This window comes from Bradysia coprophila, chromosome III, assembly GCF_014529535.1.
Source record: "Bradysia coprophila strain Holo2 chromosome III, BU_Bcop_v1, whole genome shotgun sequence".
NCBI lineage: Eukaryota > Metazoa > Arthropoda > Insecta > Diptera > Sciaridae > Bradysia > Bradysia coprophila.
The window spans coordinates 4752771-4803696 of NC_050736.1; the positions used below are offsets into that span (position 1 = coordinate 4752771).

A 50926-nucleotide genomic window follows, 5' to 3' on the forward strand; every position below is an offset into this window, starting at 1 on the left:
AAATAAAAATAAAATTTTTATGATATGTGGCATGTGTTTCTGCACGATCGACTAAATTAATACCCAAACAGAACCAGTTGGATGGCTAATTGTATTATATTAGTGAAGTCCCCGGCTTTGCTCGGTGTTAAAAGTACTGGTCATTTTGATCTGAAGAAGCGAAGAAGTAAGGCCGAGCCTGACAAGGGATGGATACTGGATATTTGTAAATTGACAAAGGATTTTCAAGGAAGGAGCCCCAGAGGATTTTAAGGATTTTCAAGGTTTTCAAGGTTTTTTCGCCCTTTTTAACATTTTCAAGAATTTCAGTGAATTTGTGGAGGTTCTTCAAAGAATTTTCCACATTTTCTTAAACGATTTTCAGATGACAAAGAGTTTCTTATTCTGACTGAAATAAACCTTCACAATGGAAGTTTAAGAACATACTCCTTCTTTGCCGATGAAGAGAATAGTTAGTTTCCATAAATTTTAGAAGAGGTGAAAACTGACGAGCCCAGACACTCCACCATCCCATCAAAATGAATATTTACATACTGTGCTCTTTGAAAATGTTATTCCTATGTATTTTATGGATATGGATGACTTCCTAGGGGCAAACTACTACGGAAAGCCATAGTACAGGGTCCAAGAAAGTCACTAGATGAATACACATAAAGTTAAAGTCATTGGCTCAGCTTGACTATCAGCTCCTCACAAAGTGATGGTACAGTGTTTTTCGAAGGTGATTTTTTGGGTGATGAATGAATTCTCTGATATTATAATCAACAAGTCATGTTATGGCCAGTACACAAATGAGAAACAAAAGCTGTTTTACAATAACAAATTTTCTTGTATTATTGGTTTAACTTTCGATGTCTTCTTGTCTTGGCTCGGATATGTGATTAATAAATTTTTTAAATGAAGCATACACAACCACAAGTACTGATTCTGTTTCTTGGTGTTTCGTGTAAATTTGTGTGGTGTGGACTCTTCGTCTGAATTTGTTCGCATTAAGTATGACGTATCCAATTACTTGGACGACAATATTTATATAAAGGTGCAGTGGAATGGAACTTTACAGTCACTTCAGAAGTTATTTTGCCGAAGAGAAGCAAGCTAAGTTGATTTGTAGATCAGTGTGATAATAAAATTGTTGAGAGGAAATTTTTGGAAACTAAATCGAACAACGTAAAAAATGAAGGTACGACGTCCGGAAATTTATTTGAATATTTATTAATTTTTTTAAATTGAAAATTATTGGAGATCGACTGCCGTTCATTCAATTTTTAAAACAAATACTATTTGAGAGTGATTTGATTCTGTTAATTGATTTCGGGTTTAAGTTTTCTTTAACCAAACAATTCAAGTGAGTGTACGACGCATAAAAACCTCTCCGATTAAAAGTGCAACACTTATCTGCATTCCGATCGCTAACGCATAGATGGCCGATGAAAAGTGCATTATATCAACCGGAATATCTTCAAGATTATTAGATTCACATTTCGGTTTGTGGCCCATCCAAATTTTCCAGTTGCACGCCATCATTCCGGTTTCTTGAATTTTATGTAGGCTGATTTTGATCCATTCACGGATCAACTTTTCCAATATTTTGGAAATTTTATTTTAAAATTGGATTGAAAAAACGAAAAGTTTTTTACATTTCAAGAGCAGATAAGCGTTTGATGCGTCTGCGACCTTTGCTAACGGGCAAGAAAATTGGGTTCTGTGCCATCACTTTCTGGAATAATTGGATAGCTGATTTTTCTTTGACTCTTTTAAAATTGTCCAATATGTAGGGAGCCTCGTCCATGTATATTATATGTAGATGTTGCTTTCGAGAAGACTTTTGACCGTTGTATTGGTTTTCGGTGATTCAATACTGATAATACAATAACGAAAATATTAGAATCGCAGTGACGAAGAACAGAGACGATAGTAGCAAAGGATTTCCGGAGTAGCATGAACAAATACCGGAATTGAAAAGTGTGATTAAAAAATTTATCAGACTGGGAGACTGAAACAAATATCCGAATACAATAATGGCACAGTTACTGTACGAACAGTCAACGTTACCATTTGCGCCCAGTTCGTCCAGGGGCTTATTTCTACTCTCCACTGCAAAGGTGTAACGCAATCGAATACAATAATTAGGGCCAAAAATACAACAAGAAGCCACACTTTCGGTACAAAAGGTGAAACGAATATCTTGAAAGCGTCCACATTTTCCGGATGACGGAATATGAACACAACTCTGAAAAGGCCAATCAAACTCAATTCGATAGACATAACAGCAGAAAATTAGCATAAAATTAACTTAATAAAAGTACGTTTTTCGAGTCTGATCAAATGCTCCGTATCGTTCATTATCCCACCTCACACCTGTTATCATACTATCCACTTTAGATCGGTTAAGCATACCGATCGATCCGTGCCAAGTTCCGTTTGGCAATTTGGCTCCACAAATGTTCAAGCGTCGCAGAAATATTTTGAAATTAATCATTTCTCGAATCATTTTGAACAAATAATAGTTGAATCGATCAATGCTATCCGTTTCAACATTGTCCAGTGAATTGATGTACTCGAACAGCGCATTGTTTGTTGTACGCTTCGGTATCTTATGTATAAAGAATAAAGTATAGTTCCTAAAGCAGCGTAGGTCAATTGAATATAATTGCTGTTATAACTGCATGGAATCTTAAACCACCAAAGTTTCTCCGTTCTTCGAATTTGGATTTAGATGTGTACAAATCCAGGTGCTTATTGCTCCAATGTCCTACTTTGGTCCCATTTCATTTCCCATGTCTGTTAAAACTTGGGTTGTAAACGCCGTAAAGTCGATATCCGCTTATTACAAAAATTGAATTATTTACCAGTCAGGTGTCTGAACTCCAGACTCTGGAGCATTAAATCATAACGATACTCAATGCAAAAATTTACAAATTTTGTCAAGAAGTTTCGTACTGCAGCAATAGTTATTTGTTCACAAAGGAAAGAAAAATTGGAAATTTCATTCGCTACGCTCCGGCTACAAGTCACCCGAGAAAATGAAATTTCGTAGTTTTTCCCGAGGTCAGCGTTTTTCACAACAAAGGCTTCCGAAGTTGCAGCTGATGTGAGAAAATGACTATTTTCTCGCCTGCGTTGTGAAAAAATAATTTCCATCATTTAAAGTTACTTTTCTTTGCTGGGAATGGCCATAGTTATCTCAGCGTCTGAATTAATTTTTTGATCAGTCAGTACGCTAACCGAATCCTCTAAGCCGTCCGAAAAAAATAACCAACTTCGTCCTCCGTGGAACCTTTTCCATTTTGATTTTTCAGATAAAAATTTATTCGATTGATAGCACGTCAAACTACAAAGTACCATAAGGTTACAACTCAACCTTAAGAAAAACCGTTCCAAATTCACTTCGTAAATAGCCGTTCTGTTTGATATGTTTAGCACGTTCATCCAAGTGCCATCACTTTGTAGATTTGTTGTCTCTGCGAATGAATGTGGCGTAGTTTCACATGTTAAAAGTAACAATGTCTTAACGTTCTTAATAGTAATAGTAATAGTTCCATAACTCTTTATGGAAATGCACCGAATTTGTTGCAGCTATGAACAATAAAAATGTTAAACTTTTAAGGTGCATCGTTGAACGTTGCCAATCGAATGAGTTACAACTTTTCCGCAGAATTCTATTGTAAATGCTTGAATTATGCTTATTATGGCTCATTCAATGGGGCAATTTGTGTAATTTCTTCAATCGATATTTTTAAAAGCAAAGTTCACTTTTAACATGAATAATATGATTAGAGAGAAGTTCCGACCAATTCAGTTAGGGCAATTCGCATTAACTTCATTTCTGCATAATTCATCACCTGATTGAAAAATTATAAAAAAAAGTGGAAGTGTGTTATGAATGTTACACATGACAGTGTTAGTGTCGCTGTTAGTGTATAAGCAGGGGGAAATGATGGCATTCAACACTTGTGTCCTTCCTTCCTGTTTATATGACGCTGTTCTTTTTGCTCTTCTGCATGGATTTTAGTTGGAATCACTAATTCTTCCACAAGATAGTAGTGAATCAAAATTATCAAACGGACAAGTCCTTTGTTCATGAATTCAGAAGATGTGGCCTACAGACAATGTTGTAAAAAGATGAAGTTCTGTGAACTGTGAGCCGACGAGTCTCACAAAAAATACTTTTTAAAATAAACGTCAGTGCTGTGCAACTAGGTGGTCCAAATTAATTCTTCTTAATATAATAATAACCAATAATAAGCTATTCATTATTTGCTCTTCAGCAAAAAAATTAAATGAATCAAACCCCACAAAAAATCATTGTTAATCTTTCAATCACAAGCAAAAAAAGGTAACATGCGTCTTACTCTGTGACGCAGTAGTATTAAAAATTGGCTAGCGCTGTTTTAATCTTTTGCGATCTTTTATAAATCTGAGTCGTTGAACTGTTAAGAAACTGAGTCAAATATTAATGTTCAATTTATACAGATCTTTGACGTCGAAGAGTATAAACGATCCGAACGATAACTTGGGGAATAACCAACCATATATGAATTAATTACAATTTTTTTATGCATTTATGTGTGTGGAAAAATGTATATAGAATTGTATTTAGTTTATGAATAACGATTTAATAAATGAGAGATGTTTTGAGCATCACAATAAATGACTAGTCATGCTAGTCAGTTTATAGTGTGATTTTCAGAAATGTTAAATTGATGGAGCACGTGTAAAAAATAATAATAATTCTCTGTCAGCAGCGTCAGTAGCCTTGAAAAGTTTTTACTTGTTTTGCAGAAACATAAATTTTAAATTTCGTTTTCTTTACAGGAGCATTACTTCTTATATGCATTAGGGTACTAACACCCTTTTTAGATATAGGAAATACTTATTTTCATAACGCATGCTGAAAAGCCTTTTTTTGCTAATGAGAGGTTTCCAGCTCGAGTGCTGGAATCGAATTCACTAAAAAAGCATGGGAAATAAGCGACGAATTCGCGATATTTCAACACTAGTTAAGAAAAACTATTTACAATAATATTGAGTAAAATTCTACAAGATCTGAGTCGATGAATAAATCCATAACATTTCCCGAGCACGATTGACAATTATATCTCATCTCAAATAAATGTTTTTACGGTGACCACGTTTCTGTTTCAGGTCGTTCTTGCCGCTTTTACTTTGATTTTCTGCTATGTCTACTCGGTGCAAACGGCTAGTGTCGGACACATAGATAGAGCTCCCGAAGGTTTTTATAAATAGTTTTATAAAAATGAGAATTGAAATAACGAAGTGAATTTGTCACGATTTAGGAATTGCGAATAACGAATATGTAGAAAACAATGCAGGATTGGAGCAAGACTTAGAATTGGCTGAAACTGCGGGACGTGGTGGATATGGGGGATATGGTGGATACGGTGGACGTGGTGGTTATGGTGGCTACGGAGGATATGGTGGATATGGAGGTTACGGAGGATATGGAGGATATGGAGGATATGGCGGAGGTTATGGAGGATATGGTGGATATGGTGGACATCATCATCATCATGGATAAGGATTTTGTTACAATTGTAAGAAAGGCTAATTGTGCAAACGATATTGAAATTTGAACGAATAAACAAGTGGAAATTGGATTTTGATGTTTTAATTACAGCCTGTAAATATATTTCATATGCAGAATGAGCACCAGCTGAATATCACCAGCAGGATCTGCTAACACACACTTATTGTATGATAAACAATCAAAACAAATTCTTAACAATGTGTTTACTTCATTCATACGTGTTATGTGCGCGTAGTTGACGTTAACGTAGAAATGTGTTTTTGTTTGTACACCAGCTGGTGATATTCAGCTGGTGCTCATTCTGCACATAAGGAACTTTTAGCAATTGTATTTGAGAAATTTAATGGAATTGAAACGTAAAAAATTTGGGGAATGGGGAAACTCCGGATGTATACCAGAAGTCGAACACACATTGTTCTTACATTGATAAAAAGTTTTTATGAATGAAAGAACATTAGGCGTTTGGAACATGTACGGAAACTACAGCTGAGGTAATAAATGAGAAACATGAAACAATACTGTTTTTTGACTTCAAACGGCTTTTTTTCGAATCAACTGTAAGAACATATAGAGACAGCAATGACATGAAGTAGATGCCTAGAGATTTTGTCTGTAGCCAGATTACCGTCTCATTTAAATACATAAAAGATTTTTCTTTCTCAAAATGAAACAGCAATCAAGCTAAGTTTGATCTGTATTCACAAATCTGTTTGTTCAATTGTTTGTTTTATGAAATATTTAATGACTATACCTCCACACTTAGTGTATCAATTACCTGTGAAATTGAAAAAAAATGTAGAAATTCAAAAACATGTTTGTAATCGACACGATATTTGTAAAAAAAATGTTTAAAATGTATTACGAAGCTAATTGCAGGCCTTATCTTCTTAAACATCAATTTTTTTTAGCACAATCTTCACGCCTCACGATTTGCAGAATATACAGGTAGAAACAATCAAAGCAAGGATAAGGTCAAGAGAGAATTTTTTATAAATTTTATTCGTATAAAAAGCGGTGGCTGTAGTAAAAATAATACCAAAGATACATTATTCATTCGCGAGTGTTCACGAGATAGATCAAAAGTGTTTTTTCCTGTTGTTTATAAATATTACAAAAAGCATCATAATGGTAAGAATTTAACTGGATGATGTGATGACTCTTATATTGATGCTGAGCGTCAGTTAGATTAAAACCAACATTTAATTCATCTTTTCAGAGGAATTTTATTTTTGTGGCCTGCGCTGTGGCTTTGTCAAATGCGGCTGCAATAAATCCAGCAGTTGAGCACGTAGAAAAAGCCAATCAAAATGAAAAAGATCTGGATACAGCCGAAACGGCTCAATACGGTGGATTACTCGGTAACTTGGTTAACCAGTTTGCACAAGGGTTTGGTGGCTATAATGGTGGTGGCGGTCTTCCAAACGGCTACGGTGGATACGGAAACCAAGGGTATGGGCAACAAGAATATGGACAACAAGGATTAAACGGATATGGTGGATATGGACAACAAGGCTTTGGACAAGAGGGTGTCGGACAGCAAGGCTATGGACTACAAGGATATGGACAGCAAGGGTATGGACAGCAAGGTTTTGGTCAACAAGGGTATGGTGAACAAGGATATGGTCTTCAACAACAGAGTGAACAAAATGGGTACGGACAGCAACAAGTGCAAGATGGCGGTTATGGTCAAAGTTTTGGGCAAGAAGTCACTCAGGATAGTGGTATTAATGGCTACGGACGTCGCTAAATAATTAATTAAACTAGCACCAGGCGGAATGTGACGAATATACTTAATTTCAGTTTTTTATGGAACACAAAATGTTATTTTCGTTGTAAATATCGTCTATAATCAAATTAAATGGCGAAAATAAACCAAGAATCTTAAGGAAGCATTGCTGATCAGTAGTTTAAATATATGAAAACTTGCGAAAGTGAAATCAGCAGAAGTTATCCGAGCCAATAGTGTTGTCCATTGTAAGTTGCTATAAAAGTTCTCCCCAATTTTTGTATTACACCAAATCTAGTGAAAAAGTGAAAGTGTTCTGCAAAATTCTATCGCTGAAGTAAAAGATTTTGTGTCAGTCTTTGGAAAATACTCAAATCAAAAAATAAACCTTTCTTTGGCAAGATTACGGTGTGTGGTAATTTGGCACACGGTGTTAAATCAACGCTTTTTTCAACTACGTAAGAGGTGAATTCGCACACGATTTTTCGATACCAAAATTTTGTAAAAGAAGTCATTTATTCGATGATATGGCTAAAAAGCATTTGCAGCAATAAACTTGCGTGTGCGAGGTCACCTTTTACGTAGTTTAAAAGTGCGTTCTTTTTGCACCGTGTGCCAGATTCCCAGATACCAAGATCACTGTTATATGAAAGATAATGACACTGAATTCATAACGAGACGGAATACGATATTAAATATAATTTACATGATATAGCCGTCGAAAACCGTACTTTTCATGTTTCAAGCACTTTCAAGCACATGTTTCGACACCCTTAGCATATAAAATCCATTACAAAACTCCGGATAAAAATGAAACGTCACATTTTCTCACCAGATAGAGCGCCAAAACTAAAACAGTTTTTCCATCTTTTGTTTGTCACTTTTTTGTCCCAGTTCTGTCAAGTTTTGTTCGGAATGAAATTTCCAACTTTTTTCCCATCGGTGAGCAAATAACTATTACTCACTTCATGAGGCATGAATCATGTTTAGATCTCTGTTTAGACTGTCTGTTTAGACTTCATTTAACATGAAAAGTTTCCGCACCTTGGTTGATTCAAAAGTGCTTTATGTTGAAAAGATATCAAGACGCAATTAGAAAAATTAGAACCATTTTATTCAGTTGGCTTTGTTTTTTTTTTTTCTTCATTTTATGCATATAAACACTTTTATCACTGATTCAAGCTTCCATTCACCTTTACATAAGCATTCGTTAAGATTTTATTTCTTTCCATATCCACCATAACCTCCTCCACAGCTATTGCATCCACCACCATATCCTCCATATCCTCCATAACCTCCATAGCCTCCATCGCCACCATATCCGCCGTATCCTCCATAACCTCCATAGCCTCCATCTCCACCATAGCCGCCATATCCGCCATATCCACCATAACCACCATATCCACCTCCGCCAAATCCTCCGAGTCCAAAGATAGCTGTTTCAGCACCTTCCAGATCGTCGGATGGCGATTCAATGGCGTTCGGTTTATTTTCTGGTTTCACCACATTGTTGTATGTTATTCCGGCTGAGCATAAACCGAAAATGCACACAAACAAGACAATTTCCTGAAAGAAAAGAACAAAAATATCGTTAAATTTTCTCCAAATAGACATTCAATTGAACACTTTACTTTTAACATTTTTGCAATTAACTATACGGTCACTACTTTAAACAAAACGTTATTTTTCTTTGTCAATACTCAGACGTAGACTTGGTTGAATATGAAATTGTTATGATTTTTCAAGTGTGTTTACATTGCTTTTATATGATTCTTCGCTTACAGCTAGCACATACAAACTTTTTGTTTGAAATACCTTAAAATTTTCCAAATTTTTTGCTTCATGTCAGATCTATAGCCAATTTTAATGAAGATCGTTGTAAAGAATATCAAGTATGAGTTATTACAAAAAAAAGAACTCATAAGGAAACGGGTTTCTAGTCAAAAACAAAAACAAAAGTTACATTGCGCCATGTTTAACGAGTGACGACTTAAAAAAAATCATTTCGCTCATTAACTGTAAAAAGCGTTCTTATTGCTCATGCTCATTATTATAGCTTATTAATGGAACACTACCTGTGTCTGTGTAGCGATATAATCGACATCGGAGCATATTTTTTTGCATCCACCGCGTCAGGAATCATTGATATATCAGCTAACGATTTTTTATCCTTTTTTATCTTCAAAAGTACAAAGGCCATCAGTAATAGATATGGTAATTTATGGATGACGATGATGCTGTTGATTATTGGGGGCATCCAAAAATCACATCAGCACTTTTTTCGAATTTATGAGCCGTTCTTCCCTCTCTAGGAAGAACAAAGAATTAACTTTTTACATGGAGTCTGAACTCCCTCTCCAGTGTTGACTTGATTTATGGATGTCCCCTACTTTTGAAGATCTATAAACACTTTTCAACATTTTAGTCGTTGGAATCTGATTGTGAAATTTACCTAGAACAATATGTTGTGTTTTAGCTGAGAATACACACTTCTGCAGTTATTTTTTTTATCATTTCGTTTTTATTTGTCATTGGCTTAATTACGATTAAATGAGTTTATTTAGATGAACTCAAGTGTAACGTAATTAAATGTGTTTCGTAGTTTGATTTTCTGATTTTTTCTTTACAAAATTAAAAATAAGAAGAAACGTATGTCGCAAAAATTGTTAATTTCGGAGATCTTCCGCCTTTTAAATTTGTTTTACGCCAAAGAAAAATGTGGGTTCCACTCAAAACCACATTATAGACTTAGCTCAAGATAAATTTTCACTTTTTGTACTTTTTTTCATTCGTTCCATCACCGCATAAAAGCTCTCTTTCATTTTCTTCCACTCCACCCGTACGTGTGTGTGCAACGACTATCTTTACGTTTCTTTTGTAGAAAGGTGGAACGATGTCGACTTTTTTATAACTAGCTTCCATTGATTAATTCAGCTCTTCTGCCGTAGTTTGCATAAGAAACTTAACTATTTTGAGAACAATAGAAATTCTTTTGTTTAAAAAAAAGGTTAAGTTTTTAATGTAAATTGCGGCAGTCTTTACGATGGATACTAGGTACAGGAAATGACTTCACTCGATGATATCGATAAAATAAAAGAGAAAAACGCGAAGAAAAAGACATTGATGTCACACAATTTTGCGTAGTCCTAGTCAGTCATCCCTCAGCCTTTTATTAATAATTTTGTAGAGTCAATTAATCGTAAAGTCAGGGTCAGCTAGATAACAAGAATGTACAATACAAGTGTTATCAAATGTTGAACCAGTCTTTAAGCTTGAACTCGAAATGGTAATTCAATTCCTTTCAACTTTCAATTTCATAGTTGCATTAACATTTATTTTCCAATTTTTAATTGTTTAACATTTAATTATTCACTAATAAGTTATGAAGTCCATTTCTGTAACCTTTGTGTGAACTCAGTCCAAATTATAGGTATGTGTTGGTGGCTAGGTTTCCGTACAACATCCATATAAAGTTGTAACATCTTAGATGTTACTTAAGAATGCATAATAAGTGTATGCTCTCTGTAAGAACTAAAAACGAAATTTCAAAATGACTATGCTTCGAAAACACTTTAGGCAGTTCATGCATTGTACGTTTTTGTAGTTTAGCTTTAGTCTATGAACTCTTTCTGCTGCCATCGTAACCTACGAGCTTTGCAATAATAAACTCAATTGCATAATTATATCTTATCTATCTAATAGCTCATGAGATACGATAGATATAGAAGAGTTCAATTATTAATTAGATCAATGATTTCAAAACGTACCCCTGAAAATGTTTCCATCGATAGATCGTACATTCCGTAGGCGGAAAATTGAATACGTCGCTGAGAATGTTGTATCAAAAATGCAACCGTTTCCCGATCTTTGGCATCATTTAGATTATACCACATACTCGAATATATAACCGTCGACATTTTATCACTCTAAACACATGTGAAAATCATATTTTTGTTAAACATATTGTACCATGAAGTTCTTACTTCTCCCAGCAACATTTCACCAAAAAAGCACAAAAGAAAGAATTGTGTCGTTGTAATTGAGATCAGAGTAAAACAGTACAATGGGTCCTAATGTAATTAATGTTGACAAAAATGCCATTTTGAAATTATAAAATTACATACCACAGTTCTAATAAACATTGCAACCGGCAAACATACTAGCGACACCAATCCTGTTCCAAATACCAGAATTGCCGAATTTTTGGCAAAAATATTCGTAAATCTGAAATTGACATTTTTGGGGTCTTGATTCGGAATCAAAACGTTTTTGCGAATTATACGTGGTTATTTCCTGATGTAATACACACAGGTCATTGAGCAGTTTCTTTTGCTTAACATCTGTGTTGAACTTTGAACTAAAATCGCCAATTTTCGATCCCAGACTACAAAATAGCTTCGATTTCATCACAACTAAATGAAAAAAGTTACCTTAGTCGAAATATCCATTTCTACTAGATGAAAAAGGTATGCATGCGAACCGTATATGGAGAAAAAGAAAAAGTAGCTGTCGTAGAAGTGGAGAGCTGATAGGAAGTAGTAGTAGAAAAATAAGTAGTAAAACTGGGCAATCTCATAGCCAAAATGAGATCGAATGCTGAAACAAAATTTAGTTATGGTCTCACAATTGAAAAATACTTAGCTATACACATACTCTAGCCCTGGTATGGAGACTGGACACATCATGTACCATTTTATAAATAAGATTGGTATGCCAGCATTGGTAAAAACAACTACTCTAAAGATTACGTAGAGCGATAGTTGTATCAACCTAAAATTTTGGAAGAAGTGACTCTCTATTGTGTCGGAAAAATTGAAACAATTTGTATAAAAGGATAGCAACAATTAACTTTTCTCTGCGCCGTTTGAATACCTTGAAATTCGTGAATATTTCTTCGCCAATTCCTGTTCAAATTCGATGTCTAATTTAAAACTGTTGGTACTTTTAATAACGGTGTCAATTAATCCATTGAATGTATCTGCATCATAGAAGAGGTGAAGATAGCGAATTGTGGTCTTGGTTGTGGAACAAAAATTTTCTTTAAGAAAAATTCTCATTTCTTAAATATAAATCCTACCATAAAAACACCAAACAAATGGCATATATTTATGATAAGCTGTTTTACGTCAATATCAGTTAGAAATATTGCCCGGATATTACCATAAATTTCCACAACATACACTACCGATATGAAGTAAAATCTTAAATTACTTGACCATGTTTTAAAGCTGGGCTTGCGGAAATTTAGTCCTGAATAAAATCAAGTTTGAAAACATAATTCAGTATTTAATAGCAGTCAGATGAATACCCAATACTGTCATGCCCTCGGTAGTGTCTTCGAGCAATGTCTTAAAATCAGTATTCAATTTTGTATAGCGCGACAATCGTAGGAACGACATGTTGCACAAATCATATACCAATCTTTATCCACCGAACGTTGAACACGTACTGACTACAGTTACATTTATGAATGGTTATGGTTCTATTGACTGACACTGTTACTATATTCAAATTGAAATTGCTACTCTTAGAGCATCTCTTACTTTATTAAGCTATATACCCTTTACCCTCGAGACTTAAACTTGTATGTAGATAAAATTATGGTGATGGGGGTGAAGGCTTTCATAGTTAACGAAAGTACTTCGGTAATCTGTTCGTTCTGCATAGATATTCGTGATTTTCCATGGAAAAATTATAGTATCACTGAAATTATGTATTTGTATTATGTATTTGTACAGCACAGAACACGATTTTCGCAAAAAAGATGGTCTGTAAGATACTCAGTTATTTCGCAAATTCAATTTTTATTTAAACCTCTTAGCTACACTTCAAGTTGAAAATTTAACATTTAAAATGAGAGGAAGGCGTTTTTTGTTTGATTTTGAAAGACAACTTGAAGTAATTCAATTGCAGGTTATTTTGATGGTGGCCCTAACATTGCTTACAAGCTACTATTTTTTACCTAACCTAATTTACGTGGAATTTAACCGGAAGTTATTTTTAAAAAAATAGCAAACAAAAACCATGCTCTGCCTTCTATTCGTGTTGTTTATAATTCAGCACGATGATGACAAAGTGAATTCATAATTATTTGTCGATTTATTATTTACTGCAGTAGTGGAGTAGCCCTACAATTACCAATTTCTTAAAACAGACTTCTTTATTGAAGCTCAACTGAAAATGCTGAACAGCTCGAAATTAAAGGCTTTCATTGAGATATGCTATTTATTGATTGATTTGCATCGTTAATAAGCCCCGTAAATTTACCTAGCTCAACATTACTTGTAAGAATAAAACTTTTTTTGCTTTCGTCTTTTGCATACCATTTATATGGGTTAACGAAATAAGTTTAAATTCGGAATTCTGTTTTCTGTACAGAAATTAGTGGAGCTTTTTGTTTCAGCTGATCCACTCATACAAACAAAAGTGCTTGTATTCTAGGTTCTAAGGGTAGTAAGGGGTATAAAAACGTAAAAACAATTTAGTTTGGATGAATAGATAAACAGCTGGAACAAAGTGCGTCACTTATTTCAAAGTCGTCGATTATGCTATATAGATGGTTGATATACCAAGCTGATATATCAAGAAAGATGGTAAGGCTTTTTGCTTTAAATCAATGACTCCACCCTTAAATTCAATCGTCATTGATTGGAATTACGCACAAACAATACATTCAACAGGTTCGACATTTTCGTGATATAGCAACGCACGACAGTGCGTTGGATATAGTATACTATAAACTATAACTAATTTCATTCTAAACTTTTTTCTATTGAAATAATGAATGGATTATAATTGAGTAATTCAGTTTCTCAATGAAAAGTCATATAAAATTGATATAAAGTCTTAACAAACATATAATGACCTATCTAATCGTATAAAGAAATAGTTACACATCTTTTAGCTGCAGACCAAATTATTACGTGAAGTCTTAGAATAATTTTAAGTGACCTTTAAATTTCAAATATCTTTACATCAAATATTGATGAACGTAAATTATGTTACACTAGTGAAAAATTGGTCAATTAGAGTAAGTAATCTCAATTTTATATTTTCATAGTATGTAGATTTAGTGGTACGCATTTCTCTTTTTCCCTCATGGAAGAACACAGACTGAAGTGAACCACAACCGTTGGTTGTAGCCAATACAATGTATTGCTTAGAAACAAAGAGCCTAGTCGACAAGAGTATATCGAAATTTTGAAAGTTATGGTTTCGAATTAAACTGCGAGCACAAGAATTAATCGAAATTTTATCAAGTCTCAATAGAGTGGTAGTGCTATTACTAGCATATCAGCAACGCACTTCAAACAAAAGAGCTGTTAATGACAGCTGCCAAATAGAGTACTAATTTGTATGAAAAAAAATTCCAGATTTTTTTACAGTGCCAATATTTGTTCGACACACTGTCCAGTTTCAGTACCCTATTTAGAGTACCACTCATGCTTGAAGTGCGTTGATATCCATAATTAGTAGCCATAATTATCATAATCACTATCGAATTTATTACTTCATAAAGTGTTCATTTCAGGTTTAAGAAATTGATTTCAAATCTTCTACTTCATTTCTTTTGAACATTTTATTTACTGTATATGGTAGCAATGCTCAGAGCTTGTCGTTTATTCCTGAAGTTGTTATCGATAGCATATGATAGCCGCTTGCAACAGGTTCTGTTCAGGCTAACTAATAAACTTAGAATTTTAATCAAATGAATAATGAAAGGAAATTGTGTGAAGTTTAATCTCGATTTGTGGAACTATCCTCCATATTTTTTTAATAAAACGAAATTCATTGAAAATGATAAAAATATTAGACGAATGTATGCTGTTACCAACTAATCATTGCCCTCAAAGGTTCAAATGACAGAATCAAATTGTCTGGCATGGAAATTCTATTAAATCAAAGTTTCTGTGATCCAGACAAACATACTGGGGTTTGTAATGTTTGTGTTCCACACACGATTCGTAAAGGATAATAAAAAGTAATTTAAAAAAAACTGGCATCGTAGGTTATCTAGTTCCTTTTGATTCGTAAATGGTCGACTTAAACACCTTTCCAGTATTCCAGTCTTATATATCGCACGGTATAAATTTGAAGTGATAAGGCTGTAGTTGAAACTGTAAATATTTCAAATGCCCTCTATAACCACGAACGGTTTAAGTAAAAGCTTAAATAACCTAGGTAATCATACTTACCTTTTTCTGATGAGTATAATTGTACATTCAATCTTCGAAAGTGTTTGTAACGATTCATTTCACCAACTACTAAGATTTTCCTTATGTTGAGATAGGAACTCAGTTCATTTAGTCTGAGACTCCTGTCAGACGATTTTTAATCTTGTAGGTCAAATGAATCAGTTGTGCACAAAATAAGGATTCATTCAGTGGTAGAAGTTGGAATAATATGTGTTCATCTTCCTTCGTTTTTAGATACAATTATTATTTTTATTTCGAGCATTTCGATCTTGTTTATACACATATCTTTAAGTGAAGATATAGTCGGGCTAGGGTTTTGAATAAATACGAGAAGAAAATATAAAAAAACAGTTTTGAAAATATCATTCTTATTTTTTCTCTTTTGTTTGTATAGACAGTGTCTATATTAGACACTCACATCACAGTTAATTTTCTAGAAACCGCTTTCTAATATATTTTTTTGAATATTCTAAAATTATCTTCAAAAAATTTTCAAAATTTCTTGAACTTGTAGAAACTGCCAGAATTTTTCGAAACTTCTAGAAAGTCTTAGAAAACGATTCCTAGAAAATGCGCCCTGCTAACGGACGTTTTTCATCATAGCTGTGTACGTACAGATTTATTTTTTACCGAATCCACCGCAACATCCGCCACCGAAACCACCATAATCTCCATATCCACCGTATCCTCCATATCCACCATATCCACCATATCCTCCGTAGCCTCCATAACCTCCATAACCACCGTATCCACCGCCATAATCACCATATCCGCCACCATATCCTCCATAGCCACCTGGAAAACCGCCGAATCCTCCATATCCGAATTGAGCTGTTTCAGCGCCTTCAAGATCGTCGGAAGGCGATTCAATAGCGTTTTGTTTTTGTTCCGGTTTCACCACATTGTTATATGTTATTCCGGCTGAACATATACCGAAAATACACAGTAGAAGCACAGTTTTCTGGACAAATTGAACAGATTAATGTTAATATAACACTCCCAGTCAGTAATAAATCATTAAAGATTTTACCTGAATCATTTTTTTTTAATTTTAAATAATTTAATATTAAGAACACAATTTTGAACTATGAGAATTCTCAGTACTAAGATGTAGACCTACTCGAATGTCGATTTGTTATGATTTTTTCGATTGTGTTTACATTGCCTTTTATATGTGCCTATTTCGCGCATAAATAAGTCAACCTGTTCATTCAAAGCTTTCGTCTTGAGGATTATCCACCTCCAAATTTATTTTTTGCTTCTTTACAAAATCAACAGGCAATTTCCAATGTAAAGAATATCTTGCATTTTGCTTATATTATTCGTTCTTGCAAACAAAAAATATCTCATAAGGAAACGGGTTTAGAGACCGATCAAATATAATTTAAAAATACAACAATTATATAGTTATATTGAGCCATGATGATCATGTTGACAAAGACAAAATCTTAAATTTGAAACTATTATACAAGGCGAAGACGATTATTTTTATTTGATTTATTTAATCGTCAGAGCCATAGATCGTTTTGGAAATTTTTTGTATTTAATGATAAACAATTATGGTAGCTCTTTACCGCTGAGCTGACAAATATTTAAGTTTTATGATAATATACTATTGGAAAACCCCTGGTTTTGCTCAGGATTACTATAATTACCAAATATACAAACATCTTTCGTGAGTCACAAATATTCTACTGCATCAAAAATTTTCACGCGTTCCTAAAATGTTTCCTCTTGAATGAGTAAGCCATCATGGTTCGTAATCGTAAAGTTCGTAAGTATGATGATTTCGTGAACTTTTCACATTTCTCCCATATATTTTATGTCAAAAGTATACGAAATCGCCATACTCACGAACTTTACGATAATAACGGCTTACCCCTAATGCATACATCTACAAAGAAATAAGGCAAAAATTCACCCTTCAAATATCGTATGAAACTCTAACAATTTTTTTCATGTTCATAGTTGGTGTGTCATGTTTCGAGTGTACAGGACTCTTCGTTTGGGCAAACAAAACCAACAAACATTAAACTTTATATTGTCCTTTCATATCGTAAGAAAGTCAATTTCTTAAATTTTTTCCCATATACAATGTATATTATGCATGACACAAGTTTACGAAATTACGACTGACTTACAAACTTCACGAACACCAATGTTTACTCCTATTATAGACTTAAAAAAAGTGAGTATCGAAGTGTCAAGCTTTGTAAAAAAAACCTTTGGCCTACGTATTAAAAAACACGATTCACAATTTGACTATTCTGTAAGAATCTACGCATATTTAGAAATTGGTTGGTGAAAGTCGACCAAATTATTGTTTACCAGCTGGTCCCCGATACGAAATGTGTAGCTTCTCACTGAAGCTTTTTAATTAAAGAACTTTTTAGTTTTTTTTTGTAAATCGTGGGTGTGACGATCACCCTTGTCTATTATGATGGTTGAATTGGATTCAAAACAGGAAGATCAAATGCTTGGCATAATAAAACCAAAATAAATGTACTACCTGCTCAGACGCAAGTCCAAATACCTGACCTTATCTTTATACCCGTTTACTTAAATTATTGACACTTTCCATAATCATTTTGTTTTCTTTTCTTCGTTCGTGTTCAGAATGTAGAGATCGTCATTCAAATCCAGTTCAAATACACTTGTAAGGTATGAAAGCTTTGGACGCAGATTAAATTAGCTGTAGTTTAAATGAAATCATTTCATGTTTCGAATGATGAATAATTTGCTAAAACAATAGTACTGCATTTCGTCATCGAAAAGCTGGGTCATTGAGAGTCAATTTACGAAAACTTCGAACAAGTTGTATGAAACATAAAAACAAGCCATCGGCGATAGGCGTTAAATGATTCAGAGGTCTCTTCTGAGTAAGTTACAGGACAAATTTCGTATTGAAATAATTTCGGTTTCATGCTGGAACCGGTCAAAAATTGATCTACACTGGGGAAGTCAAAATCGTTTTTGATTGATATCTCTCACAACAGGAAAGGGGTTTTGCTGAAATTAAAGTCGTTGGTCTGGTCGCACATTAAAAATTTCGAAAATCTTCGTGTGAGCGGTGTTGTGAGGCATCCTAAGAATTAAAAAATAACAAACTTCTAGAAGTGTTTACAAAATACTGTACACTACCTCGACGATATTGACGTCGTTGGCTAGGTAATGACCTTTAATATTCGTGACAACATAGACCTTGCGCGGAAAATGACGTATGAATTTTTATATGACAAAATTGATTTTTTTTTTCAAATTTTATAGGCTCTAAGCAGAATTTCCAAAAGAGTCTTTTGGCAGTCCCTGAAAATTGGAATTAAAGAGATGCAAAATTGTGGATTCACGGAGTAGTTGCCGAACTAGGTCTATGGTGTCACGAATGGTAGAGGTCCTTACCTGTCCAACGACATCAATATCGTCCAGGTAGTGTACTGTAGTTTTTTGTAAACACTTCTGGGAATTTGTTATTTTTTCTTCTTAAAATGCATCTACACCGCTCACATGAAGATTTCCGAAATTTTTAAATGTCCAACGTGTGCGTCTCTAAAATGCCTACCAACGCCTGTAATTTCAGTTAAACCCGTTTCCTGTTGTGAAAGATATCAATCAAAAAGGATTTTGATTACTCCAGTGAAGACCAATTTTTGACCGGTTCCAGTATGAAACCGAAATTATTTCAATACAAAATTTGTCCTGTAACTTACTCAGAATCGTCGATGGCTTGTTATCAAGTTGTTCGAAGTTTTCACAAATTGACTTAAAAGTTTAGATGTTTTCTTTTTGCAATAAATATTTTTTTTATTTCCAAAACATTTTTTGTTAGATTGGATTAACTGAACACATTTTGTTTTATTTCTTTATCCATGGTGGTGATGATGATGGCCATGACCTCCATAGCCACCATACCCTCCATAGCCTCCATCGTAACCTCCATAACCTCCATAGCCGCCATAACCTCCACCGAAACCTCCGGGACCTCCATATCCACCATAACCTCCATAGCCACCTCCGAAGTTGTCATATCCTCCATAACCACCATAAGGAGATCCGAATCCTCCTCCGAAACCGAATTGTGCGCTCTCTGCGCCTTCTAAATCTGAAGGTTCATTGTTAACTGGTCGCACGTTGTAAACTGTTGCAGCTGAGCTTAGTCCGACGGCACATACGAGCAGAAGGCTTACCTGAAACATTTTCAAAACCATACGTGTAAAATTAGCACATCTACTGGAATTATCTGTTTATCAAAAACGGTTTCAATCGATTGATTCAAACAATATTGTATATCTAGTTCGTGATTCAAACTAATTAATCTGTAGTTCTTTTTAATAACTTTTACGCACCTTAAACATTTTAAACACTGTGAACTGTCTTAATTCCAATACAAAATAATAATCTTCGAGTATCTCGTTCGAGCTTCCACTTAAATCTGATAAAAAATCTTTCCTTATGCTCGCTTTTATATCGACCTATGCGAAAGACCAGATCTTTTCTTTTTCTACAATCATAAAACTTACCACCGACGGACAGTTATGTCTCAGAGTATAAAAAAAAACCTATCACAAATCAACGGAATATCACGATAGTACCATTGTATATTTATCACCTCTTAAGCGAATTACAGACAAAAGTGTGGTGTGTTGATGTATACGCATATCATATGCCATATGCAATAGTAGTATAAGTTGATTTAATAAATACCTTATTTTCTGACTCGAAAACAAGTTTAAGTTGCCAATCGTGAACATCACTTCAAATTATATTGTTTTCAGAAAAAAAATCGAAGAATGTCTGATTTGTGATTAATTAAATTCGCAAAGCTTTGGTATAGTAAAAGAACATCGCCAAAATTTTCTTTGAACTTTCTAAGCTCATTAGTTAGAACAGTTTTTTCAACGTATCTCATGATTTGTTTATTGACCTCGAATAATTTTTTGTTTGAGTTTTTTGTTCATGAAATTTCTATTACTTGATGATCGAAGTATCGATCGTTCAAGTTCTATTGAAGCGAAATTTAATGCTTATGAAATTTAAGTTAAGAATCGCGGTTGAGTATTTCTTTTAGTTGATGAAATGAAAAGAAATTTACCTATGCGGTATGTGATACTCTTCATGACAAGCCGTGTTTAAATGTGGGATTCGATCTGTTACAGATCAAGTTTTAATAAGAATTATTTTGAACATACGTAAATCGATGATGGGAGTTCACAAACTCTAGAACTAAATGTGCTAATCAAAGCAATTCAATGAATATCATAGACAAACAAAATAATAATTTTATTATACGACACATAACCGGATTCGACAAATTGATTTGATTTTTTATTACAAAATGCAAATATTTTGAAACTCTCCTTGAACTTGTCTGAATGCTCAGCTCATCGAGGTGATTTTGATACTGTTTTTCAGTCAGCGTTTTATTGTCAACATGTGATTGGTATATCTTTTTTGAAGAGAAGAAGAGTGTAAGGCGTTAGTCTAGGAGGCTATATTCTGTGTTCGTTAAAATCGTTTCACGCTTTTAGTATCTACAGCTAATAATCTAAAAACGCGATCGCAGATCGATCAGAAAATATTGAAATCAGAATTTGATTGATGGACAACGCATCAACGAATCATTTGTATGATATGTTCCATTACAACTTAAAGTTTATTATAGATAGCTTAAAATGGTTTAGCTTCAAGACGAATATAACTTTATACATGCGCGAGAAAAAAATTAATCATTTTTGATTTACATTTGGAGCACAGTGCGAAATAAATCTGCGGTAAATCGAAAATCGCCAGTCATCTTTAAAAAAAAGTGTAGACCGACTCAGATGACTAAAAGACATCAATCTCAATCAAACACTAAGCACGTTCAGATATAGGAAACTGGTTGGACTGTAGAGGCGCTATGAATTTTTTCAGTACTTCATTCTTTACGTTTTTTTAGCCCCGTACGAAGTACGAAGGGGCTTATAGGATTACGATGCCGTGTGTAATTGATGGAATTCGAAGCAGACGGTAAGGGCAAAGTGTTTGCTTATGTTCATAGATGACGAATCCGCAATAAAAATTTTGGCCGTCTGTCCGTCTGTCCGTCCGTCTGTCACGTCAATATCTTGAGTAAATCAAATACGATTTCAATTTTTTTTTTCGCTGAAAGATAGTCAAAATAGTGAGGCTTGTAGTCTGGCCAAATTTGAACGGATAGATTTTGCTTTATTAGATAGGCATTGACCGTACCAATCCGGGAAAAAAAGTTTATGAAATTCGGTTTACCGGAGCGTGAGCTAGGTCTCTTGGAGTGAGCTTATATGTGGCTACTCGGCCGTACAGTGAAGGTGGTGGTTTTTTGCTAATATCTCGAGTAAAATTTGACCGAATTTCATGAATTTTTTTGTTTGAAAGATACTAACGAATGTAAAGCATCCGTACTATTCCACCTCCTAACAAAATGGCCGTCGGCCGCCATTTTGGATTTTTGTAAAAACAATATAAATCGATGAAAATGATAATTACAAAGTCACTGATCAGTGAGAAGTGTAGTTTGTGTTACATTTGAAAGGAACGTCGAACGGGGCTTCGTAATTGCGCTATGCGCAATTTCTAAGACGTACACATTTCATAAGAATTTTACTTTACCGACGTTTACGGCCGCAGAAGAATTACGGTAAGAGTAGGGCGACGGACGAACTAGGGTCACGTCCGCAATGGATGTACGGGTTTGTACGGGGCTCAGTCGCAGCAAACGCTCCGACTGTTCTGACGGCTCGTTTTCTGATGTATCTTTGCTCTGGTACCATGAAATGTCATAGCACTGAAGTTGGTTAAAAATAGAGCGCTGATGAAATATACTAGAAATGTAGCAGAATTATACAGAAATCTATGACATTTGAGCTTTAAAACGTTTTGAACAAGAAAACCATTTTAGGCAAGCGTCAATCTGTCATATGTTGTTTGTTATAGCATATATTGTACTTCATCATTTTTACTAAACGTTTTGATAGAACTATATATAGTTCAGGACAATCATATATTGTTGACTTTGTTGTTATTGAGAGATGATCAGCCGTTTATAAAGAGGTTTAATTTAGTCGAAAGAACAAAACTAATTTTCAATAGTCCAACCAATTATGAAGATAAGAAAGTTATTTGCATAATTAAACTTTGTCTGCAGATTTCATTTTACTTTATTTTAACAAAAAAAGTATATGTTTTCTTAGTCTAGCCAGTGGACAGCATTTCAAATAATAGAATGTTTCCATAATATTTTTTGTGAAATAAAAATTGTTTTTTTCCTCCAAGGCCATCATGATCCAGTGATAATATGCGTCGTTTCTGCTATTAGTCGAAACGATCCTCTTGCTAATCCAATTTATTTTTCTCGTTTTATCAAATATTCAGAAGGTAAAAACTAACATGGTTCGTGAGTCATTTTTTGGTAATTTTTCGATACCAAGTTCATTATAGCAAGAATAATTGTACGTATTTAAAATGAAACGATGTAAACAAACAAGATAATCAAGAAATCAACAGATTTTTAATATCGTTACGGTGGTGTTATGATTCGCTTATGTACTTCAATTACGCTGACCTTCGTAATATGACGATTACGATCAGTTATGGTTTTGTTTCTTAAACCAAATGACACTGATATTAGGAAATGTGTATTTATCATGTGTGTAATTATTACCGCATTTGGTCATTAGGATTTAATTGTTCATATAATAATGTCTAATGGGGACATCTCGCGATGTTGTAGAACCTCATTGATTCGCGTGTTAATAATATTAGCGCATATAGATACAGAAATTTGGATTTAGACGTAGAGGGTTATTTTAGGCATTTAGAAAGAATGATCTTTCATTAAGATGTCGATATAGTTCATGCTAATTCATGCTTTTCTCAACATAATCACTGGCAAATAATGATTTTCTTTCACAGCAGATCTCAAGCGTAGTTAAATTATTGCTGCTGTTGGATAAATTTCGATAAAATGTTTATAAGCCACGAGCCTGATGTACTGTGACAAAATTTTCCCCGATTTCTAATATATATCTATAAATGCTACAGTAGGACTGTAGGACTCAACCGCAGCTCAAGGCAATAAGGCTCTTAGACTAACAAAATTAAAGTAATTCGAGTGAAATCTGCCAAATAGAGTACTATTTTGTATGAAAATTTTTCCAGATTTTTTACAGTCTCAAAATTTGTGTGATACATTGTCCTGATTCAGTACTCTAGTTAGAGTACATACCACTCACGCTTGAAGTGCGTTGATTAAACAGAAAATCTACATAATTATCAAAATGCAATGCATCTAATCAAAACATAAAATTTAAAAAAATCCCACCTACAGCATATTATATTATATCGAAAATATTTAATAAAAAAACACGATTACGCATGGCAAAACTTATGGAGACTGAACTTATAAAGAAAAAAATTGTTAGCAATAAACCGGTGAACGATTTACCATCAACTCGCAGGCTTGCTGTAAATTTAACACACAAAAAATAGTTTTATTGAATACATTCAACTTTAGGCGGCTTAAGTTAACAAACGGCAATTATAAAGTCTAAGCCCATCAATAAAAGCACAAAAAATTTTGCTCAGAAAAAATGTGTAAAAACCCAAATTTTTTTCTTTATTTTCTAAAGTGAACATCTTCAAGAATAACCTCTGGGTAGCTATTCTCGAATGGATCGCAAAAAGTTGATGCGAAGAAAATAACCGAATTGAATACAACTTTTAGATGAGATTTGAATAGTACCTAAAAGTCCTGATTGCAAAGGAAATGAAGTAAAAAAACTTGTTAGATGTAAATTGATGTCTCTCGATGAGAAAATACAGTTATTTCGATTCAATGTTACTTTGAAACTATCCGTCAATCGTAACTCCTAAAATCATAAATAAAGCGTCAAATGAAATCGACCCTCAGCGATTTTACACATAGACACAAAAAGTCGGAACTAACACAACACTTTACTGGCCTTTGGGAATTTTTATTCAAATGGCGAAATAAACTCGTTTAAATAATTGAGTAGAGGCGGCAGATGATGCGATGATGTTGTTAATCGATAACTTGAGAAAGATGAATTTAAATTTCATATCACGTAAAAGCTTCTGCAACTGAAGTTCGCTGACGAGAAAATAGAAGCATTTCAAACCTAAAATGGCTAAGGTTCGTCGTAAGACAAACTCAAAATATTTCTATGTTGACCATTTATAATTTCAATTTTAACTGTCTAGATATGTGTGATATTCGTGTGTTTGATCGGTGTCACCTTTGCGGCAGTGATCCAAGACTCTAAGCCAATTGAATCGAATGCAGCAGCTGTAGCTGCACAAATTTCTCCAGAGGACAAGAATTCTGGGGACGATGATCTTGAAACTGCTGAATTCAAGCATATCTTTCGACGAAAATTGGGTTATGCTGTGCCGGTTGCTGTTCCTGTAGCTCCAGTATACGTACAACCAGTAGCTGTGCAACCAATTCCAGTTCATGTTCCAGTGCAGCCTGTTCATCATGTTCATACTCCGGATTGTGGTTGCAACGGCGGGGGATATAATCAAGGAGGACATAGTTACGGATATAACTATAATTATCATTACAATTATTGATAAATAAGTGAAGCTAGTAATGTGAAGTTGTAAATATAAACTGTGCAGTGGTATATAGGAAAAACATTTTTTTTTAAATTTGCATTTTATATCGCATACAATACATCATTTTGTAAGGTCATCAAATCTACGTTTTTTCACCTCTATAATGACATTATATAATGCTATAATAGGAGAAGCAACGATTGAGTAAATATGATAGCAAAACGCCAGTGAGTAAATGACCTATAGATGGTACCTTCGACACTCACAATTGCATGACTTTCTCAACGGTTTGTATATTTACTTGTAAATTACAAAGTACTTTGTTTGGCTGCTAATTAAAAGCCGAGGTTTTTGAAGGCGTGAACAAATTTTTACTGTCTGGAAGTTCATTTTCTGTAAACACTTTTTTGTAATCGTAAGGTAACAAATCAATTTAAAAAAAAAATTGTTGGAATATCCCACACAAAATGTTAATAAATAAACTTGGGACGTACCATATTGTTAATGACGGCAGTAAAAGATCTAAAAGATATAAATAAATTTAATGCGAGCGTCGTATAAAATTCCAAGAATTCTTACGAAATTTCGAAGAAACTTTGAAACTTTTAGTCGTTCTTTTAATTTGACTTTTAAACATGCAAGTTTTTGGACAAATCAAATCTCTCTGGACCCCTATGTCAGGGAGTATTTGCAAAGGTCTTTCGCTATTGGGAGAGAAACAATAAACAGGATAAGTGGGGACCCTAGTTGTTATTTTCAGTAAGTTAATTTTTCATGTAAGGAGAAGCAGTTAAATTATTTGAAAAATGTTAGCTTCAGTAAGTAACACTATCTTGATAATGAATCTTCCACAATATGAGGAATAAACATCGCTGTGAACGAGTAAACCGCCAACACTAAGAAAAAGAACCATCCTTTCCCAGACAAGAGGCGTATTTCTGCATCAGTTCCTTTATTTCTTACAAATCTTTTACTTCAATAATTTTAACATACCTTTGTAAATATAACTAGCATGGCTTATATCATTTATTTTTCTTTTGTCGCCGATGACAATTTGACAGATAGAAATGATATACTGAAAAGTTGAAGTGTAAACAGATACAGGAAGAGACGGATCAGCAAAGTAGTTTATTCTAATGTTTCTTTATTCGATGACGAAAATAAGCGCTGCATAGTGCTCGTTTTCGACAAAGAGCAAGGAGAAGCGTTACAAATTTGATTTCCAGATTCAGGTTGCTCTACTGCGCAAATGGAAGAAGTTGTGGTTAGTGATTTGAATTGATTCCACAAGAATTTCGTTGAACAAATACAGATCTAGATTTTTTTAGGCATACGATCGTACATAACAAGCATTCAATACAAATAAATAATCTAGATTTTTATTTGTTAAACATATTTTGTGTGTAGTCATTACCATAGAGGTAGACCTGGTCATTACAAACCACAACAAAATTTCGAATTTCACTTTTTTTCCCTATAACAAAACAGTAAGGAAGTCTTTGTATGGATAATTATCTGCAAATATGGTAATAACGAAGCTACGTACATTTTTTTCTACGTATAGAAGGTTGTCACATAAATCATTACTGACGCACGACGCATTTTACACAAATGAATACGAAAATGTTTTCCTTTCAAACAAATCAGAATAATTTATTTGAAATTCTTCGTCATTAATAGAAATTAATGATTGAAAAACGTTACGACGATGTTCGTTCGCTATTTGTAATATTATTATAATCAGAATGATATTTACATTATTAAAACTACGATCGAATTCCATCAGCATCATTTTTTGAATGAAACAAACATAAACTTTCCACATCACCAGAAAAACAAAAAAAAACATAAGTAGATGAATCTTCAATATTCAAATAGCTGGGATTTTGGCAAATGGATTCGAAAACAGGTTCTGTGCTGCGTGAATATAAACACTATCCCATCGATTCACCAGGCACTTTAATAAAAAACTTGAACACAGCATAACATCAAATTATCAAAGATTTAAATTAAGATATAAATTACAAAAAATGATTAAGGTGAGACGAATCACGAATGTGAAATACGTGCCTGGGTATCCTGAATTCGAGTCTAAACCTTATACTTGATTCTTATCAGGCGTTGATACTTTTCGCGTGTGTGATTGGGATATGCTCTGCGGCAGCAATCAATAATGTTCAACCAGAATCTGAATCGAACGTCGTGGAAAATGCAGTAGAAGAAGTCAATGGCGATCAGGCAACCGATCTAGAAACAGCTGAACTGAAACATTTCGGCTTTGGTCCTAAAGTCGTCGTAATAAATAAAGGATATGGTGGATATGGTGGATATCGTGGAGGTGGTTATAGTAGAGGTTGTGGATGTGGAAGCAGTCATTACCATAGTCATCATCGATATTACGGAAAAAAGAAGTAAAACAGTTTTGGATAACTAATAAAACTTATGGTCTTTGTTAAATCAAATGATTGTGTCAGTGTTTGGAGTGAGAATCGAGAGAGTGGTCTTTGAGGTAGTGAGGCATCAACTTCAAATCTTAAACATTTCCTTCCTCTGTTATCAATAATGTTGTCAAAAGTGCAAAAGATTCACACCATGAAACTTTTTTTTCCAATCAACGGTGGATGTCGACAAGAATTAAAAGTTTAAGCAGATTCTACAATTGAGCAAGAAATTTTGTACTCTCAAAACAATGTGAGGATGATGAAAAACTTTAAAAGCCGATAGAATGGCCTTGGTCTGTCGTTGAGAATTTTATTTATTTTATTTACTGAATTAGTGAAAATTCCAATTTGGGTGGATTTTAGATAAATATCGGAATTCTTTAATAGGTCTTTTGTTCGAGGGTTTTCGTTTTACTAAGTTTATGTTCGTATCAACGTGACGCACATTCATTTTAATGAAATAGTGACTTATTTTTAAAAACCAATTTTTTTAATCGTGATTTTCGTTATTCTCATAATCTGCCATTTGTAACGCATTTTTTGCATATCAAAGCTGTGAGCGTCATCCCAACCGATATCAAGTCTTTTAGGACTTGCGTCACACTTCCACTATAAGTGGTTTTTGGGCGATTATCTTTACAAATTAATTTATTTTCTTAAGTTTTATCATCATATTGATATAAGTAAAACTATGGACAATGAGAAGAATTATAAAAAATGAGTGAAACGAAATGCTACTGGGAGCATCAATTAATTTCAGGAATTCTTTCGGTTCAGCATAATGACAATAAATTCTATCGCAGTCCAATTTCTCTCGATTATAGCCGAATAAAGCAAGGACCATTCCATCATTGCCATGGTTTAAGAAAGTAATGTCAAATATCCATTTTAGCCATGGTTGAACGTCCTTCTTCAAAACCAAAATTCCGCAAAAGATCATATGCACAGCCATTAGTCCCGCCCCGATTACCAACGAAATCTAGAATAAAATAAAATGTAAGCCGATAAACAAGCCACTGAAATGGTCCAAATTTACCGTAACATCCGAAAATATTGAACTAGCTAACAAGCCAAATGCTTGCGCAGTAAATGATATTAAAATGCCGACCACAAACATCAGTATTATGCGTTGATGTTCTATCGGCTGGCCTGAAGTACAAAATTTGGTGAGATATGAGAATAGTTATTTATGTAACAAGAATCGTATGGAGGTAATATACCAGCATACTATTCTTGTTGCAAACAACGTTTTATGCAATGAAGAAAATCGAATAAATACCGAAGATAATCTTAGTTCAGTAACACGTGGCTTTTATCGCACTAGTGCGATAAAACCCCTTGCAAATCCTTTATCGCACTAGAGAAAAAAAATACGTTCATATGACATTGCACACATGCGGAAAGAATTTTACGTGTTACGGCATGTTTCATTTTTATTTACATTGCCTAATCATTGCATTGTACTTACGAGGTTCCGAGTTGTTATTTGACAAGTGGGAAATACAGCCCACTGATCAACCACACAACTTGGAACCTCGGTTGGAAGTAATATACTATTAATTTGCCATTATTGACCTGTCATATAATATGATATTGAAATGAAGACAATTGTGACCCCAAGTAATGCTGGCATATCGGCTATGGTTAGTGCTAAATAATAACTTGAGCTCGAATACCAACGATTGAAATGTTCTCTTCTCAAAATTGAAAGATCGATCGGAACTGTAAAAAAATATTTAAAAAAAAATAAATTTGAATTATTTAAAGTCTCAACTAGGACATTACATCTGATCATCAACGAGTAAAATGATGAATAAGTTAAAAATTGGGTCGTGCTGTAGATAAACTTGTAGTTGTCAAATATGTGGTTTGCAAGGTGGCCTAAATTATAAAATGAAATGCCGGTGACGATGGCTAGTGTTATAGAAACAGAGAATCGCAGAAACAAATATTTCCTGTTCCGTTTCATTAATAGTAGATTTCTTTGGATCAATAGAAGCAACTGCTCAACGAACGTCGATTTGTACTTCCAGATTTTTGTCTGAGTTGCACATTGGTTGACATTTGGCAAATACATTTCTTTTCTATAGCTATCGTCCAGACCATTATTAATCTTCTCGGTTAATGCATAATTCAAATGGCCGTATTGATTCGTCGCTATTTCCATTAAATAGTCAGCAGGATTGAAGGATTCAGGGCAAGACAAATTTAATTCATTTAGAAACGCTAGCAATTTGTCGTTTGATCCTTGATAAATACATTTTCCTTCAGCTATGGCATACACATGGTCAAATGCTTGTAACATTAGCGCTGACGGAGAGTGAATCGAGCAAATAATAGATTTACCAGATCTTGCAAGCTCACTGAGATAAGCCACAAATTTTGATGATGAATATGAATCTAAACCGGTCGTCGGTTCATCGAGAAATAAAATCGATGGATCGTTGACCAGTTCCACAGCAATTGATAATCGTTTCCTTTCGCCACCGCTTAAATTCTCGGTCATTGTGTCACCTAAGTCAGTCAAACCTAATTGTTTCAAAATTGCGTCACATTTATGCCTTCGTTGAACTTTGTTGTTGTTTGTCGTTCCACTTTTTAATTGAATTGCAAAATCCATTGCTTCGGCTACCGTCAACAGTGGATGGAGCATTTGGTCCTGCATGATGTAAGAAGATTGATTTCTAATTGAAGTGTAATGCGACGCTTCTATGGTCAAGGTTGCTTGAAAATGATCTTGTACTAGTCCACTTAGTATGTTCAAAAGTGTTGTACGTCCGGAACCACTGGGACCGAGGATAACCGATAATTCGCCAGCTCGAAATGTACCAGAAATGCAATCGAGAATATTTTTCTCAGCTGCGAAACAGGTGTAATTGATTACAAACAATTTATTCACACGACAATTCTTATTCGGTCACTTCTTTTGAATATTCCGGTCTTTGCTTTGCATGTCAGCTGTTTAAACGTAATATCGATTCCCTCAACCTTTATCGACATATTGTGAAAACAACAAGAAACTGTTACTAGGTCGAAAATCGTCGATATGTCAGCTGTGCACACTTAATCGTTGTATACTAATGATACTAGTGCGATTCTGAAAACATATTGAAATTGTTCGTTCATAATGTCAATCGAGGGGAAACCAACAAGAGCGAATGGTGGGACAGGCTGCATTCACCATTGGAGTGAATGTCCCTACAAAATATGAGCGAAGGAGTGGAACGAACGAGTGCAATTTATGAGCGAATGACGGCAAAATGTGATCGAATGGCGGAAAATATGAGCGAATGAATGGAAAATATAAGCAAATGAATATGAGCGAATGAATATAAGCGAATGGCATTCGCATGAGAATGGTGGGATGGGATTTTCCGTTGTTGTTTCCCCCTCGATGTCAATACAGTTTGATAACGGATACAGATTCAACTGAAAGTGGTAACATTTCATAACATTTCGCTAGCTTTAAGTTTATCAATGCGATTACGATGAACAGTCAACCGATAACGTTATTAGTGAAAATCCAGTGCGTTCGCTACGACGAAAGATTATGCATTTTGAGGCAGTAAAATTGATTTGACGATGATTTCTTTAATTGTTTTTTATTCAAATCAATTTTTTTGTTATACCAGAAGGAAAATACAAGGAATATTAGTTGAAAAAGTTGGGTACATTTTTATCACGTAGATATGTGTTGCGAATGCTCACTGTATTTCCTCGCTGAATTAGTCAAGAAAGAGCAAAAAACTTTATATTTTGAATCGATGTAGATCATAATTTTAAACGAAAAATTGTTCTACGAAAATGCATAGTTTTTTTTTTCAAGGTAAATATAGTGAGGAGGTAATGCCATATATAACCGAATCAGATGTGCGGTGGCACGAAAGCTCGATACAAACGCCATATCATCCCTTCGTTGAAAGCAAAAAATGGAATAGACATTGGCATCGAACTTATGTGCTAGGCCGCGCTTCTGAATGACATTACCACCTCACCTCACCTTGGTTTTTTTTTTATAAAAAGCTCATAAAGTGACTAAATTGCGTTTTGTGACTATTTCCTGAAATATAATTTTTAATCTGTAAACTCAAATCAATTAAAGTTTGTAATAGGTTAGTAATTACAGTTTTAATTGTTCCAGATCGTTCTACATGTTGTCAACAAAAGAAGCGTAAAGAGTGTCGTTTCACTTACACGTACGTGTGGAATTGAAGAAACGCAAAGACAAACGCTATTTCTATGTGGTGGAATACGTGTGGAACAAATAAAACGAAACCCACAAACGAAACCCACCAAAATTACATTCTTATGATGAGATCAGTTTATATGCTCATTCTAACAAAAAAATTGTTCTACAGCAGTACTCGATAACTTAACGTTTTTTTTTATAAATTAACAAATTGAAGATGAGAAAGATTAACGATAGTGGACCTTTACATAATTCTCTAAAAAAACTGTATATTTCCAAGACATGGCGTAGAACAATTTTATGCTCAGAATAATAAGTAGAATCGAATAAAAATGGAAAAAAAAATTATGTTGTTCGAGTAGAACGTCTAGACTCCGCGGCTCAGCCGTTTCACGTTTTATTTACCTTCTCAATCGTAACTACCTCAACAAGCATAAGAAAAACAAAAGCGAATCTTCCTCCTACCAAGAAGCTTGTAATACGTAATATACGATCAAACATAAATGCGCATTTTGTAATTCTGTGTATCTTAGGAGTCGTAATTTTTAATAGAACGCGTTTCAAATGTAAATAATGAGATAAATTTAACAACATCGAGACTGAAAGTACTCATTCGACAGAGATGTATTTAGAATACTCTACGATTGCAATTTTTTCTTCAAATTTAAGAATTGCAAATACAGCAGAGCTGTAAGCTGTAAGACAAAAAACGATAATATTTATGTAGCTCTGTGTGGTAAGACTAACGTTATGTATCAGCTTTTGAATCACTAGGTAGCATGGGTCCTGAGACAAAGACATTTATAAAGAAATTGGGATCATTAATGCAAAAGGCTTCTGGGGAACCGCGCACCTTTGGGACGTAATAGAATTGATGATTTTTATTTCTTGTAAAAATTGTTTTTTGAAAATATCGTTTTTTTACTGGTTGCACTTTGCAGCCTTTTTTTTCGCTTTTAATAAAGAAAATTTACACGTTGAAAAAAAGCTCGAAGAGGCACCTTTCTCCAAGTGTTTATTTTGACGAGTTGGATTATCCGTGCCTTCGGCTTAGGATCACAATCACCACCAAAATTATGAATTATTGCAAAATTATTGCAAAAAGCAACCAAAATTATGAAAAAAAGATTATGACCAATCATGTAAACAAACAACAATATTGTCGTTTGGTGGGACGTGAGTTGTAGAAGAGATGACCCAGTAGAAATAAAATGACGGTGGTAATCTTAAAAATTACGTTTTAGCGGAAACGTTTTGCTTTAAATGTGTGTCCGTTTCCGGTAAAATAAATTAGTGCGAAAGCAACTACTTTTCATGAGCTTTATAGTAACACCTCTAGTTAGGGGTGGGTCACATCCCTCATTGTAGAAATTATTTCAAACCAGAAGTACACACTTTTAACTTTGTGCAATAACGGAAATCTAGGTGAAGTACAAGATTTTGTATCCATATTGTGTATGCTTTGAAGATCAGAATAATTTTTAGAAACAAAAACGTACCCTAATCTTTTAGAAATGCCAACCGTTATTCTGTTCTTCAAAGAATTCACACTATGGATACAAAATCTTTTACTTCACCTGTTTAAACAATCATTTTATTGTATTAGATGACATGTCGTTTCTTTTTTTTGCTGTTAGTCATTTCCAAAAGCTAAATAGCTACAGATGTTGCTTACCTACACAATCATTAAATTTCGCATTTTTTGAATTCTATCGTCGAAATTTCAAACGAGATTGTCTGCATGCGGCACCACTATATTCGTTAAGTTCTCCATATGACATTTTTATTTGACATTTCTGGTTATTTCGACTTCATTATAATCCGATGTGAATATATTTTTTTATTAAAAATTGCATAAATTAGTGTTCCAACGATAAACAGTATAATGACTTAACTACATAAATGGTTAAAGTGTTGCGCGAATCAAATAGCATCGTAAGCAAGTGAGAGCTGCTGTCAATGTAAGTTCACATTTTTGACAAAAATGTTATTGCACAGTAGTGCAAGCAAAATAACAGCATATATTATGAGCATAAGTATGTCCGTTCATCTCCACCTCTTTTACCAAACATATTTTGTTTAAAAGTCACGATATTACTTTCATAAAGTGTACGTTTACTTTGAGTTTTCAAATCGTCTAAAAATAGTACCGCGAACATCAATCAATACATCGGCTTATTTATATTCGCAAACATATTGAAAGATATTTCCTATTCATATTTTCTGCAAAGTTTTCTTGGAAGGAATGCAGTCATTTTCGTTCGAATGTGTTTCCCTGTTAGTATATTTGGTGCAGTCTTAATTACTGTTATAAAAAGCATGTGACTACAATGTATGCAGCTCATTTCGAAAACATTTCCATTTCTTTTGGCTATTGTAGCTCTGTTCATTGATAAAACTTTTTTTTTTAATTCGTTTCTATCAATCAATATGGTAGCGACTAATCATAAGATAATCGTAGGTCGTATCCGATAAGAGGAGATGATTCACGTAAACACACATATTCACTTATGGCAAACTACGCAACAATTGTTTGTACCTTTCACAGACGGCTAGTCTGTCCCTAATAACAGTAATATCAAATCTATTACTTCTATTGAATCATTTTTTTAACTGTGACCCGTAGCTTGTTCTTGTCGTCACTGTCGATATCAGATGATATAGCCGTCGATGAAAGGTTTTAATTTATAACCTTATGAAGTACCAAAAGTATGCTGCACTCAACAGACTGATCAACCCTCAGGTCGACAATTTTTCAGAAAATAAAAAAAGTTTTGATTTTAATGAAAGTCTGGTATGACTTGAGATAAGTTGTTGCTGCGAAGGGCTGTACATGTTTTTTTGGCTGCCTGAAACTATTCATTTTATTATCAAGTAAGAGAAAAACACTGTAAATAATCACATGCATTAAAGGCATGTCGAACTCCCCCACAATGTTCACGAGAAAATGATAAGAAAAATTCGGCTAGTTCCGAAGTCGAATTTGAACGGTCGCAACGATATTGAAATATAATTTGAATATTAGTCAAACCTACCATAACGAGTAGCATTGTAATCTTCATTAATTCCATTGTAAATTGAAACATTTACCTATTTCTGTTTAAGAATAAACATTCATCATTATGACGTCACTAAGACGATAACATCACACACAACACATGAGATTGCTACAAAAAAAAAATGTTTAATGTATGAAAACTGGATTGAACACTACAAAGTATTAGACTTGAACACCATCCCATCGTTTATCGGTCGAAGGAACGACAATAAAAATGATAACCAACAAGACGCATAGATTGTTATTGGGTGTGTTCCTATTGCTGCTTGTCGACGTGATTTGGGTCGGTTCTAGTGAACTGACTAAGGTGAGAGACGATGTGACATTTGTATCGCTGAAACGGTTTAATTAATCCAAAGTAATTTTGTCGCAGTTTCTCTATGAAAATGAAAGTTTCGACAAGCCATTCTTTTGCACATATTTTAAGACGTCGATGTTTACATTCTACTTGGTTGTACTCGGCTTGATTGCACCATGGAAGGAGTCCTGTGGACAAAATGCGAATAACAATTATACCGTAAGTGTACAGTGAATCTTGAACAGAAAATTTGTACAAAATTTTAGCGTTGTTTCAGTTCGTTGTGTCTTATCCATTCCTTCTTATTAAATATCTTGTAAGTCCTTACTAAACGCAAATTGTATTCCTATTTCAGTTAATGGACCAAAACCTCGAAGATGACAGTTTTTTCGCAAGTGCAAATGGATTGGTAATTCAAAATCAAGCAAAGTTTAACTTCCTCAATGATTCTAATCCATCCTTAACGTCTTTCAGAGCGATTCCACATTCGTTCCGATTAAAACGGAAACCATATCCGGCACCGAAAGTGATGAGTCCAGCATCCGTAGTGTGCGATTCAGTAAATTAGCTGAAGTCAGGGAAATGTCTCCGCATGAAGCCGGCGAGGCGTTGATGTCCAGACTGTCCTATTCGGCAAGCATTCGGGTTCGACGTCAAAAAACGAATCACAAAACAGCCCGAACTGCATTAATGTTCTGTGTGCTGGTGAGGAATACTGAATGTGCATTTGGGTTGTCGGGCTCGGTTTATAAAATTGATTTGATTTTCCAGTGGTTCATCGCCAACTATTTATTCCAATTGGCACTGGAGCCAAACGAGACTGCAATTGTTACACTTTTAAGTTCCACTTCCAGTTTTTTTGTGCTAATTCTGGCTGCAGCTTTTCCGTCATCCGGAGGGGATAAACTTACATTGTCTAAATGTTGCATAGTTTTAATCAGTTTCGCTGGAGTGGTCAGTATTAAGCTACATCACTATTACCGTTCAATAATCATCGCCTCCTTTCTGCTATTCATTTAGATAACGGTGACGATATCCGACATCGATGGCACCGATGTGACCAAGGGCATTGTGTTAGCACTTTTGAGCGCATTTTTCTACGCTGCATATTTAGTATTAGTTAAGCACAAGAGTGATACGGAAGAGAAAATTGACATTCCGTTGTTTTTCGGTTTTGTTGGATTGTGGAATCTCTTACTGATGTGGCCAGTATTTTTCGTATTAAATTTTACTCAAATCGAAACGTTTGAGTTACCCAACAAACGCCAATTTGTGGTGCTATTTTTGAATGGATTCGTTGGCACGGTGTTGTCCGAAGCAATTTGGCTGTGGTTAGTTGACTTAATGATATTTAAACAAAATTCCTTTCACTATAATCAATCCTCTTTAACACACAGGGCTTGCTTCTTAACATCATCACTGACTGCGACCATTGCAGTTACTCTGCAAATTCCGTTGGCCATATTGGCTGATGTCATATTTAAAGATAAGGAATTTCCACTTCTATTCTACATGGGCTCGCTACCAATGTGTCTGTCGCTAATTCTGGTGGCAATTTTAGTGAAGAACGAGGACTCAGATCCGTTACTACGATTCTTTAAAATTATCTACCGCAAAGCATGCCACTGTCGACGAGCTAGTGTTGTGAGGTATAACGACGGTTTTAACACAGAACGCAATTCTAAATATTTATCGATTTGAAATGTTTCAGAATACCGGATTTGGAGGAACAGCATGAGTCACTGATTGATAGCCATGACAATTAATTCCGTTTCTTTTTTTGTCGATTCCAAAACTAATACAGTGATTTGTGACTTGGTTTTTCTTCATCGTTTTGACTCTCACTCAAATGATAATTGACATTTTTTTGCATTGAAATTTAGCTAGAATTTACAATTTAACTGTTAGTGTTGAGATGAAAAATATGATTATGATGGAACTGTATATGTTCTTAGATTTATTGCTGTGATTAGTGATCATTCGTAAATAATTCTATTCGTTTGTAATTTGTCGATTTTATTTAACCGAAATGTGAATAAAAAATTTTATTTTTTAAGCTCCCAGCATGTATTTGTCGAATGTAATTTTTTTTTAAATTAAATTAAAAGAGAAAGATTTGAAGTATTTTCTTATTTTCACAAAAAAAATGTCTACGATTTGATGTGTTCTGGACAATTAGGTGAGGCTGTTAACCAAAGAACAAAACTAACATCATACCAATTTCCATAAGAATTAAAACTCCCATCAAAATGATATAAAATAAAGATAGACTACGGCAAAATAGATGTCAGCCCTATCTATTGCTGGCCAAGAATAAGAGAGTAGAGAGATTGCGCAGTATTTTTACGAATAATTATCAGATAAGATAAGATAATCACGATAATCGGATAATCATTTATGTAGCTAATTTGCTATTATAAATACTTTTTTTTTGCATATCTTACCTGTACTTCTTTATTTATAAAAGCGAAAAAAAGGCTGCAATGCGCAACCAGTAAAAAACGATCTTTTCAAAAAACAAAGTTACAATAAATAAAAATCATCAATTCTACTACGTCCTAAAGTCCCCAGAATGCAACTAGCGTTTCTCCGTTGAATTGCAATAGAAACCTTTTGTAATAGGTAATCCTAATCCATTGATCGTGGTTCGCCAGAAGCTTTTCGCAATTTCTTTATAAATGTACTTGTTTCAGGACCCATGCAACCTAGTGATTCAAAAGCAATAGGTGTAAATAAGTAATTTTCTTTTAAACGAATGTAATGATTATGCTTGAATCTTTCAGCATTATCTGCAATTGATCCAGATTTTTTGGATGATTGACTTTTGTAAGATGGAGCTAGTGTGTCTCTAATGGTTACATCTAGGGATTGCAAAAACCGCTCTTTTTTCAAAAACCGGTGAACGGTAATACCGTCCTTAAAAAAATACCGGTAAATTTATATTGAAAAAGCCGTAGGCTGTCGCAAGAGGGTTTTTTTTGCAAGCGAAGAGGACCATTTTAATTCATTGTGAAAACGTGAACCGATTTTCCGTTCATACCTTTTTATTTATGGCAAAAAGATCTCATTTAATGCTCAAATAAATTATAACATAACACTTTTCCTACCACAATCTATATAAACTTCGGAAAAGTGTAATCATTTGATAGAAGAAAAGCTAAATAATATGCAGCGTGGCCGTTAAAATGTGGGCATCCTCTTGGCCTGCTTATACTTGCTGTACATGTAAAGCAAAAAGAAAAGAAATTGATCATTCCGCACTTACTTTGCTTGGTGAAGCCAATGAACGCCTGGAAACTTGCCATTCGAAACAACTTTCCAGAAATTTCGATCGCTCAAAGCAATGATCGAAGGTGCTAAAACATTGGTCAAAAGTGATAAAGCAATAAAAGTGTTAAGACTATGGAAACTTAAACTTAAATTGAAAGTTGAAAAAAGTTCAATTATCGAGAACATTTTGGCAACTTTTTGCTAACTTTTCACTATTTTTCTCTAAATATCACATGCCTGGCTGATCAAATTTCATTCTGGACAAAGTTTTCATTGTAAAATTAAACTAATATTGACGATTAAATGACTTACGGTATTTGATTCTTCCGTTATTTTACCGGTTTTAATTACCGGTTGCAATCCCTAGTTACATCCCACAAAATCGGTTTACCGTGACTCCATGGAATTAGAGTCATACCGTCCGGTCTTTTACCGTTGTCTCTAGAAATGCCCGGAGGTTGTACTAGATTTGGAAAACCTGCAGAGGAAAATGCAATGAGAAAAGATTTTATTAACTTCATCATGTCCAGGAATCCATCCTCCGCTTTATTGCAAGATAAACCGTGGAAGCCATCCTTCGTAACCGTCTTTCCACAAATACATTTATGTTTTTCGCACAATTGACTGCCCCAACGAAGACCAACAACAATTCTTGTAGAATTGTTATCTAATAGTAAGCCTAACTGACTCGATGGAACTAGCAGCCACTTTGAAGATTCTTTAGTTGATGACGCAAGTAGTCGAGCACGGGAAGTCGGCTCACTAGAACCAAAAAATCCCGAAAATCTACCATTGATCCTCGGGAGATCCCAATTCTTTTGCTCTTTTCTAAGGATATCATTGTCTGGAATATAATCTTGATGAATTGCCTCAATCATATGTAAATGGTTTGTAAATTATTTGTAAATAGAAATTCCGAAGTAATTTTCAATATTGTAGAACACTATCTAAACACGAAATCATTGGTTCCATCTGAAATATGACAAAAACAGCGAAAAAACAGGTGTTTCAAAATATCTATTCAATTTGACCACATTTTTGGACCACCCTATGTTTTACAAAAAATTTGAAAAAACTTCTAGGGTTTAGGAAATTTAATTCTCTGTCGATATCATCCATACAAATACCAAATATTTTGTTCAGAGTGTACGTAAAATGGTCCAAAACTGAAAAAGTGCACTCCAGACTTCCCCCCTACTTTTCCTGAAAACTGACAGGATTCCAGCTTGGCACCCGAACTTTTCTTTTTCAGGGTACCAAGAGCTATGTAAATCATCCAAGACATCCCGTGCACCTTTCATGGACACGGGCACTTCCATGGCTAATGGACTATCTGTTTCAGACGCTAAAAAAATCGGAAAAAGTTAGTCTCTGTTGCCTTCGTGTATGATTTTCTGACTGGTGATTTCTCACTTATTTTCAACGTATTGTCGTATTTGCTGTAACTAATTGATTCAGATGAATCATTCGATGCATCGTTGGTTGTATTTATCCGCCAGTCACGTTTGTTGTGATAATAATTTAAGTCATAAAATAGTTGAGTCAACGCAATAAGCCGAGGCAGATTCATGTTAAAGCGAAAATATTCTACAAAATTTTTGCAACAATAGATATTTACATCACAAGAACGGAAAAGTTGAATAGTCAAGCTTTCGCGTGTCCGAGGCGTAGCCAATGTCAATAGCCACCGGCAAACGTAACTTTTCATTTTTCGTCCTTTCGACAAGGGTCCGGGAATGTTTTTTAAACATTTTGCCCGACAAATTTGTAAAAAGAGGTCAGGTGTTGTGAGATTTCAGATTTAATTGTACACAAGTAGTCCGTTTTGTACACAGAAAGTCTATTCTGTAGTCGAAAAGTTAATTTTGTACACAGATCCCATGATTTTGTACACAAAAAATGATGATAAGTAAGGAGTCCGTTCTGTCATTTTGAACACAAGTTTGTGGATTACGATTGCCCTACTGTTTGTTGAACTTGACGTGAATCATTTTCGGGTTTCAGTTTCTTTACAATTCAAAATCGATACGCACAGATCTTCGAGCATATTTTGGAATCTCTGTAGTTTTAATTAGGTCAGGGCACGGTACCATTTTTGTATATAGACGAAAACTTTCCTGATAACACCTGTGGTGGCAAAAGATAGTGATTATAATGATATCGCCATGAAGACCGGTTTATTAATACATATTGTTGACCATCAAAACCTAGAGTATATTTCATGTTTAAAAAAGTGTGCTCTTGGTCATGGATGATTATAAAGAAGAGACTGAAAAGAATCCTGTGAACGGTCATCAACGGTTTGTCATCTGTTGTTGACAATGATGCCTTCAATGAACCATGATCTCTATGGTTCTATTGTATAGAAAAAGTATAGTAAAAGACGCAATCTTTGTATGGCAATCAGTGTGACGATCTCGCATCTGTAATCGTCCAATTAACGCTATAGCTCAAGTACATAGCTGTTTCGGGAATGATCAATCTTCGCGTAAAATATTTTTATGAAGCTAATAGAGTAAGACTTTGTTCTCTCATTATCCGTTTAGTTTTTACAAGTTGGTACACGTGCATTGGTACATTATTGCTCCTATAAACCCGTGCTTTCACCTACAAAATAAACACATACTAAACGCGCTAACCTTAATCTATTCATCAATGCAAGGCATCTTAACAGACCAAAATGTTTTTGTTTTTTACAAGGTAAAACAAATAAAACTTCGCATTTTTTTAAACAATTTTCTTTATTTTTTAATAATTAAATCAAATGAGTTATATGAAGATGAAAAATAAATACGAACAAAATTTTGCTCTTTAATTGTTTGTTTTTTTTTTTTTGAAATGTATCTATAGTCTCAGTTTGAAAGGAAAATATAAACTCATTAAACCAACAAAAATCTTGAATTAAAAATAAAACGAAACGTATAAATGTTAGCGCAATTTCTTTTTGTCACAAAAAAAAATTCCCTTGTTTTGTAATGGCTAATAATGGGATTTCAAATTAGAGAGACAAAGTGGGACTTTTCCTTTTTTACTTAATTAAAGTTGATAATAACGATCAATGATTGAACAGTTGAACTTTACATTTCATAACAAGGCACAATAGGAATAAAATATCTGGCAAACGAAACAACGACAAATTCTCTTTTTTTTCGGATTTCCTTTTTGTTACTGTAACATAGAAAAAAGAGAGAGAAAATTTGACGATTTGCCTTTTCCAGTTTAAAAAACTTTCTCTGCGTCTCTTTTCATCTCTTTTTTCTACGAAATACTCAATTTACATGTAAAATTGTGTTTGTGTGTTTTTAAGCAACAACGGGCACAGCCTTTTTCAATAAGCGTAGACTTAACCACTAATAATATTCGTTGAATTATAAAATGACATGGCGAAATAAATTGATTAATTGACAGAGCAAACCATTTGAAGCTCCGTCCGTCATCCAAATTGGGAGATTTATCGTTGCACTTTGTGTTTTAATGAATCGAATTATGGACCGAAAGTTGGTTGTAAAGGGGGTGGGGAGGATAGAATAATACAAAATAATAAAAAAAAAATTTACAATAATACAATAGTCAGGTTTCGTTGGTGTGTGTCTCTGTAGTAGTAGTTATAGTCCTTATTTGTGAGCACTCGGATACGACCAACGAATTTACACTTCATCCGGAGCCAAATTGCCGGCACTTGGCAACGGTTCGGTGTCCGGCACTCGATGTGTTGATTCCTTTTCAGCCGACAGTATGTTATCTAAAACGTCCTCGTCACGGGCTTTTTGTGCTGCTTCCAATGACCGAATGCGGTTCTCATGCTTAACGATAATTGCCTTAAGCTTTCGCATTTCATCGGTCTGTTTTTTAAAGTCTTCCATAAATTCCTTCAAATCGGCTTCCTAAGATAAGACGCCGGATTTATTGAATTGTCCAATCAGCGACGTGTAACAAAAGAACTTACATTTATTCCACTGAAGCTAACCGGTGACTGTTGGTTGTTATTCGATGAATTGGCGTTTGGTGAGGACGGGGACTTTTGTGGACCACGAGGTGGGATTTTGTCCAGAACGTTGGATTTTTTGGACACCGTTAGTGTTTTGTTTGCTGATTGCGATACGTAACCACCCTGTACAAGAAACGATCGATCCTTTTGTTCAGATTAAGCAAATGTTCTTTCGGTTAATATCAAAAAAATGAGATGAGACGAATATCCGCGCATAAGTGTACTCTGATTCGGTTAATTTTGTCGTATGTAACACTTCAGTACATCAACAGGAACCATTTTTGATTCATTCCAAATTTATTAATTTAAAATGGTCTCTGGTGAAGTAAAGTTTAGTTCACAGCATGCACAGCACACATGACATTTTTTCATCCAACAAAGAATTTTGAAAACCGATGTCAGTCAGGGAATTATTCATAAATCACGTCAGCACTAGAGAAGAGTACTTGGACTCTCGTGTAAAAAGGCAAATTTTCCTTTGTTCTTCTGGCAAAGGAGTCTTAAAATTCAAAAAAGTGTTGATGTGATTTATGAACCTCCCCAGACTATATGAAATCAGAAATAAATACGAAAAGTATGCTACATTGCATAGCGTTTGATGGTCCGTCAATGAAATCTTATGATGCCTAATGGGCATGTAGTCAATGATCAATATTAGCATTACTCGGACAGAATAGCTTCTTCATACGCTCTTTATTGAGCTAAGAGTTTTTGCTGTCAATGCTGCATCAGATCATAGAAATATATCGATGAACCATCATACGCTTTTTAATCTGACATTAGATAAGCCCAACGGACTCTGACATTTCTTAAAGTCCGTTGATATCAAAAGAATGCGGTTTTTCAGTCCCTAACAAGCCAAACGTTTCACTTACCTTCAACGAAACTAAAATCGGCTCCGCATCCGTACCGGAAAACCATTCCTCTGCAGTTGTGGCTGCCTCGTCTGAGTATCATTGATCAAAGTTAAATCGGCTCAATTCATTGCACAATTCTATTCCATACCTGATAATGTGTCCGGATACAGATCTTCCTGAAACAATTCGGAGCGCCGCGGAACAGTCATAGAAACAATTTGACACAAACCATTGTTGTTCAGTCGATAAAATTTGGCAATTTCACAGGTGTTTACATCGCAGCCACGTTTCGGCATTATACCAATACCACGTTGCGGATCAGCCGATTGAAACGTATTGATGTAATGGACGAATGGCGGTTCAGGTGTTATCTGTTAGCAGATTAGTTATATTTCGTGTTGAGCAAAGATGTTGCATAGGACCCACCTCAAAGTATCGGATGACGGAGTCACCCTTTCCGCATAGGAAAACTAAATTTGTGTCCGGGTCGTACAGTGGAAACATAACACCATTCGATGTATCCAATTCCACCATGACGATGGGTTCGTCTAAGGCATCAGGGGCGCGCAACGAATACTGTCGCTCGGATGATCTGTTAAAACTGTTAAAAAAATAGTGTCAACGAATGCACCGTTTACCAATAGATTTGATTGAATTACCCAGTTGTAAAGATAAGTCCGTGTCTCAGAAAGATTGCCTGCGTTGCTTTAGAACCCTCATGACACAAGGCCTCGCTTTCAATTTCGCCAGTGCGTGGATTGATGATTCGAATTTTCTTATCCTTACACGTTGTCACTAATTTCGAACCATCCCAATCGAAGCAGGCACTATATACAACATCTGGATGGCATTCAATGTGGCGCAGTGCTTCACCTGTACCAACATTCCAGATTACTACCTGTAAGCACACGCATGAACATTAAAAATAAATAAAACGAAAGAGAACTGTGCGCCATCTCATACCTGATTATCAGAACCGGCTGTAAGTAGAACATTTAGCGCTGTGGGATGCCATAACACTAAGCCCACTCTTCGTTGATGGTACAGTAGATCCACTACTGGTTCAGTTAGAGTTCTAGACAAACCTCCATCGGGTATTTGCCATACCTGCAAAAAATTATATGTTCTCCTGTTACGCTGGCTTGTGAAACGATGTAAGTAAATAAAATTACCTTCACGACACAATCCTCCGAGCCGGATGCAATTACATTGTCATTATGCGGACACCACGCTATATCCAAAACTGGACCTTTATGGCCTCCCACCAATGGATGGTCAGGATTAATACGACCGACCTGGAACAACGAAATAGAATCGCAAATTAGATGACTTTTAGTGGGTGTTCGCGCCAATTTACATACACAAATTTAAGGAAATATTCTCATTAAAGTGGTTTGGTTATGCGTTTGCTACCGCACAGTATGTGTGTCTATATTGTGGACAAAACGAACTAGCGAATAAAAGAAAGAAAAAAACAAACAGCAAAAAGTGAGGCAAAAATTACAAAACTTTATGATGTGTGACCTATTTTTATACATTTTCCAAAAGGAAAAGCGAATCTAAATTTGTCTGAAAATGGCACAATGCCAAGTAACCACGATGATACATTTTCAGTTTTAATAATGTTAACACACTCATTCGTCTGAAATGTGAATTTTTCCGAATCGGTGGATTTATTTTGTTGCAAATTGACCACGTTCAGTAGTTCAGAAGGTATATCGATTGATGCTTGTGACGCATCCCATTTACCCTTTTCCATGATTGCCAATTATGTGTGCGATGAGAAAACCTCTTACGGCTATGTCATCTGTTATCGAAATCATCGATAAAAATAGACGATGAGCTCTGGCCTATGTGATATTATGTAGGAAAATGTATGATACTACTAATAAAGTAGAAGATCTTCTGGTCAATCTAATGAAATTACGTACTGAATTAGATCAAAAGAAGTAGTAGACTACACACGGAATTTTGAAAACCGACACATTTTCTGTATCTGTATTTTACTTGAGTTTCTGATTTCTCCATATAAAATTCATGCAAAATGCACAAAAAACCAGTAGACCACGAAACAGAAACTGTGTCGGTTTTCAAAATTCCGCTAGTGTATATGTTTGATCTCAACGCACTTCAAGCATGATTGTTTCCTCTAAATAGAGTACTGAAACTGGGCAGTGTATCGAACTAATTTTGGCACTGTAAAAAATGCGTTTCAAATTTTCATACTCTATTTGACAGCTGTCATTAAAGGCACTTTTGCTTGAAGTGCGTTGTTGACCTACAAACTTTGATTTTGACAGTCATAGGTTGCACGATACGATTTACAGATTTCCAATATATTCCCGCGAAATATGCGCAGCTATGTGTTTAATGTAAATAAACAAAAAAAATCTGATTTCGGCAGCCGTGCTTCCGGGGATTGAATTCATAGTTATCTTGAAGTGAGATTATAGGAATGATAGAAATATTCGACATAACTAGCAACATCATGCACACTCGCGTGTTTCTAGAAAGTATTCAGAGGTCTTTTTAATTGGTCAATCAATGTGTTTGTCTTAATACGCATACTTCTATTAAATTTTGTGTTCCTGAACAGAGCTATTTAAAGTTTTCAACAAAACTACGAATTTAAATTTTTTTTGTTTCCCTCTCAAATATAGGTATATCATTTCGGTATACATCCATCGGAAACTCTATTCACACTGAATCATTTTTCTTGATCAACAAAAAAGAATATCACGGCTGTGTTGTCATGATGTTTCTGAAAATAGTCAAATTATAGCTTCATAATAACATAGATCTTGCTATAACGGCTTACAACCTTTGAGGCGACGACGGTTGTTGTTCGTTTAGAGTTATTTTTGGAATTGCATTATTTGGTTGTTTGCAATGCACTAAAAATAATGTGCGTGCAAGTTTAATGTCAATCGAATATTATACCGTCTGTTCGTACAGTTTCAATTGCTTTTTCGATAACAACCAGTAAATTTTTAACCTTTCAGAAACGGCTGATCATTTGTCATTCGACAGCATCGACAAAAATAGCATCCGGATGACCTCCGATTAACATGATCATGCAGTGAAATGTATATTAAAGCGTACGAAGTAATAGATTTTGTATCAACCCCTGTGTTGTTTTTTAACAAGAGGAGTAATAGAATTAATCGTTTTGGCGTTTTGGTTTTAGGTATTCGGCATACTATCGCATATTAGCCCATGTGAAGAAAGTCGATGTACTTGACAAAATACCGAAGATCAAGACAGTATAACCTCAAACAGTATAATGGTCTCATCATCAAATTTGCAATTTCTGTAATTTGAAGTTGCAATAACATCTTTTACTTCAATTTTTACTATAATTTTATAAAGAAAATGTGGAGAAGATTAAGGCCGAAAACACATGAGCAATTTTGCGTTGATGGGATCGACAATTATGCAGCGTTTTCCATTGCTATTAGATTTCACCACAGTCTAAACAACGGAAAGCACAGCATAATTGTCGATCTCATCAATGCAAAATTGCTCGTATGTTTTCACTTGCTGTTCTTGTCCAGATGTAACACTGTTTGTTATGTTGTCGCTGTTTATTCACAACGAATCAATTACTTAAAATGTTTCAAACCTATCATTTGAAGAGTGTAACGGCATTACCATTAAAATTCGTTTGTAGCATAAGCATATCAAATGAAATCAGTCAATACTTTTATGGCTGTCGTATAAAATTTGCACTTCCAGCAAATTACATTTCTTATCATCGTCAGATCGCATCTACATATACTTCTCCATAACATACTCACTGTTATTGTGTACAGGAATTTTTGAAATAAAGGGCGATAAATAAGCCGATTTCATTCATGAACTTTTTTTTAACATGATTCGATTTAAATGATTCAAGATTCGGTATTTTTTTGGCAACATTCTGGATGATCTTAAAATAAATATTTTTTTTTCTTCTTTTTGATGAAATTCAAATGTATAAGTTGAGAGAATCTTTTAAAAAAATATTACTGGAAATGTCGGATGCTTTCGCTTCATATTTTTCTTCTTTAATATTCAGATGATTGCTTGCTAATAGTACGAATATTAGGTTTTCTATCAATAACTACCTACACGTTTTTTTTAATGTTTCTATTCATATATTGGTTCATTGGTAGCGTGAGCAGAATTTCGTTCATCGCTTGAATTCAAAGTCAAAGTGTTTGGTAATAAAAAAAATATTTTTAAATGGAGAACCGACTTTAATGACAATATTTCTCGCATTGATTTCGATCTTTTGATTTTCTTACAGGAGCCCTAAGTCAGTGCAAGTGTTCAAGTGCAACTGCAAATTTGAAGCCAATTTCCGAAATACACAACAGTCGGTAAAAATGAAGGAAATACATCATGCAGGTGGACCTTGTGGTTTTGCACTTTTAACCTTTCGCTCTCCGTAAAAAGCGAGTCAAATCTCACACCATTTTAAACGGAAACTTTATCCTCCAAAACATCCAAAAGCTCTTAAATCTATTCTTATTCGCATTATTTGTTGAGACGAACTAATTTAAGGATTCTTGATGCAATAGTTATTTGTTTACCGAGGTGAGAAAATAGGAAATTTCAACAAGAGCGATGTTTGCGGCCAGAGCGAAGCGAGAGCCGTTATAGCGCTGGGGTTGGAATTTCCTATTTTCTCCCAGAGGTAACACAACGTTTTTCATGCGTGAATGTTGTGTTTTGACTTCTCCACGAAGCGAAAACATCTATTCGCCACACTTCATTTATTGGGAAACAATTTTGTGATACTCACAAACTTCCTCTTGTATCTTTGAGTAATATGCTTCGGTAACTGTTTTTCGCAAGTGTAATTTAATTTTATCTTACTAGAGACGTAATATCGTTCTTCCACCCCAAGGGAAGACCCGCATTCGTAAAGTAAAACCCAATACAATACCCGGAAAATAATTCGTTATCTCGTATCACGATGAGCCTGGGGCTGATACGGTCCTCTGGATACGAGATAACAAATTACCTCCCTTGTATAGTAACCTACTATTACACTTGTCAAAAGTCAGCTAACGACGCTTGTTGTTCAAAAACACACTTTGGAGAGTGTGAGTATCACAAAATTGTTACCTCATGTAATGAATTACTTTCGAAGCATCCAATGTAACCTACTATTTTTGGTTCAAAATTGTTCAATAGGAAAAAATGAAATCTTTACGCTTGCACAAACATATAACCTTTCACAGATGGCAAGCATACAGGAGGAGGACAGTTATTTTTAACAAGTATTTTACAATATACAACGAGGACGCAATGGCTTGAACAAATGCATTTTCTCTTCTTGTTGTCGATAATGATTAAACGATTAGTTCGTATGTTTACCTTATTGTGTGGTAAAACGATGAAAGCACCACCGCCAGCTGATTCGACAATGATTGCTAGAAATTTCGGATTTACAGCGCAGAAAGTAGAATCCCAGCTACTTTTCGATACACGGATATTATCATAACACTGTTCCCTCTTCAGAGGGGTACCGTACACGTGACGAAATTTTGAACTTCTCACAACACGAAATGACATTTTTCTTCAATTTTTTCTTCTTTTTTTTTAACAAAATCTAAATTTCCGAAATGAAGCACAGCTCAATTGTTTATTGTAACTTTCCTGTAAAATATGAAGGTAACTTTCAGAGACTGTCACATTTCTTCTTTAATTTGAAAAATATGCGACATATCTCGGCCAAACACACCGCGAATATTACGAAACTTTGTACGCACACACGGCCAACAACACACTATTATTAATTTGAAAGAAAATCGGCGATCGCGAATAATTTTGCACACAATTTTAAGTCAAAAAAAATTGAACGATTTTGGTATACAACCCGAATAGGATGAACCAACAAAATTATTGCTTTGATTTCGAGATTTGTTTCTGTGACAAAGAATTTAATTTTGATATTTTCAACAATAATAAAAAACAATTAATTCAATAATTCAAAGAAACAGTCCAAGGAAATGTGCCAATTTTGCTTAGAGACGAAATGGAGCGCACACGGCTAATGCAATAAAGTCATAGTCTGGAATTTCGAATCGAAACAATAAATTTTGCTGATTTATGAATTGTGACGATAGCGATTTGGAATGCTACTACAGAAAAAGAAATCAATTTTTATTGGGCGGTCATAATATGCTTCAGATATGATAACAAATCATAATCTCGTTAATCGGTTGAATTAAACAGAAATGATAGTGGACACTGGGCTATGATTTCATGAGAAATGATTTTCCAATGCTTCAAAGATAAAATTAAAATTTTCAAACTTACGGACCTAGAAACAGACTTGGTGATTTATAAAAAAAAACATTGAATCTAAGTCCGGTCAATTGAAGCAACACGAGACTCCTGCCTCGTATTGCCACAAATTGTCAGCAAGTCAACGCACTTCAAGCAAAAGTGATCATAGTCGACAGCTGTCAAATAGAGTACTATTTTGTATGAAATGGTTTTTTACGGTGTTCAGTACCCTATTTAGAGTACCACTCATGCTTGAACTGCGTTGAGCAAGTCTTTTTTTGACAAAACGAAATATGTTGTTCTTAGAAACAGACAAATATAACTTCCGTTGTATTGTTCTTTTTCGAAATGTTGCTCTTATCTTCACGTTTATATCGATAACGAAATATCATACTTTGGGGCACAGTAGGACGTTTCGAAAAATCATTTTTTTATATAATTTTTTCAGTTGACTATCATTCCACTCGCGTGATGAATATATCTCACAAATTCGGATGAGAAGTTAGGTCATATCCGTTGTAAAAGATTTGGGAATATAGTTAAATAAAGAGGAACTACTATAGCAGTCTTATACTGACCGATATCGATCGACAGATTTTATTGTTAGTTCAATCAACGAAACACGATACACGTATATATGCGATACATTTTTCTGGTATAGTTCCATATTCAAACTGTTTCCTAACCGTTTCGCTTTTAACGATTTCGTTATCATTATATCGCTGATAAGCTGCAACTTTGGATTTATTAACAAAACTCAATTTGTATCGTATCGTACTGTGTTAAGGAGTCATACAGCCAAAAACACAAAACGTCTCGTCAATGGAATTTATGAAAGAAAACGTTGAACCTTTCAGAGACGGCATATCATCCAGATCGAGTAATTTAATTCTTTTGACAAAATTGAAGCGAATTGTACTTAGGTTTGGCATACATTTTGCTGTATAAGACAACATTAGGCCACGACGTCTGAGAAAGGTAAGTCATTTAGTTACACACCCACGATTATTTTATTTTTGGACATTATACCACAACAACATAACCTAGATTTGGTACGATTTCCTTTTTTATTCGAAATGCTAACACAGTTCCTAATCGAAGGGTTGACGTTAGAATGTTACGCTCAAGATGTTACCGAAAATGCGAAGAAAACTTAAACAAATAGACCGACTTCAAATCATTCAGTTTGTGTTTATCAAATAGCGGTATTTTAATGGACAAAAAGAACAATAAAAAAAATTCTGGTTTTCCATAACACGTCACACACAGATCTCACTTTTCCAACTCAAATTTAGTCGAAATTTATTTTAACAAAGCTACAATATTATTCGTACCGTCGGAAGTTTTAATTATTTAAAAGAAATTTTGTCATACACTTAGTTTAGACTAAATTTACAATATCCAAGGAGGTTTTAGACTATAACTACAATACACAAATGCCACAAATTGTCAAATGCCAAATACGGTAATGCCGATATTTTTC

The 50926-nt window shown here is 34.6% G+C and overlaps 7 protein-coding genes and 1 long non-coding RNA gene across 21 annotated transcripts in view; 5 read left to right on the plus strand and 3 right to left on the minus strand.

Moving 5' to 3' along the window:
* Window positions 1-1029: 1029 nt before the first annotated feature.
* Window positions 1030-7433, plus strand: LOC119080113 (spidroin-1-like). The gene is made up of 5 exons (XM_037188346.1): window positions 1030-1180; window positions 5146-5233; window positions 5298-5537; window positions 6561-6676; window positions 6765-7433. The coding sequence occupies exons 1-5, from the start codon at window positions 1175-1177 to the stop codon at window positions 7293-7295; spliced, it is 981 nt and encodes a 326-aa protein (XP_037044241.1). The 5' UTR covers window positions 1030-1174; the 3' UTR covers window positions 7296-7433.
* Window positions 7434-8369: 936 nt separating this feature from the next.
* On the minus strand, window positions 8370-19980 carry LOC119078986 (neuropeptide-like protein 31). Of its 4 annotated transcripts, none has more exons than XM_037186741.1 (4): window positions 19813-19980; window positions 19379-19653; window positions 16060-16212; window positions 15851-15912 (listed from the first exon to the last, which is right to left on the minus strand). In XM_037186741.1, exons 1-3 carry the CDS (start codon window positions 19819-19821, stop codon window positions 16089-16091), a joined length of 408 nt encoding a protein of 135 aa, XP_037042636.1. In that variant the 5' UTR covers window positions 19822-19980; the 3' UTR covers window positions 15851-15912; window positions 16060-16088. The 4 variants fall into 4 exon arrangements, with proteins under 4 accessions (XP_037042662.1, XP_037042636.1, XP_037042654.1 ...); XM_037186749.1 differs by lacking the exon at window positions 15851-15912 and adding an exon at window positions 16007-16017 and having other exon boundaries at window positions 16059-16212; XM_037186767.1 differs by lacking the exons at window positions 15851-15912; window positions 16060-16212; window positions 19379-19653; window positions 19813-19980 and adding exons at window positions 8370-8619; window positions 16264-16430; window positions 16500-16659.
* A 4517-nt stretch (window positions 19981-24497) lies between these two features.
* On the plus strand, window positions 24498-25142 carry LOC119079009. The gene is made up of 2 exons (XM_037186776.1): window positions 24498-24638; window positions 24707-25142. The coding sequence occupies exons 1-2, from the start codon at window positions 24630-24632 to the stop codon at window positions 25076-25078; spliced, it is 381 nt and encodes a 126-aa protein (XP_037042671.1). The 5' UTR covers window positions 24498-24629; the 3' UTR covers window positions 25079-25142.
* Window positions 25143-26879: 1737 nt separating this feature from the next.
* On the plus strand, window positions 26880-27516 carry LOC119079027. The gene is made up of 2 exons (XM_037186812.1): window positions 26880-27102; window positions 27182-27516. Exons 1-2 carry the CDS (start codon window positions 27094-27096, stop codon window positions 27476-27478), a joined length of 306 nt encoding a protein of 101 aa, XP_037042707.1. The 5' UTR covers window positions 26880-27093; the 3' UTR covers window positions 27479-27516.
* A 321-nt stretch (window positions 27517-27837) lies between these two features.
* LOC119079014 (ATP-binding cassette sub-family G member 1-like) lies at window positions 27838-30596 on the minus strand. Of its 2 annotated transcripts, XM_037186790.1 has the most exons (5): window positions 30426-30596; window positions 29290-30363; window positions 29080-29226; window positions 28541-28653; window positions 27838-28483 (listed from the first exon to the last, which is right to left on the minus strand). In XM_037186790.1, the coding sequence occupies exons 1-5, from the start codon at window positions 30502-30504 to the stop codon at window positions 28148-28150; spliced, it is 1749 nt and encodes a 582-aa protein (XP_037042685.1). In that variant the 5' UTR covers window positions 30505-30596; the 3' UTR covers window positions 27838-28147. The 2 variants fall into 2 exon arrangements, with proteins under 2 accessions (XP_037042685.1, XP_037042694.1); XM_037186799.1 differs by lacking the exon at window positions 28541-28653 and having other exon boundaries at window positions 28288-28483.
* Window positions 30597-30922: 326 nt separating this feature from the next.
* LOC119079034 lies at window positions 30923-32038 on the plus strand. Its single transcript, XR_005088098.1, has 2 exons — window positions 30923-31167; window positions 31646-32038. It is a non-coding gene; the product is annotated as an uncharacterized LOC119079034 (long non-coding RNA).
* Window positions 32039-33475: 1437 nt separating this feature from the next.
* On the plus strand, window positions 33476-37155 carry LOC119079041 (solute carrier family 35 member F5). Of its 3 annotated transcripts, none has more exons than XM_037186841.1 (9): window positions 33478-33654; window positions 34799-35058; window positions 35125-35268; window positions 35405-35458; window positions 35524-35754; window positions 35821-36003; window positions 36070-36380; window positions 36447-36698; window positions 36761-37155. In XM_037186841.1, the coding sequence occupies exons 2-9, from the start codon at window positions 34966-34968 to the stop codon at window positions 36813-36815; spliced, it is 1323 nt and encodes a 440-aa protein (XP_037042736.1). In that variant the 5' UTR covers window positions 33478-33654; window positions 34799-34965; the 3' UTR covers window positions 36816-37155. The 3 variants fall into 3 exon arrangements, with proteins under 3 accessions (XP_037042727.1, XP_037042736.1, XP_037042745.1); XM_037186850.1 differs by lacking the exon at window positions 33478-33654 and adding an exon at window positions 34724-34744; XM_037186832.1 differs by having other exon boundaries at window positions 33476-33654; window positions 35524-36003.
* A 4189-nt stretch (window positions 37156-41344) lies between these two features.
* The window catches only part of LOC119079063 (coronin-6), a 9592-nt gene continuing 10 nt past the window's right edge, over window positions 41345-50926 (minus strand). The window contains exons 1-10 of one of the 8 annotated variants that reach the window (XM_037186923.1): window positions 50818-50926; window positions 48529-48810; window positions 44337-44459; window positions 44128-44271; window positions 43824-44062; window positions 43591-43765; window positions 43313-43535; window positions 43183-43253; window positions 42266-42430; window positions 41345-42203 (exon numbers count right to left, since the gene is read on the minus strand). The exon at window positions 50818-50926 is cut by the window's right edge and continues 10 nt beyond it. In XM_037186923.1, coding sequence (XP_037042818.1) covers window positions 41967-42203; window positions 42266-42430; window positions 43183-43253; window positions 43313-43535; window positions 43591-43765; window positions 43824-44062; window positions 44128-44271; window positions 44337-44459; window positions 48529-48726 — 1575 coding nt within the window. In that variant the 5' untranslated portion in view covers window positions 48727-48810; window positions 50818-50926 and the 3' untranslated portion in view covers window positions 41345-41966. The other 7 variants (XM_037186883.1, XM_037186915.1, XM_037186875.1 and 4 more) reach the window with 7 other exon arrangements.

Excerpts from the sequence above, each read along its gene's own strand:
- LOC119080113 (XM_037188346.1), top strand. Across the intron at positions 5,234-5,297 it reads CATAGATAGAGCTCCCGAAG|GAATTGCGAATAACGAATAT; the intron begins GTTTTTATAAAT and ends GTCACGATTTAG. Across the intron at positions 5,538-6,560 it reads ACATCATCATCATCATGGAT|CGGTGGCTGTAGTAAAAATA; the intron begins AAGGATTTTGTT and ends TCGTATAAAAAG.
- LOC119078986 (XM_037186741.1), bottom strand. Across the intron at positions 16,213-19,378 it reads TACGATGGAGGCTATGGAGG|TGGTTATGGAGGTTATGGAG; the intron begins GTATGGTGGCTA and ends CGGTGGATACGG.
- LOC119079014 (XM_037186790.1), bottom strand. The coding sequence starts at position 30,504 with ATGTCGATAAAGGTTGAGGGAATCGATATTACGTTTAAACAGCTGACA. Across the intron at positions 29,227-29,289 it reads TTACTCGTTGATGATCAGAT|TTCCGATCGATCTTTCAATT; the intron begins GTAATGTCCTAG and ends ATTTTTTTACAG. Across the intron at positions 28,484-28,540 it reads CAATATTTTCGGATGTTACG|ATTTCGTTGGTAATCGGGGC; the intron begins GTAAATTTGGAC and ends ATTTTATTCTAG.
- LOC119079041 (XM_037186832.1), top strand. The coding sequence starts at position 34,966 with ATGATAACCAACAAGACGCATAGATTGTTATTGGGTGTGTTCCTATTG. Across the intron at positions 35,059-35,124 it reads GTTCTAGTGAACTGACTAAG|TTTCTCTATGAAAATGAAAG; the intron begins GTGAGAGACGAT and ends ATTTTGTCGCAG. Across the intron at positions 36,381-36,446 it reads TCCGAAGCAATTTGGCTGTG|GGCTTGCTTCTTAACATCAT; the intron begins GTTAGTTGACTT and ends TTTAACACACAG.